At 41.4% G+C, this 60,740-nt stretch overlaps 2 protein-coding genes across 3 annotated transcripts; both read right to left on the bottom strand.

Annotated features, from left to right (window-relative positions):
• Positions 1-724: 724 nt before the first annotated feature.
• On the bottom strand, positions 725-34,398 carry LOC308316413 (solute carrier family 12 member 2). The gene is made up of 26 exons (XM_080765037.1): positions 33,648-34,398; positions 25,996-26,121; positions 25,160-25,235; positions 21,209-21,304; positions 20,703-20,842; positions 20,260-20,370; positions 19,908-20,016; positions 18,216-18,343; positions 17,844-17,928; positions 16,659-16,807; positions 14,125-14,232; positions 13,844-13,967; positions 13,631-13,732; positions 12,081-12,236; positions 11,730-11,829; positions 11,172-11,283; positions 10,925-11,065; positions 10,681-10,787; positions 9,735-9,814; positions 9,156-9,287; positions 8,876-8,989; positions 8,054-8,165; positions 7,306-7,392; positions 5,479-5,614; positions 3,242-3,309; positions 725-3,102 (listed from the first exon to the last, which is right to left on the bottom strand). The coding sequence occupies exons 1-26, from the start codon at positions 34,131-34,133 to the stop codon at positions 2,967-2,969; spliced, it is 3,321 nt and encodes a 1,106-aa protein (XP_080621163.1). The 5' UTR covers positions 34,134-34,398; the 3' UTR covers positions 725-2,966.
• Positions 34,399-40,215: 5,817 nt separating this feature from the next.
• On the bottom strand, positions 40,216-54,491 carry gramd2b (GRAM domain containing 2B). 2 transcript variants are annotated; one of them, XM_080765959.1, is made up of 15 exons: positions 54,310-54,491; positions 53,801-53,914; positions 52,918-53,005; positions 50,349-50,418; positions 48,398-48,501; positions 47,310-47,405; positions 47,041-47,112; positions 46,337-46,423; positions 46,102-46,213; positions 45,415-45,555; positions 45,071-45,155; positions 44,784-44,888; positions 43,696-43,777; positions 42,210-42,285; positions 40,216-41,592 (listed from the first exon to the last, which is right to left on the bottom strand). In XM_080765959.1, the coding sequence occupies exons 1-14, from the start codon at positions 54,405-54,407 to the stop codon at positions 42,244-42,246; spliced, it is 1,296 nt and encodes a 431-aa protein (XP_080622085.1). In that variant the 5' UTR covers positions 54,408-54,491; the 3' UTR covers positions 40,216-41,592; positions 42,210-42,243. The 2 variants fall into 2 exon arrangements, with proteins under 2 accessions (XP_080622085.1, XP_080622084.1); XM_080765958.1 differs by having other exon boundaries at positions 40,216-42,285.
• Positions 54,492-60,740: the final 6,249 nt, after the last annotated feature.

Raw genomic sequence — 60,740 nt, 5'->3', positions numbered from 1 at the left:
ATGGATATGGACTGGTATTTACAAGGGAAAAATAAAGCAGTCTTCATTCAGTGCATGGAAGGTTAACAGTGTAGCTAGCTACAATGTTATACCTGGCACACTTGTAGAAAAAAGTCCTTCTGCACATCTACAGGGACAGGTGCAGGCAACCAGGGCGAACAATGAGACAAAAGGGGATCCCGCACAGGCGCACACTGTCTTCATTTAAATGGAAGCAGTTTATTCAGCTGAGTAACGACGTTTCGGTCTCACAACCATGCCTAGTGTAACTTTAATTTGATAGAATATGTTATATATATCACATTGAAATTGAATGGCAATTGATAATGCCATAAACTATATTACTATATCATATATAATTATACTTAATTATTGCGCAATATCACATTTGTGTGTGTGGTGTATATATATATATATATATATATATATATATATATATATACAAATTTAAATATATTTTTGGGCTTTTTGCCTTTATTGATAGATGTATAGTAGGTAGACAGGAAACTGGGAGAGAGATGGGGGGGAAGACACCGTAAATTTTGTCGGGATCGGGACTCCAACCCGCAACACATTGTCATGCTGTATTACCAGCCACGGTGCCTGGATCACTGTTAATAAAGTATTCACTCAGTCAATCTATTTTATTGTGCTTTGATGATATGACATTGTCTAGCTATCAAGCTACAAAAGTTCGTTAAATGAAAACACAGTTTAGTTTCCGTTAATATTTTAATAAAAGCATGTAAAAAAATGTTATGGCAGATATTGAAAGAAGCATACATTGCTCCTTTAATCCATTTAAAAAAAATGCCTTTTTAAATTGCACTTATCTGAACACCACACAGAATTTGAAACCTAAATTATGACAATTTGACAAGAAAACAAACTCAGATAATCAAATTTGTCATTCACACAAATACAATCGTTATATAAATTAAATGTTTATTTGTTCTATTAATCTGTTAAATAAAATGGCTTAAATAAAAAGGCATCTTGGAAAATAAGTCATGAACGATCAGTTTCACTTCATTCACCTCTACCAATGTAATTACTATTTTTGCTTCTACCTCAGTTGCACCTCAGGGTGTAGCTCTAGTTTAACTGCCAGAAGTTGAGGGTTTAATTCAGGGACAACTTGACAAGAATTATTAATGCAATAGTTATTTACTCTTTACCCAATGCTCAAGTTTTAAAAAACAGCTTACAACCTTCTAATCCCCTGCTCAAATCCCCTGCTCATGATAATCACAGACACGATACCTGCAGCATAATCACAGATTTTTTTGTATACATTTCAACAAAACATTTTAACATACTGTACAAGAAGATCAATGATGCACTAACCAAACAGTCAAATATTCACAACCTCTGTACTGTAGAAAATATAGGTTTAATGTGTTGACTAGAGTGGCTGGATTCAGACAAGACTTGTTTTTTATTAATCTTTTTAAATTTTAACTACTGCAGTTGCATTGATCTGGTCTTCTCAGAGCTCTGAACCAGTCTATACACAGTAAATGGTCTAACCAGCCCAAAACATCAGATTCTGTTGAATTTTCTAGGAAACCCAGACATAAAAAAATGAAATGCGTTAAGATGAGATACAAACAAATTCTCATATAAGGTGAACATTGTCAATATCCTACTATAAATGTGCCAGGTCTCTGTGTGTGTGTGTGTGTGTGTGTGTGTGTGTGTGTGTGTGTGTGTGTGTGTGTGTGCGTGTGTGTGTACGGTTGTAATACACGTAACTCAAGAACTATTTGACCAACCGACTTCACAATCGACACACGCAATCCATACCCCCACAGGGAGTGCCGTGCCCGGTGTCGAGTCGGTCAGACCCACGGTTGTCCAGAACTGCCCCAAAAAGGCCTCTGCCCCTGGTCCATATATGGAGCTGGCCTATTCTGACATCATTCTGACGTCTGCATAGACTCCATATTTGGGCATGCCTGACAAAGATCTCCATTATGTTCCAAGTAGGCCAGTGCCCAATGGGCACCAACCACTCTAGTCATTTAAATCTCAGCTAGTGAAATTATATATATATTATCTCTTATACGTTTGGATTACCATTTTCTATGTTTGACAGTGTGTGGGTTTCCCAACTCTCAATAATAATAATAATTATTATTATTTTTATTATACATTATTTATTTTCATAGCACTTTTCAATGCCCTTTTTCATAGTTCTTCACAGAATAAAAGAGCAGGGATAAATAGATAAAAGAAAACTAGCAGTAACAAAATAAAGGTGAAACAAACAAACAAAATCAACAACAGAAGACATCAAATAAGTGTGTGACAAGAACTGACTTCAAAATTAGTTCCGGTAGAGGGATGTACCGAAGCCTAGTAGCCTGGTATAAGGATCACGGGCTGCATATTGCCTTAAGGGGTTTCAAAGATCTCTGATGTAGCCTGAAACTGACACAGTGACACTTCATCAGCTGTCCCAGACTCCCATGGAAGAGTGATGCGTTGCTTGCCTTGAAGTCTCACTTGTGCTGCAATCATTGAGTCACAACTCGGGTTACGGGTGCTTTTAAACTCCACTATGCGCCTTCCCAAATGTGTGTGACCAAAATAGCAATTTAGGGGAAAGCGTGCCAACACGCCTATGACCACTCTAGGCGCAAATAGCGGTGTAGGCTGACTTGCGGGCTGCGTCGCGGGTAACGGCGGCGACGAAAATGGAGCTTGTACATTCTACTCTCTTCACTGTTCAGAGAACATGAGAACGTTAGATTTTCCACAATGAGCCTGCTTGTTCTTGCTGTCTAAAAAGGGAGTTTATGTCTTTGAAGTACAGTGAATTTGGGTCATTCCTGAAAAAACATTGAAAATTAAATTAAAATGGGCTGTTTTGTTCTCTCCAACTGTATACATACACACACTACATATATACCATACTAGTAAGTAGGTTGTTTCTGCATACACTCCTGTACATGTACAGTATGTTAGGAGTAGAACGTGAGGACACTCTGATGGTTGCCTCTGACCAGTAGCATTGGAGGCAGGTCCTTTGATAGTGTTTCCAACCAACACATGTAGAGGGCGCTAGACACAGTTCCCTTCCTGGCCAATGGCATACTCCTTTATGGGTGGGTGGGTGGGTAGACAGACAGAGCAGAAAATACAAAAATATATATTAAGTGAGTCATCGTAATAACTTTCTTTACTTGAGTTCTTATAGTATTTAAAATTTTGATAAAGTTGAATGCAAGAGCCTTACATAACGATGAGTTTGGCAGTGGCGGAATGTTCCTTCAACAGCTCATTCAGTCTGATCTGACGATTGGACTGAAGATTCCCAAGGAGGATCATGTGTAAAGAGAGTTTTAGTGGTCAACCAGAAACAATGGTTGGTTGCAAATTGCAATGGACATTTTTTACCAGTAGTTTGAAAAGCACTGGTCTATGAATACCCATGAAAACTTTGACATGTTAGTCATACTGACGCATAGTTCTGTAGTTCTGATTGGCTGCCTTTCTATGCAACCCATAGAGGGAGGGACGCAACCACACGCTTTTAATGCCATAGTCGAAAAGGTCGATTTCGAGCGGTGATGCCATGATGCCTCAGTGCAGCAAAGCAGAGCACACCGGAGCACACCCGCTGATTTAACAGTAACACATTTGGACCCCCACGCAGACTACCGCGGACCCCTGCACCCACCTCCGTACCTCCGCAGGTGCGGAGGTGGGTGCTTGGACCTTGGACCCGCCGATCCAAGGACCCCCGCAATTTTGACACATGAGAGATGTTCTTTGTACCTACCGCCAATAAGCCAATACAACCGACAGCTGTATGTGAGGTGCGACATATAATGGCGTGGAGAATGTGCTACCTGAGAGTGCACAAATACAACCAAATGGACCCATAACAGTCCATTTGTATTTCCATCTGTTACGAAGGAACGAAGTGTCGCTCCGACATCACAACCGTGGTGTCAGAGGTGATGACGATATTATAAATATAACGCCTAGCAGGTTTACGGGTAGAATTAAGCTTGGAACTTTAGTTGTGACTTACTCACCTTTGACTATTGAACCCCACCTGCCTTAAGAGCTCCCATTTCTATCCCTTACTACTAAACTAAGGTGGGACCTCTCGGCTGTATTTCCCAGACCATATCAGGCTCTTGATTTAGAGCCTCGGTTACACCATCAGAGTTTATTGTTATAAAAGGGTATTTTGGTTCCATTTGTAGTAGGCTAAGGCTACACTGTCAGTTACAGAGTCACCTCGACAGATCCTGTTGTTGTTAATTACCAGTGGCTGCCTTATATCTCCAGAATTGTGCTATGAAATGTAAATATCTGTCAGTCTGTATTTATGTGCCACGTGACGCCTCCTGACACCTTTCTTAAATGTATCCCACTGAATTGAGAATGCAAACTTTGAACGTGCATAGCTCATGAACCGTTTGATTTGACCGTTGGCAATGACACTTTGATACACATATGTGTCTCCTCATGCCGAACAACTTTCGTGTTCTGACTTTTGACCTCTGACCTTTAGATCACCCGCCATTTTGAATTATATGAAAAACAGTTCAATGTATCTCCTCCCAGGATCTTTGATCAAAATGCACAAAAACGTCTACACGTGAACTTTGGACCTATACAGACAATGAGCCAATGGAAATTACTGTTTTGTGAAAATTCTTCTTCTGCCCCTAATAAAGACACGCAGCGTCATATGACATTTTACGGTATGGTAGAGGGTCATGCCAAATAGCACTGAAACCAGTCTTACTCCAATTGGCCAAAGGGGGGCGCTATATACATTTTTTTAAATGAACAGACATTACTCATGCCTCGTTTGGCCAAAGTTCACATTCAACACTTGTTTCCACATGTTCCTTGACTCATGGGGAACACATCTGTCACTTTGAAAAGTAAGCTCCGCCCTCCGATTTTCCGCCATTTTGAGCTCTTTGAAGAATGCTTATACCTGATTTTCTGCCTGGTTGTTTGAGCAATTTGCGTGAAACGTTCTACACACAATGTATGGACCATTATCTGAAATTCCAGTTGAAGAGAAGTTTGTACGTGAAAACATGACCATCGAACACTGTAGAAATGGATAATGACATGCCCAAAATGAGGACACACACTTCTTACCCAAACACTGAATGATGTTACTGTAAATGTAGTAACTTATTGTCTCAGTGTAGCTCAGTCAGTAGAGTAGTTATATTTACCATATTTTATTTTATCATTCTTATTTTTATTTATGTTGAAATACACCTCTGTGGGAGATGGCAAGCCATGGAAACTGTGAACCAATCTTTAGCCAGATTTCTAATCCATCACACGACATTGTTTCATGCCGAGTATACAGAATAGCCAGTCGACAAGGTCATAGATCTTGTAGATCTGCTATTATTTTCTTGTCATGTGACACCATTGTACGATTGAGTATTATTTAAGCCAATGAAGCAAAGATATAGCAGAATGTTTTACCTTAGCTTTGTACAATTCCAACTCATTGTCAGTGATCCTCCATGGCTCCATGGCTTTCAGTCTCTCTGCTGCTTCCTGCTCCATATCATCTTCCTTCAGCCTGTATGGCTCAATCAGCTCCTTAAAGGTCAGTTTACTGGAGACATGATGGAGAACATCAGCCTGTATGGCTCAATCAGCTCCTTAAAGGTCAGTTTACTGGAGACATGATGGAGAACACCTGTATGGCTCAATCAGCTCCTTAAAGGTCAGTTTACTGGAGACATGATGGAGAACACCTGTATGGCTCAATCAGCTCCTTATACAGTAGGTCAGTTTACTGGAGACATGATGGAGAACACCTGTGTGGCTCAATCAGCTCCTTAAAGGTCAGTTTACTGGAGACATGATGGAGAACACCTGTATGGCTCAATCAGCTCCTTAAAGGTCAGTTTACTGGAGACATGATGGAGAACACCTGTATGGCTCAATCAGCTCCTTATACAGTAGGTCAGTTTACTGGAGACATGATGGAGAACACCTGTGTGGCTCAATCAGCTCCTTAAAGGTCAGTTTACTGGAGACATGATGGAGAACACCTGTATGGCTCAATCAGCTCCTTAAAGGTCAGTTTACTGGAGACATGATGGAGAACACCTGTATGGCTCAATCAGCTCCTTAAAGGTCAGTTTACTGGAGACATGATGGAGAACACCTGTGTGGCTCAATCAGCTCCTTAAAGGTCAGTTTACTGGAGACATGATGGAGAACATCATTGCACTGAACTAATAAAGCATGTTTTGTGAGTACTAGGGATGTACCGATGAGACATTTTGGCCGATATCGATATCCAATATAATTATTGCTCTTATGGCCGATAAATGATATAACAAATGTCGATATGATCTTATTCTGTAATAAATAATTATAATAATTTTGTCCATTCTGAAAAATGGCTTATAAACACTGAATTTGAAAAAAAGCTATGCCTCTTTATTCCAAAACTAGGGATGCACCGTTATTGAAATGTTGCCCATATCCCAACATAAATGACTTGAATGTATTTTTATTTAAAAATGTTGCGAATTGTTGACTCTGTTGAAAGCTTCCCCAGAAAACACTGATATAATTTGCTTAAGCATCAGCTGAATGTTTATCTTTAGGAAAAAGGATTGTCAGCTGAAATGTTTTAACCATTAAGGGACGCAATCCCATATTTATTTGGTTTGTCAGATTGTAGTCAACATTGAAATACTGCTGTATAATTGTTTGTCCCCTTTAGCCGGACGACGGACATAGCTTAGCTCTCTCCAATTAGTTCCTCTTGGTGACCTGACTGCAGTGAAGTTGCGGGGAGCGATATTGAATTTTACTGTATTTGGCTAGAATCTTGGCATGTCCATAATCTAGTTAAATAAACTAAAATTCTGTCTGCTCTTAGCATTACCGATTGCTCGGTCACATTATCTTAGGTAGCCCATTGGATGGATATTTTCTAGATTTAAAATCTAAACAAAGATTCTGGCAAGCCCGTCTTTTGGTTAAATACTTTTCTGGGGATATTTTGTCTAGTTTAGTTTAGTTTTTAGTTTAGTTTATTTGTCTCGGTCATGGTTTATCCCAGCATTATTACATACAATTGACCGAAAAGGAAAGGGCTGAAGCCGAAGCTTATTATGCCCACCTTTTTGTGATTTAAGTAATCTCATAGACCGTGCAGGACGCAACAATTGAGAAATATTGACCGATTTAACATTCAATCAAGAATTCTTGGCAAGGCTGTATCTTGGTTGAATAATTGTCAGGGGATATTGTGCCGGGCACATGATATTGAATACTCTTCTGTACTTGTGTTTCTTGGGTTTGGTGTTGATGTCTCCCAGAACGTTGATGTCGGAATAGTCGATCCTGAAGCGGCTCAGCAGATAGGCCATCCTAATTAAACAGAGAAATATAATGAATAGACTCTCAACCAAAGTGTCACACATCTGTTCATATTAAGGTATTTAATGATAGATAACCAAAAGCCTTGTCAGGAATTAATAAAAATCACTCCCGTGTGAACCCCCCCTCCTCTCTCTCTCTCTCTCTCTCTATCAACAGTGCAGCACTGTCTCTCTCTCTCTGTTTCTGGCGCCCCTACTGGCCCCTACTGGTACATACTGGTGCTCATTAACCAACACATAGGTTAACCAACACGGGTCACAGACATTGCAGTTCCTTGGAGTAGTTGCACCACTCAAAAATGACATGACAATATGACATACTATGAAAGCGTCACTACTGTAGGCTACTTTACGTTATAGAGTCAATTTAACCAACATCAATTTTGGTGGGACAGTTCAATTAACCTAGGGGTATACTACTTAAAATTTGAGAACACAAACTGTACCTCTAATATTTGTTATAAATATTTACTTAATATTTATTAAACACTTAAATCTAAATATGTCATCTTTTGGGGCATCTGTCAGCCCATATGACCTTGACAACCTGTTCTTCTCTACTCGGTACCTCTGGTAGTACAGTACGACATTCAAGATTATTGATCATAGTAAGTCCGAAAGAGTTCATAACCATGAAACTGGTAACTCACGTGCGGCGGTCATGATCAATTCGGTTGATCTTTCCACCAACGAACACACGGATCCTGCAGTCACCCCACTTCTTCTTATTGGTCAGCAGGTATGGAATTAGAAGTGTCAGGCCTAGAACATTCCAGTGAGATAATGTGATGTCTCCCCGCGACCCAAACTAGTGGAAATAGCAGATCTACAAGCTCACAACGTGTCATGCCACGTTGTGAGCTTGTAAATAAGGCTACAAGCATTTGTTTGTTTGTTTTTCATTTGTTGTCATGGTTTTTCGTAGATTCTTTTTTTTATATTGTTTTGGGCTCTTTCTGCCTGGGCTTTTTCTGTATGGTGACCAGAAAAGGGGAGCGAGATGGGGGGGTGACAGACACGCGGCAAAGGTTGTCTGGATCGAACCCGCGACACGCCGTCAGGCTGGCTTGGCAGCCTAGTTGCCCGGACCACTACACTAGCTGCCTGGACCGCTACACTAGCCGCCTGGGCCTTTTCTTTGATTTCTTCATGAAATTACTGGAAAAATAATAATAATAATAATAATATATATATATATATATATATATATATATATATATTTATTTGTTTTGCTTTTTGGGGAAATTATTTTTGAAAAGGTTTTGAATAATAATTGAAAACAAAATGTAGGAAACAACAACTAAGGGGACCCATAATGTGATCGTGACCCACTGTTTGGAAACGGTGTGTTACAGTATGTACTGTAGATGCCATGTATTCAGCAAGGGATAATATACAGTATGCAGCAGTACCCCTTCAAAACAAAAGAAATATACAGTTGTGAAAATGTTGACACATGCTTCAGTATTTACCTCCGTCATCAAACAGCCACCAGACATCGATGGTGCCTTTTCCCTGTCTCTTTTTAAACTGCTGGCTGCTCTCTAACATGCGCTGGTCTGTCAGACTCAGCGGGGACTTGATCTCTGTTGGAGACAAACCATGAACTGTAGTTAGTTTAATGATACACTCAACTGCACTCGTCTGCAGATTGTGCCTGCGGTCACAGCGGTAATATAAGACTATTGTGGCCCTCTCCATCGTCAAAGTTGCCCATCCCTGCCCTATATTTTCCAGTTTAGTTTCTCGCACCTTTCATTATCAGCGGGCTGCTTTGGTTGCTTGTGTTTTTCGAGAGACAGGAATCGGTGTCTGACTCCTTAGGTAGGTTAACAGTCACCACCACCTCCTGTGCTGGCTTCTCATGGGACAACAATAGCTCCTCTGGAAAAACAGGCATAAACAGAGAGAGAGAGAGAGAGAGAGAGAGAGACAGAGAGAGAGAGAGACAGACAGACAGACATTGACTTATACAGAATATTTAGTTCACCATATAATTTTGTTTGCAGAAAATAATAATAATAATATAATAATACAAATAATGATAATAGGTCTGGGATTTAAATATCTCACATATACACAGTGGTGGAAAAATACACATTTCACTTAAAAGTAAAAGTATCAATACTACTGCTATCTACAGTCATTCAACATTTACTTGGGTAAAAGTACCAAAAGTAGAAAGTACTCATTATGCAGACTGTACCATTTCACAAGTTTTCAATTGTATAAAAATCCTCGAGTAAAGTAAAGAAATACCTTAAGTACAGCACTTAGTTACTTTATACCACTGCATATAGATTTCCAGTCAGTTCTATGGGGAATGTGTACCTGGTCCCTGGATATGAGAGATGTCCAGTCCCTCCTGTAGCCTGAGAATGACCACTCCAAACTGCAAGTCAAATGCATCACTGGAACACACACATTAAAGACAAGTCAAAAATGATTTCTATTCCACATTTCAAACATCGTCCTCTATATGTGTTTCATCTTGAAAGAAAGCATAGGAAATACACACTGCGATGCCTATTTCAAACATACATACATAATGTGAGTTCCCAGTGTTGCAAATAAATTGCTCACTAAAGTATTATCCAAGAGATTAGATGCCAACATCATTCAACCTAATCCAATGTCAGGCATGAGATGTGATTAGACTGTATGTTTACATACGGTTGCGGAAAAAACATGGTCAAAGGCACATTTCAGCCCACCCTGAAGCCTTAGGCCTCACACTGTTGCAACATGCAACATTTCTCTTGTGTCTTGTCCGCGTTTAATGGCCGCTCCAATGCATTTCCAATGGAAGTCGCATGGTTTGACAAAATATATTTGTTTGATGCGGGGGAGGGGGGCACAACACAGCCATCAAACAAAAATGTTTTGTCAAATGTCCCCTGTTCTCCCCTTGCCAGGCGTTTTTCTTCTTTAGACACATGAACACAGCGGGGGGGGGGGACACACCAGAGAAAAAGCCAATTCCGCATTTCCTGGTGTTTTTACACAAGATGGTGAGATTTGAAAATTAAAATAATCATCGTCAAAGTCGTCCTTGGCGATTTTGTTGCAGCCGTTGCAAAAATGCTTGCTGATAGTGGGAGAATGACAGGTTTCTGGCTGCTCTATACAGTAATATGAAAGGACAACTGTCTGAGTTGTGTTTTGGCACTATAATGAAATTACATTTTATTAAAATGGAATAGATGTTGTTGTTTATGGTGTTAATGTATATCTCGACCACACATAGCATGTATATTATAGTATATCATATCCTTACTGTATACAGTTGACATAAATCTCTACATCTCTCATCTCTCCATCGCTCCAGTTGTTTTTAAAGCCCATCACCAGGGTGTTAGGCTTCAGACGACCCAGACCTGATGCCTGGGGGAACACAGCATCAGCTTCATATTAACTGTTACTTATAGCAAAAGATCATATTCTTAACAGCATACTAACCGATCACATCCTTAACTCTTAACAAATGACAAGGATGCACTGATTGAAGAGATGAGAGTTACCTGTAAGAGGACCTGAGCTCCGTGCCTCAGGTTGTCTGAGAAGACCGGAGTATAGAAAGCTTTGATGCTTTTCTTATGGAGCCAGCGCTGACAGCGAGCATGGTCCTGAGCCAACTCCTTAAAGTTTGGCCTACGGGACACCTGAGAAACGGTACCAGCAAGATGACTTACGGCATCTGAAACATACACGAATAAACTCAGCTATAGCCGATGTACTGCGTGCGTGTGTGAATGAGCAAATACGTACAGTCCTGATGTGGCCACAGACCATGAGAGCAATGTTCTTGGTGAAGGAGTGAACAAGGTGAAGCAGCGCAGGGCGGGAGTTAGGATAGCCTGTCATCACCAAACACTGGGGTCTGAAAGACAGTGACGAAAAGATAGAGACAAATAGTTATTATCACAATCTGTGGGCGCACTGGGAGGCAGTGGCTCAGGAGATTAAGCATCCGCTTGGGAACGGAAGGTTCCTGGTTCGATCCTCTGTTCCACCTGGGTTAGTGTCGGAGTGTCCTTGAGACACTTAACTCCTAACTAATCCTGATGCGTAGGCTGGTGGCTTGCATGGTTTCCTCCACCATGTGTGTGGTTGTGTATGGGTGAATGTAATGCACATTTTAAAGCTATATAAATGCACCATAATGTAGCATGACAGGATAGGAACCCTTTGGTTAGATAAACAATTATCTTAGTTTTAGTTTTTCTTTTTGAGATAATCATTGTCATTATGTTATGTTGTTCCACTCAGATACTGACAGGAATTGGCTGGGTGAGCAAACATAATAAAGCCAGAATTAAACCATACCTGAAGTTTTTAATATGGTCCTCTACTCCAGTGAGGTGCAGACAGTGGGTCAGAGCCTGGTTATAGATCAGAGCTTGAGTAGATGAACCCCAGTTCACATCTGTGATACAAAAAAACAATACAATAAGACATTTCAATTCAATAAGATGGATAATCCCAATTCAGGGATGTACAGTAGAAGGACACACAACAGGTAGAAAATACATTGCAAACTGTGTGCTACCTATTTGCTGGTATGCAGAAAAATGTGAGTTATAGGAGGATCTTATTGGAGTGCGTGCATGCGTGGGTGTGTGCGTGGGTGGGTGGGTGCGTGTGTGTGGGGCACTCTGACTGTGGAGAGGTGTTTACCAGGTTTCTTGTAGCCGACATAGATGTACAGAGCCAGGACAATGAGCATGGTGACCAGAGCTGCCCACCAGGTAATCACAAACATCGTCACACAGCACAGGACAGCCCCGGCCAATGACACCCACTTGTTGTAATACTTGAAGCTAGGTCGCCACCCTGTGGTGAAAGAACAGTAGACAATATGCAGTTCAGTGGGACGGTACAGTACTCAAATCTTTTGAGTGCCTGTACTTGACCTTTTTTTTGAGTGGTGCAACCACTCCAAGGGACAGCTTTGTCCCTATATGTCCCAACCTATGTGACTATGTCTCTGTGTCCCGATGTTTAGAGTACCAATAGGCTGTCGCTCGCTGCCTGCTTTCGCATTGAGGTGAGAGACAAGCTGACAGACAGCCCAGAGCATGCAGGCAGAGCGCGCCACGGGATGGATATATATTTTATAATACATTAGGCTACATAAACGCTACTGCCGCCTATCGCAAGGCATTTTATTTACATCATGGTTTTACATTCACCATCGCTGATGAGCAGCGCTTTGTAGGGAGGCTTGTTCAGGAACTCATATATGGCTCTGCATCAATGTAATAAACATATGCGCTGTGAGCCAACGTGAGCCATGATGTCATAAGTTTTGCGGATTCACTGTTTTGCCTGTTTACATGGAGAAGGGATAAAACGGCATTCTCAAAGATTTCCACTCTGGAAGGTGGTTTCACTTTGTTGCGTTTTCACCTCCTGAAAACACCGTTCTCTTCAGAAAACGATACTTTATTTTGCCGTTTTCTATGAACACCATTCTCGCGTAAAGACCACCTAAGCTTATTCCGACCAGCTCCTTTCCCTTCCATCAGGCACTCCGGCTGGCCAGGTGGAGGTAGTTTATTGCATGTTTTTTATGAGGGGACACGGGGAGATGCAAACTTCACACAGAAGGGCCCTTTCGCTTTCCCCACCTCGGGTATGGGCACTGATGACACGGAGGAGAGAACATGCCCACAGCGGGAATCGAACCCAGGACCTTCTAGTTGTGAGGCGACAGCACTACCCACTGTGCACCGTGCCCCCGTGTCTGTACTTTACTGTACTTGAGACAAATATTGTACTGTTGACTCCAGTACATATCTAGGAGGGGGGAAAACTCATTATGGATTAACCACTTAAACGCAATATACTATATACTGTAGTGAAAGTCACTAGTTGTGTAGTTTGTAGATCTGCAATCTTCTGTAGTATTGTTTTTTTATTTCCACAAAATCGTGGGGTGAAATGACTACAGCAAATTCTTATTTTTTTTAAAAGCATGCATTTGTGAATAATAGCAAAGCAAATACTCCAGTACATTAACTCGAGTACAAATCTGACAGAGCAACTTTTACTTGTAGTTGGGTAATACTTGAACAATAGTATCCACGCACAATCGCACATTTTGACTCAAGTACTGTGGTTGAGTACTTTGTCCATAACTGACTTCTACTGTGGCCACCACTCTATTTTGCTGTATATATGGTACTAATGGTCATAGATACCAGGTAGAAATGTGTGCACTGTACCTGGGGAGTTTGCCAGAGAGGCGTGGAACACAGAGAAGTTGATGAGAGCATACGAGGCCAGGAAGAAGTTAGAGATGATAGGAGCAATGATGTTCAAATCCCCTGACAGAAAGAAAAAACAACAGTACTTTTTCACACATTGACAAGTAAAACAAACGTTATTCAACAACAACTGTCACATTTGTGTTTGGACGGAGAAGGCCATGTACCTACCAATCAGAATAAAGGCGAGGCCAATGCAGAAGGTCAGGACGTAACCTCGGAGAGGCTCATTGTTTTTACCATAACCCTTTGCAAACATGCCCAGTCCAGGGTAGATGTTGTCCTTACACAGAGCCTAGAATGACAGCAGCGTTCATTCATTCAATTTGCTATGTTAAACAAGGTCATAAAAACGTGAGTTTGACTGTTGGAAAAATATATTTTCAAAATAATGATTTTAGAGTCTGAAAATGTATATAACAATGAAACTAATGCTGCTATAGGTGTTCTACCTGGAAGACTTTGGGAGCGCTGACCAGAGAGGCCAGGGCAGAGGAGAGAGTAGCTGAGAAGATCCCTGCTGTGATGAGGGGACCAAACCCCGATACCAGACTCATTACCTGGCCAGATAGACACATACAATACAATGCACATACAATACAAAACATGCACAAAGACGCATACCAGGCGGAGTTAGCAACAGAGTTTAGCAGGCATTTTAGCAAGCATCGTGCAGGGAAATGTCATGTACAAGCACACACACTTGCATGCATGTGTGCATAGATTGTGTATATATAGACATGCACACATGGCCATGAATAGAAAGACGGCAAGTTAGGAAGACAAACAAGAGATAAAGAGACAAGTAGACATCCTTCTGTAAGCCATGCAACCATGTCTATAAGAGGACACTGAGCCAGTCAGTAAATCATGCTGAGTATGTTGACTACTTTATGATTATGTTACCACAAAATTTACTGAAATAAACTAAACTAAATACTCAGTGGTGGTGGTGGACAAAGTACTTGAATAACCTCAGTACTTGAGTTAAAGTATATACTCCTGTTCAAAGATTTATCCACTACAAGTGAAAGTTGCTTAATTGGCTGAGGCAGAGGCTGGGAATTGCACAGGTGAAAGGAGTTGGCCTTATTAGGCCCACTGGCAGAGCCTGAGCAGAGCCTTTTGTGGTTCTGGAGAACCGTGGGTCCGACCGACTCGATACCAGGCACTGCACTCCCTGTGGGGGTGTGGAACGCGTGTGTCGAATTTCAATTCGGTGGGTCAAGCGGTTCTCGAGTTACGTGCATTACAACCGTACATGCACACACACAGAGACGTGGCACATTTATTGTAGGATATTACAAAGTAGACATTTTCTTTTTAAATCAATGCATTGCTGTATTGGGAAAAAAAGAATAGTGAAAATAGAAGATTTACAAGCTCACACAGTATTTGCGGTTCATTCTGAAGTTAAGTGGTTAATTCATCACATTTCCCTTAATATTTGTCTTTGAAATGTAGTGTGAAAAGTGTCCAAAATGAATACTTTGTTACTGTCCATCATCGTTCAAACACCAGTAATACTTTACTAATATTAACCAGCTGAATTATTAAAGTAACAGCAGTTACAGAATTGTTTTTATTTAGTTTTTGTATTGTTTTATTCCAAATGCAAATTAAACGTAATCGAGAAGATAGTAAAGTGGTCGCAGCAGGTCCACATACCATTATGTTGATGATAAGTTGTTACTAGAACAGTCTGTGACTTTGCTGGAACATGTTAGAGGATGGGAAGTGCATTAGTGCTAAAAACACAACATGATTTTATTATTATTAGGACATTTGCATTTTAGCCATTGAGCACACTCTTATTCACACATTTCACAGTACCCTTGAATATCTGTCAGAAATGTTAAAAAGAACAAGTTGTTTTGTTTTGAAGGATCTTTTGACTGAAGAAATGCTAAAACAAGGATGTTGGACGAATACCAGTAGTTTTGTATTGCCTCAATAAATAGATTTTATTGAGATAGTTTATCTCAATGTCAAACTACCACTTGCTTTGAAATCCCAGGTCATTTAAACTCTGCTAAAATTTACTGTATTGTGTGTGTGTGTGTGTGTGTGTGTGTGTGTGTGTGTGTGTGTGTGTGTGTGTGCACGTGTGCGTGCGGTTGTCAATGCTGCCATTCATTCCTGGCTCCAGCCAGCGAGAACCTTGTGACTCCAAACAACAGGCTATTATCTCTGCTGCCCTTTGTTTGGGAATAGCTCATACACACGCACTCAGTCACATGCACGTGTGTGTGTGTGTGTGTGTGTGTGTGTGTGTGTGTGTGTGTGTGTGTGTGTGTGTGTGCGCAGCCGCGCACATACATGTACTAATATACTGTACATACATTGCAGGGGTTGACACTAACTGCTGTGTGATTGCCCAAGGCAAGTCAAATATAATCATATAATCTAAGATATGTTCATAAAAACGATAAAACGTCCCCAAGGCTCTGTTCGGGGTCTCTCTCTCATCGCTTTCTCTCTCTCTCCGGCTCTGACACACAAACGCATGCATCAGCTGAGCAATGTGACCGGGCGAGCAAGACAAAGTGATTCAAGGACATTTGTTTCAAATCAGACTACCCACATCTGCCGTGTGTATCTCTGTCTTGTCTCTCTGTCAGTGTGTCTTGTCTTGTCTTGTCTTGTCTTGTCTGTCTGTCTATCTGGTGCAGCTGAGAAATTCTGAGGTGTTGTTTACACTCCTAGTTAATTTGATTGTTTCAGGCTAGTCTCTAAGTGACAGGCGATGCTTGCAAGACAGTTTAGCGTGATTCACTCAGACAATATTAATAAAACAAGTCGGAATCGAACAAAAACTCTGACATTTTCCTTCCTTTTCTCTGTGCATACTCATATAAATGTACACGCTTTATTTACACACTATTTACAAACAGCTTAGTGAATGAGGCCCATTGTTCCTTAAGTCAACTCTAGCTTACTTAGCACTTAGGCAAAGGTGTAGGAAGTTATATTACTGTAGTCCTACCTGGAAGTCATTCATCAGCCCGTACTGGCAGCCTCCCTCCTTGCAGATGGAGAAGTCATATCCCAGAGTGCAGGCAGCGTCAGTACAGTTCACTGTGTCAGTCACCGTGTCATTATGGTCCCCTGTGGCATCTCGCACGATACAGGCACCTATACGGGGGAGAACACAGACATAACACACACATGTAAACACATGTGTGCACGCATGCACACATACAGTGCACACACACACACACACATGCACACAGGATGACTTCTACCTCATTGTACGTACCGGTATGTCTTTTGATATTAACTTTAGCAAAACAATTAAAGCACAGACGAAATGTGTGCATGAACAGTGAACACAGGTATTTAGGGGACAAAAATCATTACCTAAAATCATTATCCTTATTAAAGGATACCTCAAAAATTACTTTGTTTCTATCAATTACACACGCCATGAAGCCTTGATTCTTATTTTCTTTGCATTCTTAAGCCAATTCATCTCACTATGCATAAGTCATATACCGGTATATCCTACTATGAGCGAATAGGGGAAGGGAATCAACATCACATGATTGTTTGACCCCGCAAAAACTTGGATGTGTCTCAAATAATTATGATTATTGGCAGAATTTGTCCCGTTTTTATTTTTCATCAGTGGTTGTTGCAATCACCTGCACTACAATACTTCACCATATGTTGCACTATGGTGTTGCAATCACCTGCACTACAATACTTCACCATATGTTGCACTATGGTGTTGCAATCACCTGCACTACAATACTTCACCATATGTTGCACTATGGTGTTGCAATCACCTGCACTACAATACTTCACCATATGTTGCACTATGGTGTTGCAATCACCTGCATCAAATTATTGGCTTAGGAATGCTACAAAATTAACAAAAAAAACTAAATCTCTATGAAGGCTTCATGAGGTGTGTAATTGGTGAACTACTCCTTTAATATCACTAATATCAATATATATTACCACTTGTCTGGTATACGGTACAGCAGTGTACAGCGGTGTGCTGTATACCAGCGTTTTCATCCAGAGGGACAAAGCTCAAAAGTAAGTGGGCTTATGAGGTCTTCAATGTCGTGGACAAACATAATTTTTCAAAGGTGAATATTTTGTGGCTACATAGTTGACATACTGTATAAGTGAGTTTTGAGTAAGGTGTAAACAAAGTATTTACCAGTAGACAGAGCGACAGCCACATACGTCAGACCAGTCACAAGAATGGCCAGCAGGGTTCCTTTAGGGATAGCTAACTGTGGGTCCTGCATGGTGAAGATCACAATACAATAATTATCCTCATTGATTGATTGAATACTTTATTTAGACAGAAATGTAAACGGCACAAGATACAGTCAGACATTAGGCTAAACGGATAACTCTTCCAATCAATCAATCAATCAATCAATCAATCAATCAATACATTGTGTGTGTGCGAGTGCGTATGGCCGTAAGCGTTTGTCCAGTCTAGTATCAGGGTCAGCTGGTCCCCCTTCAAAATAGGGCTTAATAGGGCCTCTAAATAAATGCTCCTTTTTTGTTTTGAACTTACAGTGAGATCTCCAGAGATGTTGGCTCCAGCCAAGATCCCAGTGGCTGCAGGAAAGAAAATGGCGAACACAGAAAAAAAGGACTCGTCATCCCTGAAGTCTGGACCCACGTTCTCCAGAAAGATGGCCACTAGAGAGGAGATGATACAGATACAGGAGATAAGATCACTTTTTCAAAAGTAATTCAACTCTAGAATGTAGGCCCTCTGTAGCTCATTGCATACACCATGGCAATGATACCATCATTCTGCAAGTGTCACAGTTAGTCAGGTAGCTCAGTGGGTAGAGAGAATGGCTCTTGTGTTGCAGAGTTTAGGGATTCCATCCCGTTAGCCCAATGGGCCGACCATGGATCTGATGTGGTCGTTATGGCCCTGATTTTCCTGTCCCAGACAAAAGGTTGAGATCTGGGACAAAATGCTAAATCAGAACTAGTTACTTTGAGCCATCCTAGACACTCAAGCATGTTTGAAATTATCTGCACCAAATCTGGAATGTCGATGAACAATAGCCAATGAGAGCACCAGGAGATATGAGGCAGAAATGGCTTTGAAGAACTTGGCACCTCTCCACGTATTGTGTGCACTCCTTGTTCCTTGTGACCAATTGATATGCTGATTTCAGTGGTGCCTGACAGCAAACAAACACCTTCAGTCAATCATCACACAATATATTAGTTGTTCTGTTTGATAGATAACACATGACACGTTGAGGAAACCAGCAGTTGGAATGCTGTGCATTCATTTGTAAAATTGTGTTTTCCATTTTTATTTTGTTACATGAGAAAATATTCATTTTCTCATTTAAAAACCTAACTAGGAACAAGAGTTCAAAAGTAGTGGTAACAGTATTTTCAGCACATCAGCATCATGTTCTGACAGTAGAACTGTAACTAAATAATATTTAGTTATTTTCAGCACATCAGCATCATGTTCTGACAGTAGAACTGTAACTAAATAATATTTAGTTATTTTCAGCACATCAGCACCATGTTCTGACAGTAGAACTGTAACTAAATCATATTTAGTTAGATTTTAACATATTATGTTAAACGTAGCTAAGTGATATTTCTTTATTAAAATAAGTGTTACACTACTGGGTTAAATACGCTACAAGGGCTTAACACAGACGGCTGAACCCGAGTTTCCCGAGATAATTGATTGAGTCTTTCCCTGCTAAACACGTCTTTCCCGAGTTTTGTTTTATTGAGACTGCAGGGCGCTTTTGATAACTTATGAGACATTTACATTTTCCGCGGGTTCTTTGTGACATGTCACACGTTTGGAATACATGACCGGAACAAAACAACTCTGCCTGTGGCTATAGGGGCCAGTGGAAATTCCCATACAATGGATTCCTATGGGACGATGCAGCACGATACGATCGCCTTTTGTTCACGGATCGGTCATGGATTATTTTCGGACACTAGGACAGTCGTGTGTGCTAATTTAAGGCACCCGTGCGTGGAATGGAACGACGTACAATATTGGGTTTCTGGCACAACAGTGCACAACTGGTTCTCATTCTCATGCTCATTAACGTCACATAGGTGAACACATAGGTTAACCACACATAGACACGGACATTGCTTCGTTGTAGGAGTGGTTGCACCACTCAAAAACACCAGCAGTCAAAGGTTAAATATTAATTAATTACGCAGTCAATGTGTTTTAATATGAAAAGGCCAGACTGACTGTTGTAGCCAAAAAAGCCCTTCTGTTCTTTGGATTCCATGGGCATGAACGTTCCTATGAAGTAGTTGGCGATGGCTGCCAGCAGAATCACCAACAGCACAATCTGAGCCTGAGAATCAGAGAGAGAGAGAGAGTCACAACACACTTAATCCATGCAGCGTTTGCAAAAAATAATACCGGTATCTTACCAGGAATTACTGTCTGTCTGTAACTACAGTAGTTCTGTGCCAAACAGTCACTGATGCCAAGTCAATTGAATTGAAAATGGAGGACCCTGATGTAAACAAGTCTTAGTGCTTTTCATGATTCGTGAGCGCTTCTTCCATCACTGCGTACAATCAAACATTGGTACCTTGGCCTCCCACTCCATTCCAGCCACAGAGATCCCCAGCAGCAGTATGACAGTCAGGACGCCAACGATACGGATGTCATTCGTCTCATCAAACATCAACGCATCCACATCCTGAGACAAACCAGACACCTCGTCAACACATATCAACAATATCGTACTGCTCAGAAAAACGGATCAGTATTTCTCATGGTGGACAGACCGCTGGAGAGATGTAAAAACAGTTTGATGAGTGACTCTGACTACTATGTGGAAAATCTGGAATATTTCTGAAACGCAAATCCTGTACCTGGCACAAAATATTTCCCAATGGGGGTCTGCGGCCAATTACATTAATTAATCTGGAGGTCCTTGACATGAAAAAGATTGAGAACCAATGTATCAAATGACTTAAAATTGTACTGAAGGTTAGTGAAACATCATCAAACAGAGTAATGCTTACTTACATTTAGCAGCTCCACAACAGTCTCAGCAAAGCCGACCACATACATGGCAACAGCCACAGCGTTGGCGAAGGCAAAGATTAGTCCGATAGAGCCTCCAAACTCTGGCCCCAGGCTCCTGGAGATCAGGTAGTAAGCACCACCTGGGGAACACAAAAGTAAAATAAATATATATATATATATATATATATATATATATATATATATATATACACACACACACACACACACACACACACACACACACACACACACACACACACAGTATATCATTGTAAACTCATTGACCTTGTGTCTGATTTAGAATTGAAATATTTCTCTCCTAACAGAGAACTAGCATTAACTAGCATTTGAAAAGGTTTTCTGACAAACTAAGGTTTAATGACTAATATCCCAACATTAAAATAATAAACCATGGTACTCCGTGGGACTCTTCTCTAAATGTGTGACATGTTTATAATGAACTCATAATTTACAGATGCACCACTTAGGCTACTGCTGTATCTCACCTCCACGTACAAAGCCATTGGTTGCAATAGCCGAGGTAGACAGGCCGGTTATGGTGGTTACCACAGTAGCCATCAAAATGATCCCAATCGTCAACACTGTTGAACAGAAAATAAATCATCAGTGTATGCACTCCATAAACAGATATATCAACAACAACATAAAATACATCAGAGTGTTATTTGGACTGTAGTCTGTGAGCAGATCAGTCAGTGTTTTTCTTAGAAAGGCCCTGGGCCTGGACTAGAATGTATTCATAGTTTGAGGACATACATACCTATAAATACACATCAGGCCACTGGGAGGCGATTTGTATGCTAAAGACAGCATAGAGAAGTGCAGTCAGCATGTTCAGAGACTCAAGTGCCTATCTTAGCCAGCTAGCTTCAATAGTTTTTATTTTATTTATTTTATTAATTTTTTCCATTATGTTTCTTGTTGTTCTGAAGGTTGAGTTCATGACTAAAGTGAGTATCAAGATTATTCAAGACTGCATGAAGTATTATTATATATGACATAACTGTGTTTCATGCTCCAACTATGTGTCATGTGTTTGTTTATTGTCCTAAGCTTCAGTATGGTTTGATAATTAGCTATAGGCTATGGTGATGTTTATTGTTTCCTTTAGAAACCAACAAATGCAATGACATTTACCTGCCTTTGTTAATAAAACACACCAAAGTGGATCTCGACTCCTGTACTTTTACCAGGACCCCTGAGGCGAACCAAGCAGAATCCAAACCCATCAGCGAACTAGATTGCTCATGGACACCTTGGAAGGACATACTGCATAGCTCGTGTAGGAATCAAACCTACAGGTATGACCCATTAGAATGTTGAACGGTCACCCTCTCTCTCCAAGATTTTGTAACCCATTTTTCACTCATGCTCATGCTTCCTCCAATGCATGAGGAGTGAACAGGCCACTTCTTATCACCTGACAGGGGGAGTTCCCCCAGTAGGACACGTTATTCCAACCAGTTATACTTTCCCCTCCATCAGAGGCCCCAGCTGACCAAGGGGAGGCAGTATAGACTATAGAGACCAGGATTACTACGATGTTTTTTTGTGAGGATACCTTACCTACCCTAGGGGAACAGGGAGAACATGCAAACTCCACACCAAAATTTGGTGTCCAAAATGCGTAAGTGCAAACGCGCTCTCAATGTTAACCTCCAGCTGCACGGAGTTTCCTCGCCATAACTCCACGGGTCCGCCTGCAGTCCCACCTCGGAGAGCCTCACTGGGGCCTTGGTTGGTAGTGGCAACTTATCATTTCATTGGCTGCCGTAGTCACCTAGTGGCAACTTATAATTTCATTGGCTACTGTAGTCACCTATCTTTCTGATTGGCTGCCTCGTCTCTAGGCAACCAGACACTTTTTGCCCCTAGCCGACCTCTCAGCCAATGGGATAGCATTGCATTGCAGCCAGCAAGTTGCAACAACAACCCACTAGTTATTTCACCCACTATTGCAGATATAATTATTATGACTATGTAATCAATTCTTGTTTTCTCAATAGCTTGTAGTAATTTGACCTTGGTGAACTTGAAGAATATTTAGGATCTCATAATTATACTGTGTTGCAATGCCTTCGTGTCAATTGTGTAAATTTACATACAGTAGACCTTGTGGTGGACAGCTGCCTAGGGGTGTCGGCCTCTCAGGAGAAGCTAGGAGCCTAATTCCGGTCTATGTAAATTAGGGGTCTGTTGACGTAAAGGGACAGAGTGATTGAATCAAAGGACCTTGCTACTAATAGATATGCACCATGTCGATCCCTTTGACCAAATGTGGAGTGTTTAAAAGGTGGCTTCAATGCTATCATTTTAGTCAGTCAGTCGGGCGCGAGCCTTGTGGGAGAGCCATGCACTCTGCATGGCTGGCGTGATGCTGTTGCTGTTCAATGCTGTATGCTGTACTCCGTTTGAATAAACATCTTGGGACTTCACTTCGTGTCTGCTGCGTGCACATTTCTCCTCTGTATGGTATATTATATACATCAGATGGTGCCAGAAACCGGTCGTGTTGGTGTGTTTATCACGTCAGATGAAACAGTACCAGCGGCTTTTTTTTTCGTCTAATTCGGTGGAGGGGAGTTTTTTGTGAGCGGCGACGGAAGAAGCTTCGGCGGGCCCGACCCGGCCGTGATCTCTTGTCCATTCGCAGCGGGGATGATGACGGCGACCACCGCGAGGAGTGTTGTGCGACGGGGACCGATGACGAGCCACCGGACGGGTGTCACGGGTGGGCTGCGGTGAGGTCGATGGAGCGGCGACAGCCACACGGAGGCCTTGGTCTTTCATCACGTCGGCGCGGGGACAGCGATTGCGGGCGGGGATCGGTGAGGCGCAGCACGGTGCAGCAGTGGCCGATTGACCGACCTAAGCTGAGTGCCTTCGTGGACCTGATCAAGGGGTCTGTGATGAAGTTGTTCCAGCCTTTTCTTTTTTCTTCACGAGTGTTCCCAGCTCTGATGGTTCAGAGTTGGGAGGGGGGAGAATGAGATGATGACGAGGACAGCGGGACAACAGCAGTGAACAGACTCTTGAACTTTTATCCGTGCAGCTGAGCGAACAGTTCGAGGTAAACTAGGAAGAGCAGCATACAGAGAAGAAGTTTCCTTTGTTCGTACAGAGAAAAGATGGACTTTCTTCTCTCTGTTTAACAAATTGTGCGTCTCGTTTGTTTTCAGCATGAATTATAATAGGCCTCATGTTGGTATGTGTTTGTCGTATAATTAGATAAGTTGAGTCATTTAGCCTAATTATGAATCAATGAGGAATTTTCCTATGGATATGAAGAGATGTGTGATATTATTGTTAGACTCTGGCGTGGAATGTGTATCTACTTGGATCACCAGTGTGTGATGTTGGTCAGGGTAAATCCGAGAGTGGTTTAGCTGGCATTGTGTATTTAACATTGGACAGCAGAGTTTAGTTTGTAAATCATGTAGGTTATTACGTATCAAAAAGTGCTCTTGTAAAAGGGAGTTGAAAGCGGCAATATGTATTGTTTAATGTCTGTTACCTGTACTAATCATTTTTCCATTATTCATATATGTATGGATGTCTGAAAACCATGTTGGGGGAATTCTGTACTGTAAGGCTGTTATTTTTTGGTTTCTCGAATGTATTGTCTAAGCTAAGGGTCAAGGGGGGTGTAAGATAATTATGGTTCCATATTTTTAGATGATCATCTTTTGATGATCAAGGGGGGAATATGAAGAATATTTAGGATCTCATAATTATACTGTGTTGCAATGCCTTCGTGTCAATTGTGTAAATTTACATACAGTAGACCTTGTGGTGGACAGCTGCCTAGGGGTGTCGGCCTCTCAGGAGAAGCTAGGAGCCTAATTCCGGTCTATGTAAATTAGGGGTCTGTTGACGTAAAGGGACAGAGTGATTGAATCAAAGGACCTTGCTACTAATAGATATGCACCATGTCGATCCCTTTGACCAAATGTGGAGTGTTTAAAAGGTGGCTTCAATGCTATCATTTTAGTCAGTCAGTCGGGCGCGAGCCTTGTGGGAGAGCCATGCACTCTGCATGGCTGGCGTGATGCTGTTGCTGTTCAATGCTGTATGCTGTACTCCGTTTGAATAAACATCTTGGGACTTCACTTCGTGTCTGCTGCGTGCACATTTCTCCTCTGTATGGTATATTATATACATCAGACTACTGTTTTGTTCAAGATCATTTATTTTGGTGAAATCTATTCAGTTAAAACTGTGTTGTTTTAATAGTAAGTAGCCTTGGAAGCCAACACTTCCCGAGCCATGTGTCCTATTGCTGTAGGTGTATACTGCACTAAAATACATGCAATGATGTTACTTTGTACATATTACAATACTTATATTTTTAGTTCTGATATCGGTTCATGAAAATCTGGCAAGATGACTGGTCTGGTAAGATGACTGTGGAGTACCTTACTTATTATGTAACTTACCCATGCCAGCCTGTCCTACAATCCATGACATTCTGATGAAGAGCATCACACCCCAGATGTTCAGCATGCAGCGGATCTTTAACACACACACACACACACACACACACACACACACACACACATACACACTTTGAGCTAAAAAGTATACTTTTATACTTTGTGAAACTCACATCTTTGCTTCTGGGGGTCCCTGGAACAATATATTTTGAGATGGGGGGGGGGTTCGGAAGCCAAATACATTTTGTTTTGGGGGTCCATGAAACAGCCCATTCGACTGTTATCACTGTATTAAATATACGAAATCAACCGTTATCAGGACGTTGGAATACGGCCATATGACCATACTGGCATACTAGACATTGTGGTGTTTGGCTGAACGTGTCATTTCCAACTCTATTGTCGGCGCATGGAAACTAGGGGCTACTAATATATACTATTCTCTGCCTATCGGGACGTAACTCGGACGGCACTGAGTGGTGGCCTTCGCAACGCTCGGCACGGCGACTTGCTCGGCTAGCGCAGCGCTCGGCGGTGCCTCATGTGGCTCAAGGCCACCAGACACGGCACGCCTCCGTCATTGACATCAGTGACACAAAAATACCATTATCACCCGTCACAATAGCTGATAATGACATACTGAAACAGTGAGTATGTGGAAAATGTCCATACTGGGCCCATTGCATGGTCCTGATGACGGTTGATAACGATATTCTATGCACTGAAACAGTGGAATGGGGTGCATGAAAAGGTTTGAGCACCACTGATAACATGGACTGTCGATTTTCGAAGATATTTGTCAAATCTGCCTCGAGTCTTAATGGTTCAATCCCACTCACCAAGACACCTTTGACCCAACCGAACTTTACGCTTCCTCCTTTAGCCTCCTTGGCTGCTGCCAGGGCTGCTGCCTCCTCTGCTGCTGTCAGCTCCTCCCCATTGGCCAAACTCTCTTCAAAAGGCTCCTAGTTGAGTAACAATTAGTGGTGGAAGTGTTGAAGAGAGAGCAGACAATACATATATTTCATATACACAATATGTTGTCATCACAGTCACACTTTCAGGGCTCCTTCGACTGCTATATTTACACCATTTTAGACCTTTTTTCGTTCTGGTTCGACAGAACTCAGGGTTAGTACCACCTCCTGAGCAGGTTCTCAGAAGTGAGAACCTTATCTGAATTTCTGAAACCAACCAAATTAATTCAGAATCTGTGAAATGTTTCATGGCCTCGGCGGCTGGTGTAGTCATCTGGGCACCTACAGGTTGGTAATCCAGCCTGACAGAGTTTCGTGAGTTTGAGTCCCGATCATTTATTATGTGAGACATATTGTTTTGTTATAGCTACAGAGGTGCATCCACTCAAAAGAGTGATCTAGCCAAATTGGTGACTAGTCTATGTTAAAAAAAAGAAAAAGAAAGGAAAGAATATCGGAGCAGCAGGGGTAGTATTGGAGTCGCTGTACCGCACTGTTCACCTATGGTCATGAAGTGTGGGTCATGACCGAAAGAATAAGGTTGCGAATTAGAGATAGGGTGAGAAGTTCAGTCACACGAGAGAGACTCGGAGTAGAGTCGCTGCTTCTTCGCCTGGAAAGGAGCCAGCTTAGGTGGTTCGGGCATCTGGTTAGGATGCCTCTCGGGCGTCTCCCTAGGGTTGTCCTTGAGGCACGTCCCACTGGGAGGAGACCCCGGGGCAGACCAAGGCGCAGTTGGAGGAAACGCATTGACTCACTGGCCTTGGAACGTCTCGGGATCCCCCAGGAGGAAGTCATGTTGCTCTGGAGAGGGACATCTGGAACACTCTGGTGGAGCTGTTGCCAGCGCGACCCGACTACAGATAAGCGGTTGACGATGGATAGATGGATGGATGGATGGATGGATGGGATATCTTTAAATTTGGTGTGTGTGTGTGTGTGTGTGTGTGTGTGTGTGTGTGTGTGTGTGTGTGTGTGTGTGTGTGTGTGCGCGTGTGTATGTGCGCGTGTGTGAGTGCATGTGCGTGTGTGTGTAATTATGCACAACTTAATAACTTATGCTCCCATGATGTCATGCAGTCCCTTGACAGCAGTAGCCTATAGTGGCTTCTAGGTGGGCATGAAGGAATGTGGTCAAACAGTGAAGGAATTGTCAAATAACTCAAAAGTGACTTAAATTATCTATTGCACGTCATCTCTTCTTAACACATGACACCAGCATAACAATCTGTCAGGCAGGGAGAGAGGTTCTGATGTATATATTTTGTGTCAAATGACCCTTGTCTTGTAGCAGCGATGGTTGAATGAGTGAGAAGGAACGGAGGTAGGCAGGCAGGTTGCAGTCTTACGAATCCAGCTTTATTGTCAGGATTCACTCAGTACAACAAGGCAGAGGCACGGGCTGAAGGCCCCGTGCCCTCAGTTCGGAGTCACATCATAGTAGCCAATCTATGTGAACACAAAACAGTGGTCCCAAACATTGCCATATATTCACTTCACAAAGTCCCCCCTCCGGATTCAAACAGGCTGCCTCCTCTCTATGGGAGCCAATCAGATTGTTGCTTTCACCGGATCTGCCTGTAAGAGGTAGACGGGACATCTGGCATGTAGCTCATGTGACCAGTGACTATACGGTTTATATCAATAGGACTAACTAAATATCAATACTATATTATAAAGTATGCAGAACCTTATTTAACACATAATGTCACAAAGGTAGAATGTAATATATTATTAACAGGTCTAACTGATTCAATCACAGATACATTGTAGGCTAGAGAACAGAGCAGGAAGCTCCCTGAACACAGTTGAGATATTTCATCAAGATTAGAACTGTCCCGTGACCCCTGGGGTCTTGACAGCTCCTAACAGAGACATTGTATGTACAGGACTGATTGTAAATAACTCTACGCCGATTACTCTTTCTATGAAGTTACCACAGTTTGCATGTTCTAACTGTGTCAGCCCGTGTACCTTATCTGATCCATATTCATCATATTCCCCCCTCAACAGGCTTTTACGCCTGTTGCAATACTATTACAGCATCAGAATCCACAACCTGTCAAATTAATATTTCCAAAAATATTTTTTCCAAAATGAATCATTAAACCACAGTTTGACGTGATAAGACCCCCCTCGACACAGGAGCATCTTGTTAACCACCTAAATTGTATCAGAACAAACCCCCTCTTGTTGACAGGTTTAACTTTGAACCATAATATGTAAAATCCTATTTAGACCAAATCAAATTCCTATACTGATTAAATTCAAATACCTGTAAATGAAAACACTCAAGACGTGACAAAATAAACACAAACATCCCTAAAATATAGTACCATTTCCAGTACCTTGCTATATCTACTTGACTCATGTCAGCACAGAATACAACAAACTCAAACATCAAAACAACATTTTCAGACATTAATCACAATCCAGATGAACAACATTTTTTTTTTCTTTTCCTCCATGACGCAAATTGTTCAGACGTCCAGACACACGGTAGGAAACAGTTCCCACATTTATTTTTTCGCCTACAGAACAACAACGCTTGGAAAAATCCTTCTTGATTCTCAGCACTGGCATAGCTCTCAGATCTGTAGGTACAGAGCAGAAAGTCACCATATGTCTCAACACAAGTGTATCTTCGAGCAATCACAAGGCTCTAGTGGACAGCTTATTGTACAATCATGTCAATCATGAAAGCAATAGCAATGAAACTCTCTTCTCCTCATTGTAACATGAACGTTGGAACGCTCCGCCCTCCTCTCTTCAGAGCAGAAGTAGTTCCTCTCCTCCATTGTAGCCTCAGCCCGTGGGCCCCATGGCCACAGAATAGTTTTCTTTCCGACACCTTCCTGCAGCGAACACAACAGCAGTTGTGAAGATCACCTGCTGTGTTGATCTCCTCTCAGTAGAAGCTGATTTAGGAGCTCCTCTCTCATGTTGCGTAGACAGCTGCCTGTGGACACACCCCCCTGGACTCTCTCCGTCCTCTTGGGATCTTCCTGTTGGCACTGTCGGATGTCACCTGTCGACATCCTCTGGAACCTGTAGACCACTGGTGTAGATGGAATCCATTCCATCGATGGACTCCTCTCTTCCACACCTATTAAAGGAAAATATGCAGGCCTATCTACTGAACCAACTAACAACTCACTGATGTCAAATCAACAAGCTCATTTACCGATAGGGCAGGACTGATGGTTAAGCTCTAACCCTGAAAATGTTCAACCTTGGTTGATCTTCCCTCAGCTGAAAACTCCACTCCCGGAGATATGCCACTCCTGGAGATATGGGTTAAAACCCCCTCAGCCATGCCACCAGCTATAGCCAGCTGCTCAGATCACGGGTTCGCGAATCCCCATGATCACTGTATGTAAAAAGGTTGCGTCAGCCGTCGCCTTCACTCCCCATACACACACAGGCATCTTGACTAAGGCCAATCATTTGTTCAGAGTCCTTGCAATCTACTTTTGACATCAGACTCTAGTCTCTCCTCACTCCTGGAGAGCAAAGATCTTCAAACACTGTCATATCTGTTTCCCTAAATTAGTACCCCCCAATAAATAACTGCTCACAGCTCACAGTGGGTCTTCTAAAACACAGTGGTATAGAAGATAAGACATGACAGGACAGGAGGTCCACGACCTTATCTCTTTAGGGTGAAAGGAATAGCTCTCGCCTCTCCCCCTCTTAACAACACTTCACTGGACACAGCTTGGTCTGTCCCCAAGTAAGTCTCTGCATGAAGTACATTCAGACATTCATTAATTTGCACACTCACTCATACATTATTCTCAAACAAACATCGTGATTTCACTCACACATATATTGTTCTCAATCACATGATGATTTCACTCACACACTCACACAGGCTTGTAATCTTCTCATTTAAACCCCTGGCCAGCCTACCCCAATTCAAGCTTCATATGACCTGGCAAGCAGTTGCTTCTTCTGACACCCTTAAGATGTACCAAATCAAATTCCACCGCCAAAAATAAAAAAATGTCAACAGTAGACAACGTCTACCATCGCTATGCCTTTTTTAAATGAGAACATCCCATGCCGCAGACACTCTAATACAGAGTCGCTTGGAATTACTACTACTATTTAGTAACATTATTTTCCAACCCTTCAAACATAACACATTCACATCACACAATAGTTTCTTAGACTACTACCCTTGACTCAATCACTCACACAAAAGCGACACAATGTGCTTCTCTTACACATACATGGAAAACCATAATGGTCACCCCTACATCCCCCACACTCATTTGCATACAACCAAACTCATGTAATCAGTAGATTAGTAGATTAGTAGATTTAACTCACTCAAAGCAACTGTTTTATCCTACTATCAAAATTGTCCCCAATCTCTGACTTTTGGAGCACAAGACAACAAGCCATAGAGCTGTTGTCTCCGTCAAATTGAACATGAACATCCGCCATAATATCTATATTATCCTTTTAAGAAAAAAGTCAATCTACTTTTTAAAACAGCCACTGATCCAAAAAATGAGGTGATAACCATTCCGTTCAGACAGGTCTGATTTGAATAGCCATCCCAGCTACTATTTCTCCAAAAGGCCTAATCCCAAACCATATTACTATAGTGAAGTTAATAGTCTAGCTATTTTGATTACTATATGCCAAATGGATACTTTAGCCCCACATTTTAACACAGAAAATGTCCATAACTGCACCTTAAATAATTTCTTAAATTTAATTTCACACTCCTATACACTCTAACGTACATGATTAGCCATTTTATAGTTCCCTTATCTAATTTAGTTCATTTATCATTTCTTAACCTCCTACTAACCTCCCCCCTTGAGCCATCACCATCATATGGCTCATGACAGGAATCTCAAAGAAAACAGTGCAAAATCACCAGGCACACCCTGTATCATTATATGCCATCTATAAATCAACACATCACTCTCACCAGTCACAGAAGTACACAAATACACTCACACAGTCAGTAGAACAAATCAACCGACACACACACACATCACAGCACTCAAGGCACATGCACTCACGCACGCACTCCAAAATCCTAGGTTTGTTTGTCAAGCCAAAGATAGAGAATATTCTATCAAACATCATGACTGTCGCCTCCCAAAAAGAGCAGACATGAACTAACTAAAAACCAGATGAAAAAACATACACCGGTCACATAATAACCCCAATAACACTCACACACACGTCCCCAGCGAAATCAGCACCAAAAGAGCGCATACCCACACACGCACGCACACACGCACGGAGCGGGCATAAGGGAAAACCGCAAAGGCCTACTGTGTAAAAAATGTCCGACAAGATCACAACAAGTCGTTCGTGAAACCTGCGACAAATGACAAATATAACGAAAACAAATCAGCATGTCCCCCATATGACAGACATCACAAGGAAAGTAACCACAACGCAAACGAAAAACAAAGTATTAAAGTTTAAACACTTTCGTACCTGCATGAACTACAAAGGGATTCCCCTCCTCCGGAGAAAACCCTCACCCCCACAACATAAAGGTATACACGGTCCCATAACGAACCACAGAAAAAACAAGAGATCTCAATCCAACATCATTCACCATACAAGCATATGCGTCCGATCATAAATCACCCAGACAGCACACGCAGGCCACATACAAAACTGCAGTTTGTATTATGGAATAAATAGGCCTTCCACCGCCGGCACTAAACTTCCACGGTTTCGACTGGCTACGTGAAGAATTAATAATCATAATTAATAATCCCAAACTCCTGAAGAACATAATACCCGTGGCAAGCGTTGGTCCATGTTACCCAACTAAACCCCTGGAGGTACTTCCAGGGAGACAGCTAATTCACCCAAAATATTGCCTCCCCTTGAATTGGAAATATCACTCCCCAAAAACAGCATGTTGGTCATTACAACAATATGAGAAATACAAAAAACACGCTCCCAAAAAATAGAAACAAAGGAAATATTTATACAGCCAGGCCATATCTTCCAGCTGCAATAATAGCCAGGTATATGTGCGTTATGATGAATCGTCACTTTGACGATGAGCCATCATAAAGCTAGAATTTGGACTTTATTGTCGTAAAAAGTGTTTTTAAACCAGGGTTAACGACGAGGTATGAGCTCTCGCCCGGTGACTACAGAAAAATAAACAATGACAAATGCACAATTGCGCGTTGTCTACTGAGCGGACGTACTAAGTACTAACCCTCTCTCCTCCCCCAAATCACATCACTCACTCACCCCATCACCGCAACAACAGTCACCCACAAAACCAGCCGTAGGTCCGTCTCGCGTGGCGTAAAAGAAGAAAAGCATCTCCACCAAACGCTCCTCCAACATCGGGGCGCCATTCTGATGTATATATTTTGTGTCAAATGACCCTTGTCTTGTAGCAGCGATGGTTGAATGAGTGAGAAGGAACGGAGGTAGGCAGGCAGGTTGCAGTCTTACGAATCCAGCTTTATTGTCAGGATTCACTCAGTACAACAAGGCAGAGGCACGGGCTGAAGGCCCCGTGCCCTCAGTTCGGAGTCACATCATAGTAGCCAATCTATGTGAACACAAAACAGTGGTCCCAAACATTGCCATATATTCACTTCACAAAGTCCCCCCTCCGGATTCAAACAGGCTGCCTCCTCTCTATGGGAGCCAATCAGATTGTTGCTTTCACCGGATCTGCCTGTAAGAGGTAGACGGGACATCTGGCATGTAGCTCATGTGACCAGTGACTATACGGTTTATATCAATAGGACTAACTAAATATCAATACTATATTATAAAGTATGCAGAACCTTATTTAACACATAATGTCACAAAGGTAGAATGTAATATATTATTAACAGGTCTAACTGATTCAATCACAGATACATTGTAGGCTAGAGAACAGAGCAGGAAGCTCCCTGAACACAGTTGAGATATTTCATCAAGATTAGAACTGTCCCGTGACCCCTGGGGTCTTGACAGCTCCTAACAGAGACATTGTATGTACAGGACTGATTGTAAATAACTCTACGCCGATTACTCTTTCTATGAAGTTACCACAGTTTGCATGTTCTAACTGTGTCAGCCCGTGTACCTTATCTGATCCATATTCATCAGTTGTAAAGTGAATTCATCATCTCTCTCTCTCTCTCTCTCTCTCTCTCCCTGACACACACACACACACACACACACACACTCCACAACACATGCCGTGAGCGGACACATGACAGCAACACGGGAAGGGACTGTTACGACTGTAATGGAACACAACCACCCTAAAGACTAATCATTGTGTATATTTCTGCACTATACCTGCATTGAGTGACCTTGGTACATAGAATTTGATCTATTGAAGATTCTGACCTTCAAATAATTTTTGTTTTGATTGTATTGCTGTATTGTTGTATTGTTCTTTCTGCTTTGGCAATGTAAACGTATGTTTTCTCATGCCAATAAAGCCCTTTGAATTGAATTGAATTGACTGTAGTATAGGCTATATGCTGCTACTAGGCCTGCTGTGTTACCTTGTCCAGTTCGTCGTGTAGTTCAGACAGCGAGGGTCGTGCCATCTTATCCCCGGCAGCCGTTTGCCTGTAGAAGTCTATGTTGGGGATGGCGTCTATGGTGTTGTGGCCGAAGGTCCTCATGTAGTATGTGTTGGAGTGGGTGTCGGAGGCCTGCGTGTGGCCCGTACCTGTTGAATGGAGGCTCACCGAGTCGCTCTTTACATCGGGGCCTTGAGAGACGTCTGGCGGAAGGCCCAGTATGTCCATGGCGCTCCCTAAGCCGCCACCATCAAAAAAACCCACCATTCCCATTCTGAACCTTCCTTTTGACTCCTCTTCCACCGCTGCAGCTGGGCCTGGGCCCGAGGAGAGTCCCGTAGTTCCATCTGTTGTGCCCGGCGCAGTGGTGGCGGTCCTCTCTGTCTCCGTGTCCGTGACCAGATCCACCTGGAAGCGACTGCTGCCAGGCCTCAGTGCCGGCTTCTGTCCCGGAGATCCCGACATGATGATGCCGGTCAAGTTCCCGCAACTATCTCTTGGGTGGTGGTCACCGTGAAATATTGATATAGTTACAAAACCACGCTCCAAATAATACCACAGAGATTAGAGATGTTGACATCGGGCGAATAAATTACTACATATAGACAGCTAAAAACTAACTTGAAATAACTATTCCAATTTACTGACGTGTGTTACTCAAAGTTACACATGCAACAACAGACCGTACCGCAGCTGTCCTTGGTAAACGGGAGATGCAAGCACGCGTGCCAAAGTTCGGTGCGTAATGGACACCACCAACCCGGCCTACCCCCTCCTCCTGCTTCTGCAAATCTGCACCTCCCTCTCCCGGCCCTGAGACACTGTAGTATGACAATAAACCGTTTGAGATAGACAAAAACGTCACTCACGCCAACTCGTGGCTGGATGGAGAGAGAGAGGTGAGGAGAGAGTGAGAACGCGGTGTTGCAGGCTGCACCAACGGACCAACGTCTCCAGTGTGCGTCACCGTACACAGTTCGATCGCAGACAAGCACCCCACTATAGTCAATGCTCCATTCAGAAAATAGGCTACGTGGGAACATAAGATATGATGACACATGCTTTAACGAATGGCTATATAGACCTTAAGGCCTACCTATTCCGTTAACGTGCAGACTAGTGGCTGCATAGTCTACGCACATTGTGGCGCAAACTACATTGACGGTGACTCTTGAGTTACAAATCTCATCGACTTATTGTCCTTGAGCAGGGGTTTTCAACTGGTTTTGACCCAGGGACCACCATTCTGACTATAGGAGCAGCCTGGGGACCACCACTATTGTTCATCGTAGATCTATGATGGACCCACCCGACACAATAGTGGTGGGGCACCATGGGTTAAGATTGTTTTTGTTTTCTTCTTACTTGTTACTCACTAATCACATGCAGGCTACATTCATGAGCTGGACAAAAAAACTATGTTTCAAAGTATTTTATTATCAAAAGTTTTACAAAACTGTTTTTTACTTGCACTAAGCATGACTCAAAATAATAATCCATTTCAGTTACACACACACACACACACACACACACACACACATACACACACACACACACACACACACACACACACACACACACACACACAGAGAGAGAGAGAGAGAGACACAGAATATATATATTTTTTATCTTATTCTATTTTAATAATCTTCTCTTTATTTTAACCAACCTACAACCTGCACTACATTTTACTATAGGCCTTATATATACCTTTCTAACTGTTGAGCACAAGAACAAAACATTCTAGACTATTTTCATTTACATTTCGGTATAGGCTAAGACTGACCAATTGTGTTGATATTGTGTCAGCATTTCATTTTAAATAATTGCCTTTGGGTTAAAAAAAATGATAGCCTGCTGTAGCGGGCCCAGCATGATGACTTACAGCTGATGACATAAAAAATTAGATTAAGACTAAAATGACGAAGTGTTACTGAATAATGTTGAACTGGACAATAATCATAAAACACAGTAATGCTTACTTCCCACCCACATATTTAAGTCCCATTGAAGCCCATGTCTCATACAATAAGATAGAGGGGGTTTGATCTAAAACAAAGACATTTGTCATGAGCCTGTCCAACAGACTGGAGCATTCATACACAAGCCTGTCCATTGTAGGGAGGGGTAGAGGGATTGTTGTCAGGCTTGCAAACATTAGCATATGAGAACAATACACGCTTTCTCTGTTGAAGCCTTGATCTAAGAGCCACATACTAGACATCTCCCATAATATTTAACTTACCATAACTCAAATTAAATACTTTAAAGAGAATAGTGTGACTGTGACCTACTGTAGGCTATTTAGGCTACATCATTATGGCCTATACAGAGAAATGCCTTCTATATCAAACACTGCATGGACATCCCACTGACAGAAGTGCAGAACCAACTATTGTGGTTTATTGAATGTAGCCTAGTTGTTTTTGCAACAATGGTGAATAAATGTTTATTTCTTTGATGCTAATGACTGTGCCAAACATTTTACATTTGAAACGTATAGCAATCATCTCTTAACAATGTGGTGTAATTATTGATGGCATTAAAAACAACAAAACTATACCTCGTTGAGCAATACAGAATATACAGTATAGGCCCATATAGGCCTACATTTAATTCAATATACTTAAAAGGTAAGTGATATTGTTTTGTTAAGTGTATTAATATTATATTATATAATATTCTGATTGCAATCATTGCTAGAATTCTTGTTGGGTCTTCCCGTCTCATGCTCTTTTTTATAGTGAACACTGAACAGAAAATAAGCTTTACATTTTCAGTTGGATACCAATTTGATCCAATCGGCAGAAAGAGAACTCATAGGCTACACATGGGATACATGATAAACGTGAAAGTGTAAGAGATAAATACATTAGCAGCCCAACTGCTACAATTGAAGCTGATACATTTTATATATTGAGTTCCCTCTCCGTCTCCTGACTGGATGAAATGTCCATGCTTACTGTAAATCGCTCTGCCTCTGATTAAGAGCTTCTGCTAAATGCCTAAATTGTAAATTGGTTCTAAAGTGCTGGAGAGATATTATCTATATATCATATATTTACAAATAGATTTATAAACGTATAACAATAGTATGTAAGTCTGCGCCCATCTCAAGGAAACCATTGGGTCAAAAATATCAGTTTCCTGTGTCATGTGAGTGATTAAGGGCACATGTTACCCATCAAATTGCCAAAATAGCCAATCGCTCAAATGGCTATAGTTATCCCCAGAATAGAGGGTATGCGCATGCATAAAGTGAATGGCAGATCGAGTGGCAGTGAATTTAATGTTTAAAGTAATTTAATGCAATCGGATAGGAATTTTCTTGTTTGGATGTATGTGGTGACGAGGCCAGAAAGTAGTTTTTTGCCACTCAGTAGGCGTTCCCGCATAACTTCCTGGTTTGATGATGATGTCACGCGCATACCCTCTATAGGCCAGAGCCGTATAGGCATGCTTGTTTTTAAGTGCACGTGGAATATGTTTTATTTATGTATTCTTTTTTTGTAAACAGTGCTCCCTCCCTCCGTGCCGCTGATTGAAGACTGCCTCTGTCCATGGTCCTGAGGTACTTCTACACTCTACTTCTACTCTATGCTTCTACAGAGGTAGGTGAAGAATACTGTCTGTATTTCGTGCACACATTTCAACTGGTGATCTCTGCCACCGCGTGGTGAATACAGGGATTGACTTTGCCAAAAACCTCGTTTTTTGTCCAGTATTTTGTCCAGTATGCTCTTATACAATAGTGAATTGATGTATGAAATGTGAATGTCTGAAAATCGTTTAGAGACAATATCCGCTTGATTTTTATTTCTACATTGCAATCTTATATGGATTCATGCATGGCCTACTGGTATTTATATGTATATATACAGCCTGAAAACAGTGTATGTCTTTGGAAAGTGTATACAACAGATATTCTATGTGTAAATCTTTTTGGTTTCGTAGAGTTGTCTGGTAGTCACCACTGAGCTGTTATACCTGCAGGGAAACAGAGGAGTGGATATATCAGCTGCATATATACCTCCAAAGGCAATGGTTTAACTTCAAGGATGGTACACATTAGGCCACTATTATATGAGTTCCATTTATATAGGCACTCTCTGTGCAGTACTCGTTTTGTTGGAGTATGTACAGACAGTACAGTATATTTTATACAGAGTATTGCCATTTTTTTTTCTTTGCTCCTGGGAGTCCCTGGAACAAAATATTTTGAGCTGGGTGTCCATGGCCAAATCTACATTTTGGGGGTCCTTGACATGAAAACAGTTTGAGCACCAGTGAGCAACATACGTTTTTCAGAAGATTGTTATGATTTAGAAAGACATTTGTAGAATCGGTCTCAGGTCTTAATGGGGTTTTTAATTTACCTGGAGTACTGAGAAGAGTTGGGCGCAGTGAGTCCAGTCTGGATGTGGCCAGGGTAGGAGACAGTACAGCAGGTGGAGGAGGAGGAAGAGGAAGGCTGTGTGTGTGAGAGTTGTGCTCTGTTTTGACCATGGCACAGCCGTTCCTGACCACACAGACACAGAGACTCCTCATGGGGCAACACAGGGATGCCTGCCAGTTCAGCATTCTGACCAAAACATAAGTGGTGAAAGAAGTACTCATATTTGTTGCTTAATCACCAAAAGTAAAAAGTACTCATCCTGCATAATGTCTCATTTCACAAGTTTTTCAAAACTTATACAAATCTATCTATTAGCAGACGTGCTTCGCAACGTGTCATATCTTGCTTGTAGATCGGCTATTTTCAAATAGCCAAAATAGTGTTGAAGTAACTACTAACTACTAAGTAACTACTAACTTTTTAAATAAGTCGAAATAAACATCTAATACAAAATGTTCATTACTTTTCCTTATAAAGCGTACACAAACAAATGCTCATACCACACAGACACAGATACTGTATTTAGGTCTATCTGAAAAGTTAGTGAGAACTGTTTAGAGTTGTTTTACTGGTCTGTATTATATACCTTCAGCAGGAGTCTCTGGTTCTCCATATCATGTTTCCATGGCATAACATAGAGCTTGGGGATCAGGGGATGTCTGTATGAGAATTGAGGGATATGGGTGTGGGTCAACCTGGGAACAAAATCTAATTTAGTTAACCTTGTTTGTTATTTTATTTATTTATTTCCAAAAACACTACATTTCTTTATTTATTTTCCTTTTTGTCATTCAAAATTCATGACAAAAGATGAAAAGTGCACGCACACAAACGCATGCACGCACGCACACACACACACACACACACACACACACACACACACACACACACACACACACACACACTTAATTCAGGGAGAGTATTCAGGTGCAGCATTGTTTCTTGATGACATGATTTGAATTTGCAGATGGCAGATGTGGTACTAAAATGATGTGCACCACATGGTCAGTGTTTGACAGACCCTTGTATCTTACCGAATCTCTTCACCCAAGCCATCTCCATATCCCTGATATACTTGGTCGGTCAAGTGCCGAAAGGAGCCTATTTGTGATGTGTTGTGAGTGACTGCATGTGAGCTTGTAGATCTGCTATTTTTGTTGCAAGACACTGGCTCACAACTATAGGCCTACTGACTACTGTAAATCTAAATCAGGCAAAATTAACCCCATCACATGCCTTTGTAAAAAAAAAAAAAACCATTTGTATCAAGATGCGTAGTTGTAGAAAACCTTACAAACCTAACTTTATGAATGAGAATTGTTTTTCTTCAAAAACATTGACTTATCCCAAACATTGATTGAGATCACAATAATACAATATGAATTATATTATTTAATAGTTGATAATACAGTACACTAGAGTTACTCACCCATGTTGGTCTGTGTTGCTTTTTGTCTTGGCCATCATTTGTTGACTACCAGTTACCATAGCAACATCAAACCACATCCTGGGTAGCAGATAGTGTTACAGGAAGAGCATTGGAATTGAATCTCTCTAGTTACAGATCACAATGGCTGATTTATGTTAAATTAAAACGCTGACTAACAAGATTGGGTATCAAATGTTTTTCTTGACTTGCCTTTGTGAAATGTGCCATAAAAAATGCACTGCTTATTATTTGAAATTTTGAATCAGTGTGATAGTGTCAAAATGTTACAAAATAAATTGAATGATTGGTTTTTTTCTACCAATACCAATTTTCAAGTTATATTAAGGCATAAAAAGCATCAAAATGTATATGTATAATGTATATATTAAATAGTTTGCTCTAATCTGATTAGTTAGCTATTTTCTACACACGCTAGAGTAGTGGAGTAACCTGACTCTGCCAGATGGGGCAGCAGAGAGTACACAGGGTTCCCCCCCTCCTGTGTACTCTCTGCTGCCCAGTCAGGTTAGTAGTGAACTGAAGAAGACCATGCCATAGGAACGTTTCTCTAAATTGAAAATAAAATAAATATTTATGTAGAATCTGTGAATGCGCCCATAATTCGTTAATCCAACAATGAAGTCCCATCAGTAGTTCATGTCACAGCGACAGCGTAAATTCGACCAAGCAGATCAGGCTAATGAAAACTTGAGACCTTTTAGCAGTTCTGCAGTCCTTTATTTTCTTTCAGTATAGTCATAAATCATGCAATGCATTTCAAGTGCAATTGTCAGAATGACCAATGGAGAAAAAGATAAAACTACAAAACATAAAAAATAAGAATAAAACAAGCAGAAAACAAACCTCAAATGTCGAGCTATAAGGCTGTCCTTTACACCGGGCCCCGGGGGTTCTCAACCTGTGGGTCACGACCCCTTTTGCATAGATAACTACATTCAACTAGCACAACTCAAAATATCACAATTAAACTCGTTAAAAGAATAGTCCAACCAATAAGGTACTAAAAAGCTTTTACCTCATACTGCAAAAGAACGCTACCGCACTTGGCACATTTCTTCTAGAACCCCTCCAGAAAAGGAGTTGGAATGGTCCATGAATACTTTGCCATATCAGAAATACTAACATTCAACAGAGGAGAGAGGTGACAAACAATTCATTTCATGTTCAACAAATAAATGTCATAGTAAAATATAGCACTCTGCCATGTTTTAATGTTTGTTAAAAAGATAGTTGTGCACGAACACTTCAGGCACAGGATATCCCTGTAAAATAGAATGTAGGGAAGCACGCAAATCTCAAAAAATTCTATACGGGTAGCGTGCTGAACAAAAATACGTACAGTTTAGAAGGAAGTAAATCCTCTGCACATCGATCTTAAGCTCCAAATTAATGCCCTTTATTATAGGTACCTGTTTATTTAATGAAGAGCATAAAAACAGGATATCCATGTGACGCGTACTGTTTAGCTTTAATTCGTCTGTTTCATGCCTGATTTAGTTACATGACTGACTGTCAACAGTGCCATAATGGGCCGTAACGGACAGCCTTGGATCACATATTGTACACATTGGGCCCGATTAAAATCTAACACTACTGTAATTTCTCTCTGTGCATACTGAAATGTCAGGCACAGTACATCTTGAAAACTAAGAAGCACTTCATGAGAAGACTGAACAGGGTTTCCATCAATCATGAAAAATTTGTTTAAGGCTCTGTGTAAATAGGCTGAGTAAAACAATGGAAACAAGCTATAGGCTTTCTTGTGTTTATGTAGTGTGTTGGTGGTTGAAAAACTGGGTAAACATTATGCTGATAGGCTTAGGCTTATCCAGCAGTGAAAAACAGCTACAGGACACCTGAACAAAATGTAATTGATTTTTTTTAAAGATCTTTGGGGCGTACGGCAAATAGCAGCCAACCACCATGGAAACTTAGGTTTGATTCATCTGCGGTGCCTCTGGCTTGGCAGGTCGCTCAAACAAACACCATTGACTGTTCGCTAGTGGGAAGTCGGACTCGGCAGGGGAGGGTGTTCTCTGTGACTGCACTAGTGACTCCTAAAGGTGCGGAGGGTGTGCCTGTTCACAGGGAGCAGAGTTGGGAGTGACAGCATTTTCCCAGCAAAACTCTGAACTATCAGGTGAAAAGAAGCGGCTGGCAAGTGTATCACAGAAGAGACATGGTTGTCTGCACCCTCTCCAGACCAAATAGTAAGGGTTGGCAGTTACATTGACTATACACAGGTATACACGAAAGGAATTTACAATTACTTATATTGGGGAGAAAAAGATGAATTGATTAATGAATATACTGTAAAAGTTATAATGGAAAGGTCTACAGTTTTGTGTTATGTCAAAGTGTCCTTAAAGGCTTTAATTACGATACTGTAACTCCTACTTTGCTGGCTTACTTTAGGGTGTGTCAAGTGAAATACAGAAACTTGATCCACTGCATTTCCATTATTATGCAAACTGAGTACAAACATGAAGAAATACAGATCATGTCTACTGTAACAACACTATTTTTTATACATTCTTGGGTATTCTCAATTCCCAGTCTTCACCTGATGAACTGAATACTGTGGTATACAGCAACTGTCAATATAGCTACTGTAAAATCAGCACATGAAACTAAAACAATTTGTGAACTTGCAATAGGCAAAATTCAAATGCCACCAACCAGTTTAAGTTCTCACCAAGGTAGAAAAACTGTTTGAGGCATTTCATTGGCTAATTTGCTTCATCCAGCAGTCTCTGGAGATTCCTCTGCACCTGATTGAGAATGACAAATTATCAGTCAATCAATTGTTCCTCCTCCCCCAGTCAGTCAACAGGCTAATAGACAGTAGCTGACAATCAAACACTACCACTAACACACAGACTAACCAATGCAGTAACAGAGAAAAACATGTTAGACAGATATGCCTGATTTATACTTAGTTGTGTGCCAGTGTCTCGTACGGGAAATGGCAGATGTACACGCTCACTATGCACCGTGCTTCCATGAATTGTGAGCTTGTAGATCTGCTATTTCAGTGCAAGACACGATATGCAACTAGGTATAAATCAGGCTAGTGTGCATGCAGACAATCAGTCTAAATGAAATGTGACAGTCATGACAGCACTGAGTAGACAGACAAGTGACCCTAAAAATAAGATGACTAAATGCAGAGCTCTCTCTCTCTAAGCAGATCACTGACTATAAATGTTTGATTAACAGGAACAGTCCTTGCCTCAGGTTTCTCATGGGTATAAGTGGACTTGTCCAAAGGTGTAATTCTAATATTAGCTCATAGTGAGTGTGTGCTTTCACATACTGATGTCTGCAGTGCTCTGCACCACAACAATCCAATGTCTCCTTCTAGTATCATATTCATAGATAAGATGCATCATTTTTACCAAGCAAGTTGCAACATCAAAAGGGTTGTGCATATAAGTGTAAATTAAGCTTAAAGCTATATTGTCTTATACATAGTTGTTTGTCTTCTCCTGGACCTCTATTCATTATTATTTATTGTCTCTTATACATAGTTGTTTGTCTTCTCCTGGACCTCTATTCATTATTATTTATTTGTGCCGTGATGTGTTTAGTATTTGTGTTGTAATGTTCTGTTTGTCCATTGTGTTTATATCCTTGACGTTTATCTGAGAAACATGTCAACAAGACAGAGAGGCAATAGCAACTGTAACTACTGCTGATGCCAGAGGACATAATATGTATTATCCGCGTGGCCAGGGGAGATAACGTACCTTTAAGCTTCAGTGGGCTTTTAAGCTTCAGGCAGGGTTACTTGTCAACCAGCAGGTGTCATAATAGGCCTACCTGACTCCATTGTGGAGTAGGCAGGTGTGGAGGTGTGTCTGACTTGACCAGGAAGTGAGACCACATTTTCATGACAACTTTGGTCATGAACAATCATGACTAAAATATCAGAAAACACATATTGTACACAGAAAACCCCCAGGGAAGTGTTTCTTGTGTCCTACACATCATTAAAATAAGATCTGGTTGCAAAAGGGTTGAAGTGGCCCTTTAAGGTTTGTGAAAATCACTACCTGTTTCTATCCTTAAAGGTTTTGAAGATTCAGATCAACAGTTAAAAGAATGTATCACTATATGAGCACTGATCCAGCCGTGATGACAGACTAACATACAGGAAGACAAAGGGACCATGTACTAACCTTCTCCAGCTTCATCAGGTTGAGGCTGAGTTCCGAGTAGATCTCTGCATTTACCTCAGGTCGTAGATACTCTGAGATACTTCTGAAACGCAAAGTATGAATTCAAGTTAAAAATGAAAACATAATACGTAAAGAAATTAACTTCCAAGTATAAAGGAAGTATGGATCACACAATTTATCTATTGGTTCCATTGCTGATCATTTAATTGAATACAGCACTTAGCACACTAACAGTATACAGCAACAACACCAACAAAAGGGGGAAAGAATAAAATGCCAAGCAATAACACAGCTCAGGTGTAGTACATGATCTATGAAGCCATATAGTGACCTGGGAGGTTTGTGCGTCGTTTAGGCACTGACTGAAGTGATCTTAACACAAATCCTGTGATTTGACTCCTGTCTAAGGAGTATAAGATGAGCTATGGGGTTGGTCATGGTGTGTGAATTGTAGTGAGCTAGGACACCAGAATCCCTCATTGGGCCCGAAGGTTGACCCGCAAAGAAAGTGATATGCTTGTCAGGCTCAGTGCAAATCTCTAGACTCGCAGAGGTTGTGGGTTTGAATCCACCGTGATGTTTTTCCGACTGTCACCTCATGCAATCCTATGGGCTGAGGCTGTCACTCAGCAGGGAGTGTTGGGCGTTGGTAGGTCGAAGGCTGAATAAACATTTTATGCAATGATGTTTCTTCAGAGATCCAAGGAGGTTGCTTAGGAATTGGAAGCATCCAAAACTCCAACACTTCACCTTACCACTGTGGTTCGATCACTGCCAACCTGATTCTCCTCTCTAAAGGAAACATTTCTCAGAATCCTGCAAAAGACGTCACAATTTATGTCTTTAACCCCATCGGCCTGACCCCATCAGGCCGATTGGGGTCATTGTTGTAAAAGCAATGCAAACAACTTCCAATCCCTGGTGAAATTTTAATAATGCTACCAGTATTTCAGCCCTTAATTGGGTTTTAAACCCCTAAATATCATGTTAGAAAATGATGACGTTTTTGCTCATATCTTGAAACGATATCAGGCCTGACTCTTTGTGAACCGTAAGGACCTAGGTGCTTGTTGCCGGTGTGATCTTACTCGTCCTGTGTGAGGTCCGTGATGGACCCCAGTGAGGTCAGTCTCTGTTCTAGTGAGATGATCTTAAGAGCCATGTAACAGGAGGACAGCACCAGAATGAACACTCTGAAGAAACACACACACACACACACACACACACACACACACACACACACACACACACACACACACACACACACACACACACACACACACACACACACACACAGGCTTACATGAATACATATAAACATGATACCTGAATTACAGATAAAGAATAGAAAGAATAATGAAACTTTTAAACTCACAAAAACAGGTAGACAAGCAGCAGTGTGTTGAGAGACACTGGTTTCAGAGTCCTACTGTCAATCACAACGTCTGCTACTTTTGTAGCTGTGAAATGTAAAACGAGGATTATACCACTGGTTACTGTGTTGTATGGGGCTGTTAACTAATGTGGTAACATGTAAGCTAGTTATAGGAACATGCTGCTGTCTTGTTTTATTTTGTTTTCATTACTGTAAAGGCCTTTTCAAACGGGCAGCATGTGGCGACAGGTCTGCTCCAGCATTTACTCAAAAAACATTTTCACTTGTATAACAAAGTAATTCTACAGGTATAGTATAGTATTGTTACTTCTTGGACTACTGACCAGTGTAGTGTGCTTCCTGCTGCTTGGTGTCAGCATTCTGTGGGTTGTGTGGTTGGTGGTTCACTTTGTGTTCTGTGTGATCTGCAGATGGAGGGCTCTCTCCCTGCTTTAGCACCTCCAGGAACGGAGGGACAGGAAACCCTATGCACACCAAATAACAATAATATATATACAAGGTGTTGTGAGCTTGTAGATCGGCTATTTTCACAATTTTATATTGTGAAAGATTATATATTTATCATGTTCAAATATGATTATTTTGGGGGGTTCCAAGTTCAAATAGGATTATTTTGGGGCGGTTCCCAGTTCAAATATGATTATTTTGGGGAGGTTCCCAGTTCAAATATGATTATTTTGGGGCGGTTCCCAGTTCAAATATGATTATTTTGGGGCGGTTCCCAGTTCAAATATGATTATTTTGGGGAGGTTCCCAGTTCAAATATGATTATTTTGGGGCGGTTCCCAGTTCAAATATGATTATTTTGGGGAGGTTCCCAGTTCAAATATGATTATTTTGGGGAGGTTCCCAGTTCAAATATGATTATTTTAGGGCGGTTCCCAGTTCAAATATGATTATTTTGGGGGGGTTGTGATGTGAAAAGGTTGAGAGACACTGATCTACTGATATGTGATCCATTATGTATTATGCTGTGCATAATGGTTTTCAGAGCAGGAGGTTTACTGTACCTGGTAGTTTTTCATAGTCCGGTGTCTGGCTATCAGAGCTACTGCTCTCCTCTGTGTCCTGCCGTCTGCGTCTCACCGTTCCGTCTAGGTCACTAAAATCACCAGGAAAATTCTACAAAAACATACGGTCAGTTATAGTTAGTTCACTGAGAACTATCTCCTCTCCTTCTGTGTTATGTGTACTTTGTGTAGATCACATTGATGGTGTGAACGGTATGTGTTGTGTTCTGCTGACCATAGGGAAGTGAGGTGAGCGTGGTGACCTCTGACTTCTGAAGCTGCTCTCTGCTGAGGGGACAGGGCTGCTGCACGGGCTCTTTTCCTGGACAAACATAATATCGTTGCTGTCGGGTGGAAATCCTTGTATGTCCAAAACCGTTCCTTTTTTATTCTCATTTTCGTAACATTCGGCGATCTACAAACTCGACAAGGTATTGCAACACGACGCGTTGTGAGCTTGCATATCTGCTATTTTTACAATTTTGTGTGACACAGACACAGACACACTTGTATGATGAAGTAGGGCATTCTTATGAAAAGAAACGTTGAAATATGGATATACGAGGTTTCTGCCCGACAGCAATGATAATAATAATATAGTAGTAATAATAAATATGAATGAATAATAAACCAAATAAAATAGAAGGCATACAAAATGCATAAAAGGAGAAAAGCAATAATAGAAGAGTGGCAATAAGAAAGGACTTGGCGTAAAAGCACATTTTCAGAAGTGAAAAAATGACTGACGTGTGATGTTGCTGGCAGGGAACAATATGCTACTTTGCTTAAGGAAAGAAATCCGCCAATCCACCTTCCCCAAAATAAGACCACAGTGTTTCTTTGCAACCATAACTCCTCCCTGTGTAAATTGATATATATTGTATCTGTATGTTATATTGGTATCATGCTTTACAGATACAGTATGTGGACAGCTGCTACCTCCAGGTGTAGACAGGATGACATCAGGTACTTGTAGGTGTTGTCTCTTGACAGGAAAGACACAAACACATGCTGCAGGGGAGGACAAATGCATGTTTAGTATTTAGTGCTTAATGTTTTGACCTGAAGTAAAGCAGTTACAGAATATAGCTAGAGTAAGTTTCAACATCAATGGGATACAAAAATATATTGTGCTGAATGACAATGGTTAATGGACAGCTACTACTAATAATGTTAACACATCTCTCCATCAGACACTGTATTCTTACCCTGTCATTTGTTGTAGCAATCACCAGGGCATTTGGCACCAGAATGGCAGTTTTAGTCTTTTTAATGTTAGTGACAGCTTCCACTGGGATGGCAATCTGGAAGAGAGAATTAGGTAGCAGCTTTAAACTGGTGTGGATGAAACATTCACACGTTTCCTGAGTATGCACAGATGTTGCAGATGCACTCATGCAGCATGTCGGTATAGCTTTATACACATCTACTGTAACTACAGTACTAGTTCTGACTAGTTATTCATTCCATACACAAAGTGGCTGAAATCGAAATGTATATATTTATGGACTAATTATAGTCATGCATCTTGACATAGTGACTTAAGACACTATGGCAAGACTGGGCTGTTAGGGGTCAAGTGTCTTGTTCAGCAACACTACAACACATACTGTACTCTACCCAGTCAGTATACTGGGTGATCCTGGAGGCAAATCAGCAACATTGAGATTCCCAGATGGTCTCTCTACCCACTTAAAGTAGCTATACTGACTCCTAATACTAAACAACCACATAGACATTTATATTTAATTTGATTCAATGCTATTTTAACAAATAGTTGTAAGAGTAAACATTGAGTCCAGTTATGTAACCCTACAAATACTTTGCTATCTTTGACATAGACTTTGGAGTGGTAGCACCAACAAAGTTGTCATGAATAAATCCATCTACATGGCATGGTGTTCTTGGTGACACCAGTAGTGTCATTGCTGTAACTTGGTATGTGGTATGTGATGCTGTTGCTGCAGGGTGAACTATGGGTAGCATTATAGTATAATGGATTCCTTACAGCCCCCCACCCCAAATCACCACTAGCCCCCACTGGAGGGAACATAGGGTCTGTTTTGGAATGAGGGAACATAGGGCTGAGGGAACTTGGTTACGGTCCCTACTTCTCCACTCCACATTATTTGAAATCGTTAAGTTATCTTATCAGACAACTCAACCTCAGGCTTTAATGCATAAATATGTCGTATGTGTCTTTGCCAGAGACCGAGATGGGCAACATTAACAGCCTTAATTCTATGCCTTGTCAATCTAGATTTTGAGCTGACTTACTGTATGCTACATACTGTACCTTTGTGTCTTTACCAAACACCTTAGAATGGAAGCAGATCCAGTTGTCTGAGACAAATAGTCTTCCTTGATACAGGATGTCTTTCTGGAGGGCACAGGTATAACCTGATACACAGAGAAAAGTACACATCCTTTTACACAATAGTTCTATAAACTACCAAATTGATTGTAGACTTGAGAGAGCCAATGAACTACTCACTATAAAATCAAAAGCCAAGTAAAACAATACTGTACCAGATTGATTAAGGCAAAGTAAGTAAGTGTTGTTGTAGAGATGCAATTGAAAAACAAATTATTGACAAGATGTCACAGTCTCTTCTCCCTGGCTACATCTGTCTCATCTTCAAACCACAACTGTCGCTCTACTCCAGCCACATTTCCTTCAACCACTCTAACTTGCAATTCTTCACTAAGCCACCAGATGCCCTCACATATTCCTCCTTTCCATATTACTTGACCGCTTCTCCCATCTACACACAACAGTTTCCACTTTGTCTCAGCAGCACTGCAGTCACCTGAGCTATTCCAAGCACTAATCACTAATTATAGATGCTCACTTCCACTGTCCCCTGCCAGATTGTAACTGCTGTTACCTCTTCATGTCTTAGCTCTCAACAAGCCTCTGTCCTTGTAGTCTGTTTCCGGTTATCTGAGCCCTGCCAAGTGTCATTACTGCTTCATGTCTTAGCTCTCTCATCTCTGTCCTTGTACATTTTCCGGTTACCTGAGTGCAGCTTCAGCCCCTGTATTTATGTTCAGTGTTTCGGGTTACCTGAGTCTTGTCTCTGGAACCTGTTTTGCCTGCCTCACCTGCATGTTTTGACCTTTTGCCTGTCTTGGGATATGGCATTGTTGCGTGCTCCATTTCTGGCCTTTGTTGGATTGGTTTTGACCAATTGTAAATACGGAAAGGACAGGTGCACAATTTTCTTAGTCCGTCAATTCTGTCTGGTAGATTCATCAGGCCAGACGTTTGATGGAATATTAAAGCAATAAGCCACGTGAGGTCTCAGGTTACCGTGAATTTTATAATGGCTGGGAGGGTAGAAGACCCTCCGCTATCACGTCGGGTCTACCTACGACTCTCAGCCATTATAAAATCCACGGTAACCTGAGACCTCGCGTGGGTTATTGCTTTTCTAAAACGGTTACAAACATATAGCAATATTAACCTAATAAAACTATTAAATTCACAAAAGTAGCTACGCTTTGCGCCCACCAGAGCGAGCCACACTTCCTTGTTTTGTGACGGGAGAATAGCGCTTGATGTTGCTGGGAATGATATAAAGTGATTGAAGGTGTGTATTAACGTGGATTTTAACCAGCCAATCGGAATCAAGTATTGTGACTAACCGTTTTAGAACACACATTTTACCATGTTAATTGACTTCCAACACTGCAAACCTCCGGGAACTGAAAAGAAGCTTGTCAATACTCTCTCTTCTTTACATCAGTGGTTTTCAAACTGGGGTCCGGGACCCCTAGGGGTCCTTGAGGGGCTTCCAGGGGCTCCCCAGAAATTGTGCACTCACTGAGTTATGGGGAAGTTATGGGAGCTTCCCCACCTGCACCTCATTCCCTAAACAAACCCTCACTACTAAGTCTTACAGTATACAAGTAATAATTCTTACATGGATATTATATTTCATGTGTATGCCAGGCAGCACACTATTCCCTCTTTATGAGACGGTACTGTACATGTACAGTCATGTGGCCCAAATAATATACTATAGTATAAAGCCAAACTGTGCCACACGTAGACTTGTGTGTTCATCAATGGAAAAATTATCTTCTTGAAATTGCTCATAAAGTAGGCCTACCCAAATCAGCATACACTATTACATTTCTCATTCAGTGTTTAACACACAACTAATAACAGTTTAATACACAATCGTTGAATCTTTCATGTGGTATTTAAGGTAGAACTGATCACTTTCTCATAAAAGGCTTACTCTGTCTGAGTTGTTCCTCTTTGCAGATCTCCTTAAATATTTTATGGTACTGGGAGTTGGTCTTAGACAGCTGAAACACAACACACAACATTAAAGTGCAAAGCCATAGTTTCAGGAATGTCAGCATGCTGATTAACCCCTCGCCCCCTCCACGCATGTGCACGCACGCACGCACGCACGCACGCACGCACGCACGCACGCACGCACGCACGCACGCACGCACGCACACACACACACACACACACACACACACACACACACACACACACAAATGCTTTATTTGCATCTGGCATTTTCATGATTTAGCATAAGATTCAAATATTACAGATTGCTTAATTTAACAATACAACTATTATCTTCTCCTCCACACAGATTGAGCAGAATATTACAGCTGTTCGAGCTTTTTCTTTGAAGGACCAGCTATTTTTAAGACAATATTAGCAAGTGAATGGACATGGCAAACATCAACACTGTCAGACTATGCAGACATAACCTTAGTCAGTTTCACTGAGAACGTGAGAAGGCTTGTTGCAAAATGCAGGTCAAATACTGTAACCAACTGTTTCTGCAGGATCAGGGGTGTGCTCCAAGCAGGATTAGCGAGTGAACTGGATCTGTTCAGACAGAATTTAGGGAAGTCCTTTTCAGGGAAATAATTACTCTACTGAGAGTCTACTCTGTCTGTTACTATGGCAACTTATGCCCTGAAACTAACCTGCTGCTGGGCAGGTTAACTTGAGCTGAAACTAACCTGCTGCTGGGCACGTTAACTTGAGCTGAAACTAACCTGCTGGGAAGGTTAACTTGAGCTAAATAGTAAATAATGTGACCTCAGTGGTGTTTGGTCACTGGAGGCAGTACACTTTAGTGTGAACTTTGATTTGACCATGTAGGGCAGTGCTATTCAATTGGCGGCCCGCGGGCCGTGCCCCCTTGTGGCCCCTGGAAGATTTTTTTTTGAATAATAAGAGGGCTAATAAAAGTTACAGGTATGGTGTGTGCGATATTAATTGTGAGATTACCATAATGACGGTAATCATTAAAGGACCACTTTTCAACCTATCTTCATATAATAGGTCCTCACTAATAATCATGATAAAATGGCACGTCTGTGTCACATAGGAGGGCTGTGGGCAGTTCAGAAACCCACCCAACAGTGACATCAATGGAGAATCCAAGCTAATAGAAACTGCAGGCTTTCTAGTCCTGAAAAGTTGCAATGGCGAAAATGGAAGCCATCATTCTCACGATAATAAACACTGTTAGGGTCCATTTGGTTCCATTTGTACACTCTCAGAGTTAATACAGACCCATAAGGGTCCATTTGGTTCCAAACCATCATTTCCCTGGGGACCCCCTGGAACTGCCTCAAGGACCCTGGGGGTCCCCGGACCCCGAACCCCACTTTGGGAATCACTGCTCTATGTAATCTGATCTTTATAGTCTGATAAACTATTCTCACGTAAATAAATCTTGTTTAAAAAACAATCTGCCTAACGATGATGTCACTGGTGGTCGTGGACGGGTTTCTGAACTGTCCACAGCAGAGTGTGTGTGTGTGTGTGTGTGTGTGTGTGTGTGTGTGTGTGTGTGTGTGTGTGTGTGTGTGTGTGTGTGTGTGTGTGTGTGTGTGTGTGTGTGTGTGTGTGTGTGTGTGTGTGTCCAGCTGATGGTCGTTAATGTCAAAGCAATGCTGTTTATGCACTGTCAAATAGGTCTAGGCCTACATCTATTCTAAGGTAGCATATACGTATACATATTATCCTGCTCATTACTGTGCGGAAATATACATAAATCTTCGTGTTTGAGCACAAAAAGCATTTTGAGAACCCACACATTTCCGCGCTTCGCGCGCACACTGTGCGGCCCCCCACACACAATCATTCTACATTTGTGGCCCCCGGCCTAATCTAATTGAATACCCCTGATGTATGGCATGTCCTTTTCTGAAGAACCCAGTGAATATTTGACACTCAAATTATTTGAGAGTTTAAAGCACAAAGGGATGACTATAAATTCTAGCTAGACAACCCGGAGGAAGACCTTCATGAGCACTATGGTTTACTTTTTCAAGGCAACCTACAGTATCACTGTATCATTCATCTCAATAACATTTCAAATATGAAAATGTCACTCATTGTGGTTTTGGTAAAAGATAAATGGTGCATTTATATAGCGCCTTTATCCAAGGCGCTTTACATAGATTGTGCATTCCATTCACACACCGATGGCGGCTGACAAAACCATGCAAGGCACCAACCAGCACATCAAGAGCAATTAGGGGTTCAGAGTCTTGCTCAAGGACACTTCGACAGTAACTCTAGGGGAGCCCGGGTTCAAACTGCCAACCTTGCGTTTACCATCAAGCCACTCTACCCACCGCCGGCAGTTTTCTACGACTACAACTCAACAGTTGTTAAAATGTGCTAATTGGTATCAAAGCATCAACCTACTGTATATGAAAATATAGATCTAGTAGATTATGTCAATATGAATGTCAAACTAATGCCACAATTTATCAGTGAACCTTGTAAATGAACTGATGTGGGCCATGATAGAGACACCATACCTGACTGTAGTGAGACTTCTTTCTTTCTATCTTGGTATCAGGGTCAGGCTGGACCTGAGTCAGCAGTGAGTGGTCAAAGGTCTTCGACCTTTAGGCAAACAGATAGGCCTATTGTAGAATCAATGGGTTTTAAGACCCACAACAACATGGAGTCTGGCATTTCAAAACAACAATTAGATCATTTAAGGATTTCAAACACAAGTGCCCATAGTCAATTTGATTTATACTCTGGGCAAAGTCGATTGATTATTTGTTTGTTTGTTTATTTAGGCTATTTATTTGTTTGTTTGTTTGTTTATGTATGTGTTTTGTATCCTGTGTCAGTGTATGCCACTATGCCTACAGGTATGTAGCCTGTGTCAGTGTATGCCACTATGCCTACAGTATGTAGCCTGTGTCAGTGTATGCCACTATGCCTACATAGTCTGGTAGCCAAAAAGTGAACCCGGACATGTTGAGTACTAGAAATGTTTAGTATGGGTCCCAAGCATGTAGAAACTGCCGGATGCTAACTTGCATAATGTTGAGCATATTATGCCAAAAGTGGCATAATATGTGACCATACCATTAACAACCTAAAATATTCAAAATTTCATCATGCTTTATCTAGCATATGTGATGTGTCAAACTAGGGGGTTTTCATGATGCTGAATCCATTCCAAACATTATAGTTTAGCAAAAAAACACACGCATCATGAAAACCCCCTAGTTTGACACATCACATGCTACATAAAGCATGATGAAATTTTGAATATTTTGCCTTCTATAGGCTGTAATTATGCTCTATATTAATAATATATTATGCACTAGACTAACTAGACTAACAGGCTACAGGCTACAGTGTATGCCACTATGCCTACAGGTAGCCTATAGGTATGCCTACCTGACTAGGGCAGGCTTCCTCCTGGTGTTTTCGGTTTGGTCCGGATCCGTCTGGAGGTGTTGGTGCTCTGCCTCTGACAGCAGCACTCTCCTGGGCCCGTTCTCTGCATCCGACCTATGGGGAACAAATTATTAAAGTATGCATTTGTGTTGTGGCTGACTGACGGCGCAATTGCAGTAGCCGCCCTATAGTATACTGTAGGTCGTCGAACGTTGAACAAAATAACCCGGTCCCGCAGAGCAGAGCCAGTCAGAGTTCAAATCCCCCCCCCCCCCCAAAGAAAACGCAACAGGTAGACGCTGCGTGAACAAAGTGCCGACTGCCGAATATCTCAGGCAGCTGTTATTTTTTTACTGTCGCCTACGCGCAATGAAACGATAACATTAGGCTACACTACAATATACCTACCGGTATCAGCGGTATGTTATTATTAAGGCTTCGTGTGGGTTGAAGTGAAACCTTGAAACCCTGCCTATATCAAGTTACAAATTAAGTTACAAAACACTCACTGGCAGTAGTCCCCGGTGTCGTTCTTCGCGTTTCCTTTGCTACATTTCTTGGCCTCGTCCTCCTGTCCCGTTTGCAGGCTAACTGACGGTTCCGTCATAACTGTCCCGCTACAGCTTTTACCATGAGAACGAAGTAGAGGAGCAGCGCGAAGACAGACAGCAGTGTGTAAGTGAGAGGTCCCGCTCCCTCCTCCCCTTCACCTGCCCCATGGTCTCACTCACACACTGTCTGCTGCTCTAGCCTCTCAGGTATCACAACCAATCACACGACAGTGGAACAGTGCGTGTGTATATTGCGTGCAGCGTGAGCGTGAGGAAGACAGGGACTCAGAGAGTGAAGCCTACTGGCTACTGCACATAGTTCTCAAACAAAGTGGGGCCCATCTCGACCCCCAGGGGTCCTTGAGGGGGATCCAGGGGGTCCCCAGATAAATGATTGATAGTTAGGATTCAGGAAAGATGCATGGACCATATATATAATATAACCTGTCCATTCTATTTGGGTCCACTATACACTCTTATCTGAGTTATGGGGTGAACTGTGGCCTAATGCATAACAAACTGGTGGTTCTTGAAATATTGAAATGACAAATTAAGTTTGATAACCAGAATCACTGGAGGCCTAGGCCTACCGTATATGGCACATGCAGGGCACATTGCACAAGTTGGACCTTAATTCTTTGAAAGTTATCAGGCTTTAATTTGGCTGCCTGAGGCTGAGATGATAAATTGTTGTGCTCTTCTGCTTTGATCTTCTATTCACTGTGCTCCATATGGTTAAAGTTTCCCTCGCTTTAGAAGGTTTTTATATGGTTCAGAAAAACATGGGTCTGGTCTGGATCATGAAGAGTTAACACCCATCATCTCCTTTGTGTGTGTGTGTGTGTGTGTGTGTGTGTGTGTGTGTGTGTGTGTGTGTGTGTGTGTGTGTGTGTGTTCATGTCTGCCTGTATTTGAATGTGAGGGTGCGGTAAAAGGTGGTAATATGAGCCACCTGAGCCAGGGTTACTAGGCCACATTGAGTGTAGGAACATAAACATCGTGTTATGGAGATTCACACTCTCCTCTGTACTACTGTATTGTACCGTGTGAGTAGACCATGCCTTCTCAGAACCACACTATTATCTGTTCATGTTCTCCCTCCCTTTCTCTCTGCTTACTCAATAAATACACATGCACGCATGGATGCGTGAACACACACACACACACACACACACACACACACACACACACACACACACACACACATACACACTATGCACATACTTCGCATGTGCCTATCTTCTTGCCCCGTTATGTTTGTTTACTGACTGTACTCACTGTCCTCCTGACTGACAAAGTCCTCTCCTCTGTCTGTTGCCTGTAATATGTTCTTATACACGTGCCACAGAAAACTTTGAAACGCACAATAAGGGTGAGACAGTGAAACTAACTAACTAACTAATTACTGTATGATTATTACAACTCTAATTACTGTATTAATTGTATCTCTTGTCACTGTGCTTAATCTGTAACACAATTCACTGGCTTTGAAACACCAAAACTGTCCTTTAAACTCTCATGCATGTTTAATCGGTGATGCCATTTGTTGTACAAGATGACGTTTCATCAGATTCTTCTTGAGAAACACTGATGGAATATGTGTTGCTATGGCAATAACTATAATGGCATACACATATAATTACATACATATACCCATTATACACAGTACATGCATGTACTGTATGTATTTATAATTATAGTATATTCCGGACAAAGTAGAGCATTAATTTGCGAAAAAACATAACAAGTTTAAATTAGGAGAAAAGCAGTTTCTGCCAGACAGCAGCGATATACAGTATAGGCAGTAGGCATGTAGGCTCACATAAAATCCATTCATTGCTCTGAGTCTGATCATAAGTCTTTTTATGCCTTCTCTTTTTTAATGTTCACTTTTACCTTTTATCTCTTACAGTATGTGTTCCTGTAATTTTTATCTTGTTTTTGCAAGATAAAATGACTTTGTAGATTTGCTTCATGAAGCACGATACAAATAAAGTGTATTATTATTATTATTATTATTATTATTATTATTATTATTATTGTTATTATTGTTATTACCCTTATTATTATTATTACCCTTATTATTATTATTATTTCTTGACTTACTTACCGTTGAGATGGTTGCTGTCTAGCTCTACTGAGGGCTGGTGTGAGAGGGATTGTTGGTTTAGTCCCTGCAGTGTGCCGTCTTTGTCTATAAGACTCCTCACAGCAACAGCTCTCCATTGGCACAGTAGAATGACCTATCTGCTGGTTATACCACTGTAGTTGACACTGCTGTAATGTATGGGCACACAGCTGAGGTATACCGAGTATAGTTCACCCGATGTTTCTGTGCAATATGGACTATTATCCTGAGCAATGGTTAAATATATCCTGTTCAATGTATTGGACACAATGTACCAACCTACTCCGTCAGTACTGGTATAATGTTCTGTCAGTGAGTAGTGTGAGAAGTATACTCACTCTGTCCACCTCAACTTTCTTTCTGTGAATGTGCAGTCTATTTCCTGTTCAGTCAAATCAAAATATCCACAGCTGTATGGTGGAATACCAATGTACACACTTTCTCTTTAGCTTGCACAGCTCCTTTACATCAACTGCAGCCATTCAGTGCTGCGGTGCAGTAGGCCTACATGTGCATTTATGTGTTCATGTTCGACTTTACAAAACAATCATGTAGACATTTCTGTGAACTCAGAACCCCCGACCTCCTGTCCCAAATCTCTTATCAGAGTGTTTCGTCAGTTATTGACCAGTTCTGCTGAGCTGGTTTGTTTTAGTTTATTTATTTATTTGCACAATAAATATGTTACAAAATAGAAAGTAGAGATTTAAAAAATGCTTTTGTGCAGGGTCACAGAAACACACAAAACAAGGTCAGGACAAAAGTACATGTATCAGGACTTGCAGGTAGCTGTAAAAAGGCCTAACGAATAAAGAAGAGCAAAATATAATGAAACTAGAAAAGCAACCCAGGTTTAGGGTTGCCTACCCAGGGCCCGCAAACTAGTCATAGCCACTTGGAATTGGATCGAGTGTGCTAAAGCGTGTGAGTTACAGTGTCGAACGTTGCGAAGTTCGCTTATCCAACTCAGGCCCGTTCAAGTTGCGACCCGATATGGACAGAATATTCTGCCGTTTGCCACGACTGCCACTCAAAGTGGCTACTGGCCACGAATCTGATTGTATTAAACAATGTCAAACTCACCAACATTGCAGCTGTATGAAAAGCTTGAATTATTCTCTTTCTATCTGCAAAGTGTTTGTTTCATAAAAGTCCAGTGTAGACATGTTATGAGCTAAGAAAAAGAACCACCTGCAAGGAATTTCTTGACAGAAAGTAGGCCTAGCTCATAACATGCATACTGTGGATTTTTGTGGAACAAACAAACAGTTGGTGAGTTTGATGTCGTTTAATACAATCAGATAGGACTTCTCTGTTTGGATGTATGGGCTGTCAATTGCAAATTGCGGCTAGTTGCCACACCCTGCATTAACTTAAGGCAAGATGGCTGCGGTCTGCATTAGCCTGGCATGGCCAGACTAATATCACTGCGTAGATATTAGTCTGGAACTTCGGTGTGGAAGATTTATTTCCAAGGGAAGGATTACAAACAGATTCCAACATCACAGCAAAAACGTTTCCCTTTGAATAGTGGGCTCTGAGTGGTCACCCACAACTCTGGGGTGAGCGAAATGTAATTAAAACTGAGGAGTGCCAATCTCCACAGGGATGTCTTTGTTCCTGTGGCAGATTTGTCTGGTTTCCAGGATAGGTCTGCATAAGGTCTATAGTAGTCTAATAGACATAATAAAGGTCTCTTCTGGCTCTGGCCGGGGCACGTGTCAAAATTGAAGGCACAATTTTCCCGAGATTCCTTCTGAAGCATAGCGGAAGCATGAGTGACGCTTGTCAAGCTTCTGCTTGCGTAGTGTAAATCCTGGAAAAGACGCGCTGTGATTGGCCAGTAGTCAGTTGAGTGACAGGGAGAGACAAGGAGGTGTCGCATGAGAGTCAGCGATGCAGTGTGCATTCAGTGCTTCCCTATGGCACTTCCGCTTGACTTCCTGCCTTCAATGGAGACACATCGCTCCAATAATTAACTGCAGCAGCCAATGAGGCATCTATATTTTTTGAGGGGCGCTAGCCCCTCCTATGAGGTTTAATGTTTGTCTTTAGTTCAAAGTTTGTTTTGTAAAATGCATTGACAATAAAGGGAAAATTTACGTCATGTGTCATATTGTCTCTTTATTTTTAATGGCGTTTAATGTTTGTGTTGGCACCGTTTGTTTTAGATCATCACCATTACATCTCCTAATTAACGTGAGTTAGACTTTAATATATTAGCGCCCCTCACTTCACACTAGCACCCTGATTCTCTTGCCTTCATTAGAATCATCGGTAACACCTGCCGCATAATCAAATCTGTATTTTAGAATAGCTCCCCCTAGCTGTAATTGACTACCAGCCTGTCAGTCAGTGAAGTGTAGGCTAAATGTAGGCTTTCACACACCGACACACACACACACACACGCGCGCGCACACGTGCACGCACACCACACCACACCACACACACACACACACACACACACACACACACACACACACACACACACACACACACACACACACACACACACACAATACAATTCAATTGACAGTCACACACATACACGCACACACACTGTGTAGCGTGCACGCGCGTGCACAGTTCCGTACCTGCGCGTGCATAATAATTATTGGTAGGCTACCACTAAAAGCTGTGGTACTGTGTGCTACGAGCATAACAGCACTACATGTGCGCGTGCACACACACACACACACACACACACACACACACACACACACACACACACGCACGCACTCACACGCTCACACAGGCTGACAGACACATGATGTTGTGCATTATGTATATAGGCCTAGATACAATTGGTGAGTTTTCCATAATCACACACCTCTCAGTTGCTCAGTGTTGTAGATTGGTAGATAGGTCTCAACAACTTCATGGCAGGCAATGTCACATCACACCTGACACCTCCACTCAACTGCATGCCTCATTACTCATAATTGCAATTGAATATTGGATGCACGATGCAATGTGTGTAGGCCCATGTGCAGTCTGTTTTGATGTGTCCATATTAAGTTTTCATTATCATGGGCAAAATGTTACCAATTCAAAATCCTTCATATTTATTGATTCAAGAAATTATTATAATTAATTCATACCCACGTAGTATTCTTCTTTCTCAGCAATATTGACAATTTTACAACGAAAATTAGATAGAGGCAGGAAAGGATAAACAAAGTTATTAAAGATATGATTCACAAGTTTCATGCTACATACACTTATGATATGTGCAAACAATGGTAACAAACTGCCTTTTATGTAAAACATTATAGCCTATACATTAATAGTATAGCCTAAATGTTATTATTATTATTACTTGCGCAAGCAGAGCACGCAAGTAATAGTTTTCGTCCAGTGCTTCGATGCATATGTCGCTGTTTGATGTGTATGCGCCGTGCCAGCATATGACGTAATGACCTCTTGTGCTTGATATGGCAGTGGTGTTAGATTACATACATGTATACATAGGGGCATTACCTTTAATATATCGTAACATATCGTCCTTATACGTCACCATCAAAAACCAATTACACCCTGGCATTGGGTCCTTTAATCCACATTTTACATATTACGTCATCATTGAAAGCTAGTAGTTACATACCAGTTATACCCTGACGTCATATGCTGCTACGATACATATACGCATCAAACGGGGCATACGCAAAGTAACCACAGTATACCGCTAATCAACTTACAAATTACATAATATGGAGGCATGTCCTTTAATCCATCCAACACTGATCGACATATACATCACCATCGAAAGCCGTCACTCATGCGTATGACGTAATGACTAGTCTACTTGTGCTTGATATGGCACAATTTATTTTATAGAAACTTTTACCATACTTCACAATACTACTTTTTTTACCTCCAAAAACTAGGTATGTAGCAAATAGCTAAACCTAATTAGGTTTAGCTATTTGCTACATACCTAGAAAGAACGTTTGAATTTGAAATATTGAATTATAATTCAATATTTCAAACGTTCTTTCACAGAGAAGCTGAGATTTGACAGTTTGTAGCGCGCTCTGCTTGCGCACTAGTAGGCCATTTATGGCCTACTAGTGTGCAACAACAAGCAATTAAGTAGGCAATCAACAGAGTGCAGTTCTAGTTATTATTATTATTATTATTATTATTTATTGCTAATAATAATTGGCTTAGATCTGTCTCAGCCATACGTCAGCATATAGCATAATTATTCCAATTTCTACTCCCCCCCCCCCCCCCCCCCCCCCCCCACCTATGTATTGC

This window comes from Protomyctophum bolini (genome assembly GCF_963924005.1).
Source record: "Protomyctophum bolini genome assembly, chromosome: 6".
In the NCBI taxonomy this organism is placed as follows: domain Eukaryota; kingdom Metazoa; phylum Chordata; class Actinopteri; order Myctophiformes; family Myctophidae; genus Protomyctophum; species Protomyctophum bolini.
This window is presented reverse-complemented; position numbering and strand designations above follow the sequence as displayed.

Bases quoted from the DNA above. Each gene is read 5' to 3' on its own strand.
- LOC308316413 (XM_080765037.1), bottom strand. From the start codon at position 34,133: ATGTCGGGATCTCCGGGACAGAAGCCGGCACTGAGGCCTGGCAGCAGT. The intron at 14,233-16,658 runs GTAGGACTACAG...CTATCTGGCCAG, and splicing joins GGCTGATGAATGACTTCCAG to GTAATGAGTCTGGTATCGGG. The intron at 3,310-5,478 runs GTAAAACATTCT...GGGAATCTTCAG, and splicing joins TGGAATTGTACAAAGCTAAG to TCCAATCGTCAGATCAGACT.
- gramd2b (XM_080765958.1), bottom strand. From the start codon at position 54,407: ATGACGGAACCGTCAGTTAGCCTGCAAACGGGACAGGAGGACGAGGCC. The intron at 47,406-48,397 runs GTACAGTATGTA...TCTCTCTTCCAG, and splicing joins TGTTTGGTAAAGACACAAAG to ATTGCCATCCCAGTGGAAGC. The intron at 45,556-46,101 runs GTACAGTAAACC...TGGTGTGCATAG, and splicing joins GGACTATGAAAAACTACCAG to GGTTTCCTGTCCCTCCGTTC.